Raw genomic sequence first — 61,871 nt, forward strand, 5'->3', positions numbered from 1 at the left:
CGTCAATTACTATTAAACACTTGCTATTTAGCATCTATTCAATAGTGTCAACCACCTTGTTTGGAGAACAAAAATGTTGTCTGATGCTTTACTTATTTCCATTGTCCCTCCGCCATTACAATAATGTTCCCCTCGTTGCCAATCAAGGTTTTGGACTGGAACCCTCAGAGAGCTGTGGACAGTGGTCTGGCTCATATGTGAGGGTGACTGATGCAAACCATGTGTCTGTCTGTTCTATCGGCCGTTGAGAGAGTGTGAAGGGATCCTAACATGGGGCTCACCTGCAGGAAAACACATTAGCAGAAACAAAAACAACTCACACGCAGAGAGTGAGAAAGACAGAGAGAGTGAAGGGATAGAAAGCGAGTGAAGGGATATAGAGAGAGAAAGAGAGAAGGGATATAGAGAGAGAAAGAGAGAGAAGGGATAGAGAGAGAAAGAGAGAGAAGGGATATAGAGAGAAAGAAAGAAGGGATAGAGTGTGAGAGAAAGAAGAGAGAGAGAAGAGAGCTGGCTTCACTGTATTATTGTGTCAGATTAAAAAGCATTACTTGGCTGAAGTGGAACCATTGCGCTCCAAACCTACTGTTGCGAGTGATATAGATAGAAACTGGAGTCAGCGATCACTTTTCTCTAACATTTTACTCTAAGCATCGTTGTTTCTTTGTTTGGGGGTAATACTCACATGTGAGTGATGCCCAATCCTAAATGCAGCCCTATACCACCGATGCACCCTATGTTGTTGTGATTGTTGGTTGCATCTCATGTTGTTTGAAGTGCTTCCTACTCCTCTCCTCTATAGTTAGTTTGTTGTCCCATGCTAGAATCAATCTCACATACCCCCCCGATTAGGTCATGAAGGAGAATAGAGAGAGATTAATAAAGCTACTCCCCGTCCTTCTCATCCCTCATCTCTCCATCCTTCCAGTTCTCCATCCCGTGAGTCTAGTATTGATCAGGCTTGTGGGGCATTAGAGGCAGGGGGAAGATGCTTTTATGATAATCTCTGTCAGGCGCAGCGAGCACCGGACAGTAATGGCTGCATTAGACCCCCATCCCCTTTCCACCCGACACCTGGCCTGTTCTCCTAGGACCGGCTGTTTGCATTACAACACTGTGTTAATGGGCTCTTTAGTGGCCGGGGGGTGGGGGGTGGTTGGGCTTGTTGAGAGACATAGGAAACTTTACAGGAGTTTCCAGTACAGGAGAAGAGCAGAGAGCAAGGAGCCATTGGGAGTGTCCAGAGAGAAAATGAGTGAAGTGCATTATGGGAGGGACTGTTTTGCCTGCGAAGCCATTGGTTGATGGGGAAACTAGGAAGTGGATGAGTGGAGAGGGGAGGATATGTCTGGATCAGTGCAGACCCAGACAAACAGCTGATCAATATTTCCCTCCCTCCCTCCATTCATTGCTTTCTCACTCTGCCCCATCTCTTTCTCTCTGTCTCTCTTGTTCTCTCCCCCCCTCTCAATGCTGTCCACTCAAGATCATTCCTGACTCTTTGCAATGGGGCTTTGTTTGAAGCGATTAGAATCTGAAGGTAAAGCTATATGGTGTCTGTGGTGGACTGTTAATAGATGAAGAATAATCATTCTTGCTTGCTTGTTTAGTGGATTAACTTAAGATCAATAGGAGTATGAAACTTGGATGTTTGCATAAACCAATCAGAGAATTTTGGAGAAGAAAAAGGAAGTTACCCAAAAAATACAAGTTAGGAACTGTCCCTAAAAGATCTGGGCCCGATTTCATAAAGCATCTCAGAGTAGGAGAGCTGATCTAGGATCAGGTCCCCCCTGCCCATATAATCTTATTCATGATGGCCTAAAAGGGGAAACCGATGCTACATCAGCATTCCTACTCTGCAAGTTTTTTTTTTTTTACCTTTATTTAACCAGGCAAGTTAAGAAGAAGTTAAGAACATATTCTTATTTTCAATGACGGCCTGGGAACAGTGGGTTAACTGCCTGTTCAGGGGCAGAACGACAGATTTGTACCTTGTCAGCTCGGGGGTTTGAACTCGCAACCTTCTGGTTACTAGTCCAACACTCTAACCACTAGGCTACGGGCCCTGGGGATTTTTCTCCCTTTCACCCTCACATATTTCACCAGGCAGGTCTTAGGGGGTGAAGCCTGGGGAAGCCTTCCCTGCCCTACCTTGCCTGACTGGAGGGAAAACAGACTACTGGGGGAAAAGAACGAGAGAAAAAAGACAGAAGAGAGACACCTGGACACCATCAGTCTCAGCCAAGGTAAACATCTCCGACATTCCTTCTGGCACACTGGCCTGCCGGGGTTAAAGGTCATGATGACAAACGAGTGACCCAGGTGCCCTGAGAGGCCGACAGAGGGGAGAGGCAGGAGAGGGGAGCCTCTGGAATCTCTCAGTAGGGGGACGGCCAGGGAGGGGACGGGGGACAACAAGTAGCATTCATTGGGCCAGGGATTTAGGGGTTAGGAGCCAGGGTTAAGAACCAGGGTTAAGAACCAGGACAGGGCGACATAGTCTATAGGGGCCTAGCCTGTGACCTTCACACCTCAGACTGCCTTAGCCACCTTTATATATATAGCTCTCTTCCTTACACTCTCTTCTGTAGGGGCCTGTGGCCCACAGAAAGTCTTTCTCTCTACCTCTGTAATTTTTTTCCTTATGTCCCAACCTTCCTCCCTCCTCTCTCTCTACATCCCACACAGTGATGTAGACCTCCAGGCAGGGATGGCTCTCCCCTTGTGACATCACATACATGGGGACTGCAATGGCAAGTAGTTTAACTATGCTGGTCTCCTGCAACTTCACGTTAGGGCTCCCTTTGTTAACTCTGTAAGTATGTATGTAAGTTACCGCTACACACAAGCTATACTATTAATCAGGGGTTGTACTTATGAGTTTAATGGAGACTCTTTAAAACTGTCAAGGTTGTCAAGGGAAGAAAGTGTTGTGAGAGTACATCACAGAGATGTGGAGGAAAGAGAGGAAGAGGGTGTCAATTTGAACCAACGAGACATACTGTATTTCAGCCCGCGTGCTGATCTAATATGAAGTCAGCTGCAGCTTGGCAGCGTGTAATGACAATATTTAATGAGAAAGGAATGGTGAATATGTGCAGGAAGCCCGGTGTTGATAAGAACCAACTGGAAACAGACAGGCTTTCCTCCACACAGGTGCCAACCATCCACATGCTAGCTAGCTAATCACATCTGTTAGCGTAAAGCTAAGATACCGTACTGGAATGGCTAATGGTATGAGGCTCGCATAAAGCACATGATACTGTAATAATAACTAATAGCATATGGCTAAGGTACTGACACTTCGCATAAAACTAAGATACTGCAATTACTTTTAGCCTTAAGCTAAAAATTACTGTAGCCTAATTACTGTTAGCATAAAGTGTAGCTACTATAATAACTGTTAACTTAAACCTAAGATACTGTCAAGACTATTAGCATAAAGCTAAGATTCTGTAATGGCCATTAGCATAAAGCTAAGGTCAGTGGTGTAAAGAAACTTAAGTCGTTTTTTTGTGGTATCTGTACTTGGGTTGTTACAACATCAGTATCGTGTAAAGGAAACAAAACAAGAAGCAGACTGAATTTCCTGAGGAAAACAATCATAATGTTGGAAACAAGCTGCCTTATGTTGTCACCCAGAATCACATTTATTTTCCAAGATGTAGCACACAATATTGTAGGAAAATCAGGCATCGTAGTATTGTGATACTGGTATCATGACAACCCTAATCTGTACTTTACTATTTATATATTTTTTTACTTTTACTCGACTACATTCCTAAAGAAATGTTTTATTTTTACTCAGATACATTTTCCATGACACCCAAAAGTACTTGTTGCATTTCAAATGCTTAGCAGGACAGGAAAATGGTACGCACTTATCAAGAGAACGCGTGGTCATCCCTATTGCCTCTGATCTGACAGACTCACTAAACACCAATACTCTGTTTGTAAATTATGTCTGAATGTTGGAGTGTGTCCCTGGCTATCCGTATAAAATAAGAAAAATATACAATTGTGCCATCTGGTTTACTTAATATAAGGACTATTCAGTTATTTATACCATTTACTTTGACTTTTGATACTTAAATATATTTTTGAATTCACTATTACCTTTGACACTTAAGTATATTTAATACCAGATACAACTTTCTTGGAGTTAAATTGCTGTGACAGGAACATGCCCGGGACTAGCAGTAGTATTATCTGAATAATTTAGCCCAGATGTTCTGTAGACAGTAAAGATAAGGTAGTATCAGTGAAGATGAGGTGAACAGTCCAGCTGAGTGATGAATCAGTTGTTTAGAGTGCTCTGTGGTGAGGTATGCCCACTGACTTACAGCAGGAGTAGAGGGTGTACTGTGACCTTTCAACTTTACCCTCACGCTGAACCACACCCTGCCTCACCGCACATACACATAGTTTCCATGTAAACACATTTTCCAACAAACTCTCCCCACTCATTGATATAGTTACTCACAGAGAGGCTTCTGCAGCTTCTCACACACACTCTCTCTTTCTCTCTACCTCCCTTTCCCTCATAAGATCTTTCTCTCTACCTCCCTTTACCTCATAAGATCTTTCTCTCTACCTCCCTTTACCTCCCTTTCCCTGCCTCTGTCCTACCTCTCTCTCTACCTCTCTCTCCCCCTTTCCCTCATAAGATCTCTCTACCTCGCTTTCCCTCATAAGATTTCGCTCTACCTCCCTTTCCCTCATAAGATCTCTCTCTTCATCCATTTATTTCTCTAATCCCTCTCCCCCTTTAAACCATTCTATTACAGTATCTCTCTCTCTCAAATTGCTTTACTGGAATGAGAAACATTGCATAAATACTAAAAACATGATACAAAATAAAACAACAATAGAATGACAACAGTGGATAGTAATAGAAAAATAGAATAGATAATGGGGACAATATTAGACAACCACCACCATCATCATCATGAAGCTACTACCGTTACCACCACCATTAAACTACTACAGCTACCATAACCCCTACTACGAATACCACCACTATTAAACTACTACCACTAGCACCATTAAACTACTATCGTTACCATTACTTCTACCACCCCCACTACCACCATTAAACTACTACCACTACCCCCACTACCATTACCCCCACTACCATCAGGAACAGATATAGTCCTTGGTTCTCTCCAGACCTGACTGCTCTTAACCAACACAAAAACATCCTACGGCGTTCTGCATTAGCATCGAACAGCCCCGTGATATGCAACTTTTCAGGGAAGTTAGAAACCAATATACACAGGCAGTTAGAAAAGCCAAGGCTAGCTTTTTCAAGCAGAAATTTGCTTCCTGCAACACAAACTCAAAAAAGTTCTGGGACACCGTAAAGTCCATGGAGAATAAGAACACCTCCTCCCAGCTGCCCACTGCACTGAGGATAGGAAACTCTGTCACCACTGATAAATCCACTATAATTGAGAATTTCAACAAGCATTTTTCTACGGCTGGCCATGATTCCCACCTGGCTACCCCTACCCTGGTCAACAGCACTGTACCCCCCACAGTAACTCGCCCAAGCCTTCCCCATTTCTCCTTCTCCCAAATCCAGTCAGCTGATGTTCTGAAAGAGCTGCAAAATCTGGACCCCTACAAATCAGCCGGGCTAGACAATCTGGACCCTTTCTTTCTAAAATGATCTGCCAAAATTGTTGCAACCCCTATTACTAGCCTGTTCAACCTCTCTTTCGTGTCATCTGAGATTCCCAAAGATTGGAAAGCAGCTGCGGTCATCCCCCTCTTCAAAGGGGGGGGGACACTCGACACAAACTGCTACAGACCTATATCTATCCTACCCTGCCTTTCTAAGGTCTTCGAAAGCGAAGTCAACAAACAGATTACCGACCATTTCGAATCCCACCGCACCTTCTCCACTATGCAATCTGGTTTCAGAGCTGGTCATGGGAGCACCTCAGCCACGCTCAAGGTCCTAAACTATATCTTTATCTATATTTGGCTCCAGGTCATCTACAAGACTCTGCTAGGTAAAGTCCCCCCTTATCTCAGCTCGCTGGTCACTATAGCAGCACCCACCTGTAGCACACGCTCCAGCAGGTATATCTCTCTGGTCACCCCCAAAACCAATTCTTCCTTTGGCCGCCTCTCCTTCCAGTTCTCTGCTGCCAATGACTGGAACGAACTACAAAAATCTCTGAAACTGGAGACTCATATCTCCCTCACTAGCTTTAACCACTTGAAATTTCATTTTTGGATGAAAAACGTTCCCGTTTTAAACAGGATATTTTGTCACGACAAGATACTCGACTATGCATATAATTGACCGCTTTGGATAGAAAACACTGACGTTTCCAAAACTGCAAAGATATTGTCTGTGAGTGCAACAGAACTGATGTTACAGGCGAAACCCAGATAAAAATCCAATCAGGAAGTGCCCCATTTTTTGAAAGCGCTGCATGCCAATGACTCCTTATATGGCTGTGAATGGGCTACGAATGAGCTTACGCTTTCTACGTATTCCCCAAAGTGTCTACAGCATTGTGACGTCTTTTTACGCATTTATGTTGAAGAATAGCCATAAGGGACCACATTGAGCAAGTGGTCATATGATGGCTCCCGCAGAAAATCTTGCGTAAAGTACAGAAGTAGCCACTTTTCCAATCGCTTCTTATGAGAAAACAATTGTCCCGGTGGATATATTATCGAATAGATATGTAAAAAACACCTTGAGGATTGATTCTAAACAACGTTTGCCATGTTTCTGTCGATATTATGGAGCTAATTTGGAAAAAGGTTTGGCGTTGTAGTGATCGCATTTTCCGTCCGATTTCTCGGCCAAACGTGAAGAACATATGGAGCTATTTCGCCAACAAAAATAATATTTTACCCCCACCATTACCCATACTACCACTACCATTACCCCCACTACCTCTACCATAACCCCCCACTACCCTTACCATTACCCCCACTACCACTACCTTTACCCCCACTACCGCTAAATTATCCCTACATTATCCCTACTATCACAACCACTACCTCATTAAACTACTCCCGTTACCATTATCCCTACTACCACGCTCACTACTATTTTGAATAATAATCAGTAATAATAACAATAAAAACTACAACCATTACCCTCACTATCACTACCTTTACCCCAATACCGCTACCCCTACTACCACTACTACCATTACCCCTACTACCACTTCTACCATTACCCCCACCACCAATACCATTATCCCAACTACCATTACCCCCACTACCCCTACCATTACCCCCACTACCCCTACCATTACCCCTACTACCACCACCATTATCCCTCCTACCACATTAAACTACTACCGTTTCCACTACCTTTACCCCCACTACCACCATTAAACTACCATTATCCCTACTACCACAACCACATTAAACTACACCACTACCATTGTCCCTACTACCACAACCACCACCCCATTAAACTACTACCACTACCATTACCCCTACTACCACGGCCACTACTATTTTGAAAAACAATCACAGTAATAATAACAATAGAAACATTAATCTCTTCCTCTAAATAACAATAAAACAAAAAACAGTACCTCCCTGTCTAGACTCTAACCCCCCATTAACCTGTCTGGCTCTGATGCTTTCATCTACCACAAGTCTCCACCCCCATCTGATGCTGAGTTACATTCATCTACCACCCTGTCTCCACTCCCATCTGATGCTGAGTTACATTCATCTACCATCCTGTCTCCACCCCCATCTGATGCTGAGTTACATTCATCTACCACCCTGTCTCCACCCCCATCTGATGCTGAATTACATTCATCTACCACCCTGTCTCCACCCCCATCTGATGCTGGGTTACATTCATCTACCACCCTGTCTCCACCCCCAGCTGATGGCTTTTTTATCTGATGCTGGGTTACATTCATCTACCACCCTGTCTCCACCCCCATCTGATGCTGAGTTACATTCATCTACCACCCTGTCTCCACCCCCATCTGATGCTGAGTTACATTCATCTACCACCCTGTCTCCACCCCCATCTGATGCTGGGTTACATTCATCTACCACCCTGTCTCCACCCCCATCTGATGCTGAGTTACATTCATCTACCACCCTGTCTCCACCCCCATCTGATGCTGAGTTACATTCATCTACCACCCTGTCTCCACCCCCATCTGATGCTGGGTTACATTCATCTACCACCCTGTCTCCACCCCCATCTGATGCTGGGTTACATTCATCTACCCCCATCTGATGCTGGGTTACATTCATCTACCACCCCCATCTGATGCTGAGTTACATTCATCTACCACCCTGTCTCCACCCCCATCTGATGCTGGGTTACATTCATCTACCACCCTGTCTCCACCCCCCCATCTGATGCTGGAGTTACATTCATCTCACCCTGTCTCCACCCCCATCTGATGCTGAGTTACATTCATCTACCACCCTGTCTCCACCCCCATCTGATGCTGGGTTACATTCATCTACCACCCTGTCTCCACCCCCATCTGATGCTGGTTACATTCATCTACCACCCTGTCTCCACCCCCATCTGATGCTGGGTTACATTCATCTACCACCCTGTCTCCACCCCCATCTGATGCTGGGTTACATTCATCTACCACCCTGTCTCCACCCCCATCTGATGCTGGGTTACATTCATCTACCACCCTGTCTCCACCCCCATCTGATGCTGGTTACATTCATCTACCATTCTGATGCTACCACCCCTGTCTCCACCCCCATCTGATGCTGGGTTACATTCATCTACCACCCTGTCTCCACCCCATCTGATGCTGGGTTACATTCATCTACCACCCTGTCTCCACCCCCATCTGATGCTGGGTTACATTCATCTACCACCCTGTCTCCACCCCCATCTGATGCTGGGTTACATTCATCTACCACCCTGTCTCCACCCCCATCTGATGCTGGGTTACATTCATCTACCACCCTGTCTCCACCCCCATCTGATGCTGGGTTACATTCATCTACCACCCTGTCTCCACCCCCATCTGATGCTGGGTTACATTCATCTACCACCCTGTCTCCACCCCCATCTGATGCTGGGTTACATTCATCTACCACCCTGTCTCCACCCCCATCTGATGCTGGGTTACATTCATCCATCTGATGCTGAGTTACATTCATCTACCACCCTGTCTCCACCCCCATCTGATGCTGGGTTACATTCATCTACCACCCTGTCTCCACCCCCATCTGATGCTGAGTTACATTCATCTACCACCCTGTCTCCACCCCCATCTGATGCTGGGTTACATTCATCTACCACCCTGTCTCCACCCCCATCTGATGCTGAGTTACATTCATCTACCACCCTGTCTCCACCCCCATCTGATGCTGGGTTACATTCATCTACCACCCTGTCTCCACCCCCATCTGATGCTGAGTTACATTAATCTCTGTCCCGCCATCTGACAGCCATGTGATCTGCTCAGTGAAATCTAAAATGTCACTACACCTGCACCTGGCAGCACTGGGCTGAGAGCTGAGGGAAACACACAAAGGGAATAATTCAATCCCTGGAGAGCACCTTCCATATGCTCCCTCCTGTTCCATGTCATCACATCAAACCAACGCAGGGTGTTACTTCATGGGACAGCAGACCGCTGGATTTTCCCCGAGCCTACATGGAGCGGCGAAGTATTATATATATACAGTGGGGCAAAAAAGTATTTAGTCAGCCACCAATTGTGCAAGTTCTCCCACTTAAAAAGATGAGAGAGGCCTGTAATTTTCATCATAGGTACACTTCAACTATGACAGACGAAATGAGAAAAAAAATCCAGAAAATCACATTGTAGGATTTTTAATGAATTTGTGGATGGTGGCTGACTAAATACTTTTTTGCCCCACTGTATATATGTGTATATATATACACACACATATAAATGTATATATTTTTTTTACCTTTATTGAATTTACCGTTACCGGCAAACCAGTAAAGCAACAAACCAGTAAACAATGAACCAATGAAGCAATGAACCAGTGAAGAAACGAAGTAAACATTGGTGAAGGCTAAAAAATTGACACCTTTACTGAATTCTAGTGCTGCACACTGCAACAGCCCGTATCACAGAACCACGGCCTTGAATGAGCACAACACAAATTGTTCATTACATTGTCTAAAAAGCAAATGATTTTGTTCACTTCAAAAGGTAACTGAAAAATAAATAAAGATTTGGGCCAAATAGTCTTATTTTGTTCCAAACCACTGCCAGTTGATTTGAGTTCCAGCTCGTTGTCCTGCGGGGCCGTCTCTCTCTCGCCCCTCAGGTGGTGGCAGCGGTGAGGCACTGAGATTTGAGGGGTTATTTACCCAGAGGGCTTTACTGTGGTGACACAACGTGACCTCCTCTGGGCTGGGTTAGGGGTGGGCTCTAGGCACAGGAGGAAGATAGCAGGAACAGAGGGAATAAGTGAGGGGACAGATTAAAGAGACGAGGGCCTGGAGATTGTTGTGGGTCTGTGCGTGTCTTGGCTGTGTTTGGGTGTCATTAAGACCAACACAAACACTCACTCTGGTGGCTCTTACTCTATAGGACTCTCAGTGGTGGGTTTGTCCTCCTGTGTCCACCCTCTGACCCTGCACTGGAACACACACACACGCACAAGGTAATTTAGTTGATGCTGTTATTCAAAGCGACTTACATTAGTGCAGTCACATAAACACCCTACTTTGAGACACTCTGACACACTCAGAGACACACGTTGAGACACACTGAGACATCCACAGCGTGGCCCAGGGCCGTAGAGCTGTGTTAGGGCTTGTAGGGGCTGAGTGAGGCTTGGCTGTGGCACTACAGTAGTCTGTTTGTGGACAAACATCACTGGGTGAAAGCTCCAGTCATCACATGTTTAAAGGAAGAGAGAGTCAAAGCTGTCTGGGTCAAACACCTGGGTCATGGTTTAACACTCACACACACAATAGCATTTTAAAACAGAGAAGCTATTAACTGAACAAGAAATCTCATTTTTATTTTCAGTTTCAGAAGATTTTGAGCTGCACTTCATGTTTCCTAGTAAACACAGCCTACAACCCAGCCAGGTGAATTGGAAGGAGTTTTTCATAAAATAACATCTAAAGGAAAACCTCTCTGAAAGATGTTATTCAAGTCTGATCAATGCTCACACCGCAGAAAAAGCCTTCTCTGAGGCTATCCTTTTATTAACATGAGAGAAAGATGATTCAGATATGCTTCATCTTAAAACACATTGGCTTACAAAACAAAACTACACCCATCACCCAGTGGCACCTTATTCCATATGTAGTGCACTATGTAGAGAATAGGGTACAATTTGGGACGGACCCACTGATACAAGCCCATTCCAAGCCAGTCAAATTAGAGACCTAACCCAGCCCAGTTTTCTGCCCAGTCAGCCACAGCCCAGAAACAGCAGCCAGAAACAGTCCCTGTAATGTAATGAGTGTTTTCTCTCTTAAAATGGTGTTCTGTAGACAGGCCCTATCAGAGACAGTAATAATCACCACAGTGGTGTGTGTTGTATGTGTGTGTGTGAGACACTCACAGCTAATAAAATACGTAATTTATTAGGCTTCCAGATGATCCACTAAACTCTTGCAGGTCGTCACACACACACACACACACACACAAAAGCTGTTCAATATTTAAACAAAACAAGCGTGACACGGTGTCTCACACGATCACAGACAACATGGGCCTCAACCACTGGGGTGACTTGTTTTTCCCCTCTCTCTCCCACTCTCTCTTTCGCACTCTTTCTCTCCATTTCTGCCTCTTTAGTGAAATGTGAGACCCCAGCAGCGACATTCCTTTGTGAAGAGCAGGGGAGAGAAATGCTCCCCGTCTCTGTCGACTCCAACCACACAAATAAAGTATGTTTCCAAACTGGTGAGAGAGAAAAAACTATTCTACTCTTCATTCATGATCTCCATTTAGATATTATTCTAGAACACCAGAACAAAGAGTGACATGGCTGTGTGTTGTAGTACTGGGCTAAATTACAATGTACCATCATCCACCGGCACAATGTAATGACAGGGACACAGGATTATGTCAAACAGAGTCACAAAGACAGTATTAGGCTAGCTGACAATGTACTGTCAATGACAACTATTTAAACACAGGGACACAGATTTATGTCAAACGAAGATACACGTGTACAGGATCGGTGCTGTCTGAGCTACTTGACATCTCCTTGGGGACTTAGTAGTTAATCAGAGCAAGATGTTGATTTTCAGTTTTAATGATCAGAATGGGCCGATTCCACACAGACACAGACATGTTTCCTCCCCACGTACATCTGTTTGTGTCACAATCAATCAGCGCTGACACATACACACACACACACACACACCACTCCCACCGGTCGGCCCAGACACACACACCGGGCCTTCCCATAAGGCATGGGGACATAATTACCCAGCCTGCCCATGACATTCCTGTTTAAGGGTCACAGAGAATACCCCCCACCTCCCACGCACACACACTTCATCCATGGCTGGATTAACCACGTCACCAGGAGTGAGTAGTGAGTAGAGAGGGGTAACAGGGTTGGGTAGAGAGGGGCAAGGGGGCATGGTGGGGGAGTGAGAGCGGATGAAATTGGAAAAGCATGTGGGAGATGGAGCTTTGTGTGTGAGACGGATCCAGACACTTCCAGATGCCCGGGCTGGGAGGCAGGCTGAAGCCAGGGTTGAAGGGGGGTTGAGGGGGGCTGACTGAGAGCCACCTTCCCCAGGGTCGTGATTCACCTGGAAGGAGGGCCAAGCACTGCCAGATGTGGAGGAAGCTGCCTGGGACCCACACGCTAACACTGGCCCGATTGTGCGGCAGCATATGCTTCCAGTCAAGGGTGAAAAATGCAGGCACCAGCACATGCCAGAAGTCTTTCAAGCATGGCCCAGCAGTCAGCCCCGAGCTCTAGCACACTGATCCATACACACACATACACAGAGATCCTCCCAGTCATCCAGTCAGTGCAGGCATGTCACCACACAGCAAGTCAAGGCTGGTTAAACTATAAAATAGCTAAGGGACCTGGTCCAGACACCCAACCCTGGCTATAACACACACACACACACACACACACACACACACACACACACACACACACACACACACACACACACACACACACACACACACACACACACACACACACACACACACACACACACACACACACACACACACACACACACACACACACACACACACACACACACACACACACGTTGAGGGAGAGTGAAAAGTAGAAAGACAAAGACAGATAAAGAAATAAAAGAGAGCGAGAGAAAGCGACAGAGCGAGAGAAAGAGTGATAGATCCACAGCTCAGAGGAGTGCAGTTTGAGGCAAAACAAGTCAAGGTGCTGATCCAAACAAACCCAGATGCCCACAGTTCAGATGCTGACTCAGAGATGACTTCATATGAGAAAAACACACATAGTCCCTTCTAACACTACATGTTCTCCCAGGAGACTGGCCCCATTCACATTACCCCGGAGACAGGCTCCATTTACATTACCCAGGAGACTGGCCCCATTTACATTACCCAGGAGACTGGCCCCATTCACATTACCCAGGAGACTGGCCCCATTCACATTACCCAGGAGACTGGCCCCATTCACATTACCCCGGAGACTGGCCCCATTTACATTACCCCGGAGACTGGCCCCATTTACATTACCCCGGAGACAGGCTCCATTCACATTACCCAGGTGACTGGCCCCATTCACATTACCCAGGAGACTGGCCCCATTCACATTACCCCGGAGACAGGCTCCATTCACATTACCCAGGAGACTGGCCCCATTCACATTACCCAGGAGACTGGCCCCATTCACATTACCCAGGAGACTGGCCCCATTCACATTACCCAGGAGACTGGCCCCATTCACATTACAAGAGGTCTCTTCACAGTCCCCAAGTCAAGAACAGACTATGGGAGGTGCACAGTACTACATAGAGCCATGACTTCATGGAACTCTATTCCACATCAAGTAACTGATGCAAGCAGTAAAATTTGATTTAAAAAACATTTATAAAACACCTTATGGAACAGCGGGGACTGTGAAGCAACACAAACATAGACACAGACACATGCATACACACACGATAACATTTGCACTATACACACATAGATTTAGTACTGTAGATATGTGGTAGTGGTGGAGTTGGGGCCTGAGGGCACACAGTGTTGTGAAATCTGTGAGTGTATTGTCATGTTTTAAAAATGGTATAAACTGCCTTAATTCTGCCTTGGCAGCAGCTAAATGGGGATCCATAATAAATACAAATACAAAACATGACCCAGGAGACTGACCCCATTCACATTACCCAGGAGACTGACCCCATTCACATTACCCAGGAGACTAGGCCCATTCACATTACCCAGGAGACTTGTTCCATTAACATTACCCAGGAGACTAGGCCCATTCACATTACCCAGGAGACTAGGCCCCATTCACATTACCCAGGAGACTTGCTCCATTCACATTACCCAGGAGACTTGCTCCATTCACATTACCCAGGAGACTTGCTCCATTCACATTACCCAGGAGACTAGGCCCCATTCACATTACCCAGGAGACTGACCCCATTCACATTACCCAGGAGACTTGCTCCATTCACATTACCCAGGAGACTTGCTCCATTCCCACTTGGAAAAGGAATAACGTTGTAGACAAGGCCATGACATGTTTCAAAATCATACTGAGCACTCCCACTAGCTGAGCACCCATTCACCATTCACTTAAATCAGAAGATGAAGATTATAAGTTTACTTTGTCTACATACTCATCTCATATGTATATACTGTACTCGATACCATCTACTGTATGCTGCTCTGTACCATCACTCATTCATATATCCTTATGTACATATTCTTTATCCCCTTACACTGTGTATAAGACAGTAGTTTTGGAATTGTTAGTTAGATTACTTGTTGGTTATCACTGCATTGTCGGAACTAGAAGCACAAGCATTTCGCTACACTCGCATTAACATCTGCTAACCATGTGTATGTGACAAATACAATTTGATTTGATATGTGTGTGTGTGTGTGTGTGTGTGTGTGTGTGTGTGTGTGTGTGTGTGTGTGTGTGTGTGTGTGTGTGTGTGTGTGTGTGTGAGAGAGAGAGAGAGAGAGAGTGTACAGGGACACACAACTGGCGAGCACACATTGCCTGTCATACTGTAAATCTCATCCAAATCCTCCTAACCTGGACACACACACACAACACACATGGACACACACATGCAGATGGCCACCTCCAGCCCTGTAACAGTCTGAGGCCCTTGCTGAGTGAGGAATGTGTGTGTTCCACAATGACCTCATTGTACCGTGATATGGCTTGTCTGAGCCGAGCTCTCTGTGGCAGAGTCACACCTGTTCCACCTATGCCAAAGAGCTGACAAAGCCAGAGCTACATCAATCAGCATTTAAACACAGGAACACACATACAGACACACACACATACAGAGGCACAAAACCACATGCACACACACGCATAGACACAGAGACAGACAGAGACACACAGACACGCAGGACGGACACATAGGCACGGACAAGCACTCACACACTGCTGGTGTGGCTGTCTGTCTGTAGCCCCAGCCCTCCTGACAGGGTGGCTCCATGACTGCAGGCAGGTACGTTGTTAACCCTTTGTGAGCACAGAGATGAAGACCGTCATTCCACTGCTCCTTTCTTCAGAGTTGTGTCCTCTCTCAGTGTTTCAATCTACCCCAATGTTTCTCGACATCACTCCTAGGGACCTAGGCATCATTAATGACAGATTTTTACTGATAACTGATAAGGCATGTAATATGTACAGTTGAAGTCGGAAGTGTACATAAACCAGTTTAAATGACTCCAACCTAAGTGTTTCAACCACTCATCAAATCTCTTGTTAACAAACTATCGTTTTGGAAAGTCGGTTAGGACATCTACTTTGTGCATGACACAAGACATTTTTCCAACAAATGTTTACAGACAAGTTTATTTCACTGTATCTCAATTCCAGTGGGTCAGAAGTTTACATACACTAAGTTGACTGTACATTTAAACAGCTTGGAAAATTCCAGAAAATTATGTCATGGCTTTAGAAGCTTCTGATAGGCTAATTGACATAATTTCAGTCAATTGGATATGGACCTGTGGATGTATTTCAAGGCCTACCTTCAAACTCCGTGCGTCTTTGCTTGACATCATGGGAAAATCAAAAGAAATCAGCCAAGACCTCACAAGTCTGGTTTTCATCCTTGGGAGCAATTTCAAAACACCTGAAGGTATCACGTTCATCTGTACAAACAATAGTACGCAAGTATAAACACCATGGGACCACGCAGCTGTCATACCGCTCAGGAATGAAACGCGTTCTGTCTCCTAGAGATGAACGTACTTTGATGCGATCAATCCCAGAACAGATGCCAATCAATCCCAGAACAGCAGCAAAGGACCTTGTGAAGATGCTGGAGGAATCAGGTACAAAAGTATCTATATCCACAGTTAAACGAGTCCTATATCACCAAAACCCGAAAGGCCGCTCAGCAAGAAAGATACCTCTCCTCCAAAACCGCCATAAAAAAGCCAGACTATGGCTTGCACCTGCACATGGGGACAAAGATTGTACTTTTTGGAGAAATGAAACAATGAAACACAATGAAACAAAAATAGAACTGTTTGGCCATAATGACCATCGTTATGTCTGGAGGATAGAGGGGAGGCTTGCAAGCCGAAGAACACCATCCCAACCGTGAAGCACAGGGGTGGCAGCATCATGTTGTGGGGGTGCTTTGCTGCAGGGGGGACTGGTCCACTTCACAAAATAGATGGCTTCACGAGGATGGAAAATTACGTGGATATATTGAAGCAACATCTCAAGACATCAGTCAGGAAGTTAAAGCTTGGTCGCAAATGGGTCTTCTAAATGGACAATGACCCCAAGCATACTTCCAAAGTTGTGGCAAAATGGCTTAAGGACAACAAAGTCAAGGTATTGGCGTGGCCATCACAAAGCCCTGACCTCAATCCTATAGAATATTTGTGGGCAGAACTGAAAAAGTGTGTGCGAGCAAGGAGGCCTACAAACTGGACTCAAACCTGACCCAAAATTCACCCAACTTATTGTGGAAAGCTTGTGGTAGGCTACCTGAAACGTTTGACTCAAGTTTAAATAGTTTAAGTCAATGCTACCAAATACTAATCGAGTTTATGTAATCTTCTGACCCACTGGGAATGCGATAAAAGAAACAAAAGCTGAAATAAATCATTCTCTACTATTATTCTGACATTTCACATTCTTAAAAAAGTTGTGATCCTAACTGACATAAGACAGGGAATTTTACTCTTGATTAAATGTCAGGAATTGTGAAAAACTGAGTTTAAATGTATTTGGCTAAGGTGTATGTAAACTTTAGACTTCAACTGTAAATATGCATGAAGTAGTAAATAAGCCATATTGGGTGAACAAATCAAAGTGTCACGTGCGCCGAATACAACAGTGAAATGCTTACTTACAGGCTCTAACCAATAGTGCAAAAAAGGTACTAGGTGAAAAATAGGTAAATAAAGAAATATAACAGGAAAAAGACACACAGTAACGAGGCTATAAAAGTAGCGAGGCTACATACAGGCACCGGTTAGTCAGGCTGATTGAGGTAGAATGTACATGTAGATATGGTTAAAGTGACTATGAACTTATGATGAACAGAGAGTAGCAGTACCGTAAAAGAGGGGTTGAGGGGGGCACACAATGCAAATAGTCCAGGTAGCCATTTGATCACCTGTTCAGGAATCTTATGGCTTGGAGGTAAATACTGTTGAGAAGCCTTTTTGTCCAAGACTTGGCACTCCAGTACCGCTTGCCATGCGGTAGTAGAAAGAACAGTCCATGACTGGTGTGGCTGGGGTCTTTGACCATTTTTAGGGCCTTCCTCTGACACCGCCTGGTGTAGAGGTCCCGGATGACAGGCAGCTTAGCCCCAGTGATGTACTGGGCTGTACGCACTACCCTCTGTAGTGCCTTGCAGTCAGAGGCCGAGCAATTGCCGTACCAGGCAGTGATGCTCTCGATGTTGCAGCTGTAGAAGCTTTTGAGGATCTCAGGACTCATGCCAAATATTTTTTGTTTCCTGCGGGGAAATAGGTTTTGTCGTGCCCTCTTCATGCCTGTCTTGGTGTGTTTGGACCATTCTAGTTTGTTGTTGATGTGGACACCAAGAAACTTGGAGCTCTCAACCTGCTCCACTGCAGCCCCGACGATGAGAATGGGGGCGTGCTCGGTCCTCCTTTTCCTGTAGTCTACAATCATCTCCTTAGTCTGGTTACGTTGAGGGATAGTTTGTTATTCTGGCACCACCCGGCCAGGTCTCTGACATCCTCCCTTTGGCTGTCTCGTTGTTGTCGGTGATCAGGCCTACCAGGGTTGTGTCGTCTGCAAACTTAATGGTGTTGGAGTTGTGTCTGGCCATGCAGTCGTGGGTGAACAGGGAGTACAGGAGGGGATTAATGGTGTTGATGTGAGCCATTACCAGCCTTTCAAAGCACTTCATGGCTACGGATGAGAGTGCTACAGGTCTGTAGTCATTTAGGCAGGTTGCCTACACGTTCTTGGGCACAGGGACTATGGTGGTCTGCTTGAAACATGTTGATATAACAGACTCAAATCAGGGACATGTTGAAAATGTCAGTGAAGACACATGGTTAGCACATGCCCGGAGCACACGTCCTGGTAATCTGTCTGGCCCCGCAGCCTTGTGAATGATTCTCGTTGTCCAAGATGGCGTAGCAGTCGAACGTCTTGTCGTGTCCCTTGTATATATCGTTTTTTATATTTTTTAAACATATTTTTCTTTGCATATCTTTTAAAACATTTTGTTAAACCTCAACTTCTAAATACTCTCCTGCAACCCGCCTCACCCAATGTAACTATTTTCTTCTAAAGTACTTATATCTACTTTGGATCCGAAACCCCCTCAACTGAAGCTAGCCAGCTAACTACCAGCGAGCTACCAGCTATCAGTCAGCAGACCATTGCTAGCGGTCTTCAGCTAACCGGTCATCAGCTAACCTTTAGCTCGGAAAGCTCTCGCCAGTTCGAACAACGCGACTCTAACCAGAGCATAACGGACCTATTATTTTTTATCCCCGGATTCCCACCGGATTCCCACCGCAAACCGAACATTTTCAGCTGGATTCTTCACAACTAGCTATCTAGCTAACCGCAACCCCGGATGATTACTCCTGGCTAGCGTTAGCTACTTAGCTTGAAGCTAGCCCGGCCAGAGCTCCTGTGCTACAACCTAAGCATACTCCTGGGCTACAATATCCGGACCCTCGACCGGTCTATCGATGTCACCGCATGAAGAGGAATAAACAGACTCACCCCATCGCTAGCTAGTTTAGCCCCGGTCCGCTAACTTCTAACTTGTTTAGCCCTGGCCTACTAACTGTTAGCTTGTTAGCACAGGCCTGCTAACCGTCTGAATCGCCACGTCCCAAACACTCACTGGACCCATATTTACTTTCCCTTTTCGATTTTTAATTTGTTTATATCTTCCGGTAACCTGCCTCACCCAATGTGATACGGAATCGCCATTATTTTTAAAACACACTCAAGAACCTCCAGAAGCTAACCAGCTAACTAGCTACAAGCTATTTAGTCATTGTTAGCCACTGCTAACTGTTTTTTTAACCTGGATAACACTCGCCAGTCCAGCTTCCCTGCCCCATCCACTGCTGCCCCCCTGGACACTGATCACTTGGCTACATAGCTGATGCGTGCTAGACTGTCCATTAATCACGGTACTCCATTCTGTTTGTTTATGTTTTATCTGTCGACCCCAGCCGCACTCAGGCTCTGTGTATAGTTAATCCGACCCCCCCCCCTGCCTTGCCTACGCCATTTTACCTGCTGTTGTTGTGCTAGCTGATTAGCTGTTGTTGTCTCACCTACTGTTTTAGCTACTGTTTTAGCTAGCTCTCCTCCCAATTCAACACCTTTGATAACTGTATGTCTCTCTCCAATGTCAATATACCTTGTATACTGTTGTTCAGGTTAGTTATCATTGTTTTAGTTTACAATGGAGCCCCTAGATCCACTCTTCATACCCCTGATACCTCCTTTGTCCCACCTCCCACACATGCGTTGACCTCACCCATTACAACCAGCATGTCCAGAGATACCTCTCTCATCATCACCCAGTGCCTGGGCTTACCTCTGCTGTACCCGCACCCCACCATATCCCTGTCTGCGCATTATGGCCTGAATATATTCTACCATGCCCAGAAATCTGCTCCTTTCATTCTCTGTCCCCAACGCTCTAGGCGACCAGTTTTGATAGCCTTTAGCCGCACCCTCATACTACTCCTCCTCTGTTCCGCGGGTCATGTGGAGGTAAACCCAGGCCCTGCATGTCCTCAGGCACCCTCATTTGTTGACTTCTGTGATCGAAAAAGCCTTGGTTTCATGCATGTCAACATCAGAAGCCTCCTCCCTAAGTTTGTTTTACTCACTGCTTTAGCACACTCTGCTAACCCTGATGTCCTTGCCGTGTCTGAATCCTGGCTCAGGAAGGCCACCAAAAATTCAGAGATTTCCATACCCAACTATAACATCTTCCGTCAAGATAGAACTGCCAAAGGGGGAGGAGTTGCAGTCTACTGCAGAGATAGCCTGCAAAGTAATGTCATACTTTCCAGGTCCATACCCAAACAGTTCGAACTACTAATCTTGAAAATTACTCTCTCCAGAAATACTGTTGCCGCCTGCTACCGACCCCCCTTCAGCACCCAGCTGGGCCCTGGACACCATTTTTGAATTGATTTCCCCCCATCTAGCTTCAGAGTTTGTTCTGTTAGGTGACCTAAACTGGGATATGCTTAACACCCCGGCAGTCCTACAATCTAAGCTAGATGCCCTCAGTCTCACACAAATCATCAAGGAACCCAACAGGTACAACGTACAAATCAGCTGGGCTTGACAATCTGGACCCTCTCTATTTCTGAAACTATCCGCCGCCATTGTCGCAACCCCTATTACCAGCCTGTTCAACCTCTCTTTCATATCGTCTGAGATCCCCAAGGACTGGAAAGCTGCCGCAGTCATCCCCCTCTTCAAAGGGGGAGACACCCTGGACCCAAACTGTTACAGACCTATATCCATCCTGCCCTGTCTATCTAAGGTCTTCGAAAGCCAAGTCAACAAACAGGTCACTGACCATCTCGAATCCCACCGTACCTTCTCCGCTGTGCAATCTGGTTTCCGAGCCGGTCACGGGTGCACCTCAGCCACGCTCAAGGTACTAAACGATATCATAACCGCCATCGATAAAAGACAGTACTGTGCAGCCGTCTTCATCGACCTTGCCAAGGCTTTCGACTCGGTCAATCACCATATTCTTATCGGCAGACTCAGTAGCCTCGGTTTTTCAGATGACTGCCTTGCCTGGTTCACCAACTACTTTGCAGACAGAGTTCAGTGTGTCAAAATCGGAGGGCATGCTGTCCGGTCCTCTGGAAGTCTCTATGGGGGTGCCACAGGGTTCAATCCTCGGGCCGACTCTTTTTTCTGTATATATCAATGATGTTGCTCTTGCTGCGGGCGATTCCCTGATCCACCTCTACGCAGACGACACCATTCTATATACTTCCGGCCCGTCCTTGGACACTGTGCTATCTAACCTCCAAACAAGCTTCAATGCCATACAACACTCCCTCCGTGGCCTCCAACTGCTCTTAAACGCTAGTAAAACCAAATGCATGCTTTTCAACCGTTCGCTGCCTGCACCCGCACGCCTGACCAGCATCACCACCCTGGATGGTTCCAACCTTGAATATGTGGACATCTATAAGTACCTAGGTGTCTGGCTAGACTGTAAACTCTCCTTCCAGACTCATATCAAACATCTCAAATCGAAAATCAAATCAAGAGTCGGCTTTCTATTCCGCAACAAAGCCTCCTTCACTCACGCCGCCAAAGTTACCCTAGTAAAACTGACTATCCTACCGATCCTCAACTTCGGCGATGTCATCTACAAAATTGCTTCCAACACTCTACTCAGCAAACTGGATGCAGTTTATCACTGTGCCATCCGTTTTGTCACTAAAGCACCTTATACCACCCACCACTGCGACTTGTATGCTCTAGTCGGCTGGCCCTCGCTAGATATTCGTCGCCAGACCCACTGGCTCCAGGTCATCTACAAGTCCATGCTAGGTAAAGCTCCGCCTTATCTCAGTTCACTGGTCACGATGGCAACACCCATCCGTAGCACGCGCTCCAGCAGGTGTATCTCACTGATCATCCCTAAAGCCAACGCCTCATTTGTCCGCCTTTCGTTCCAGTACTCTGCTGCCTGTGACTGGAACGAATTGCAAAAATCGCTGAAGTTGGAGACTTTTATCTCCCTCACCAACTTCAAACATCTGCTATCTGAGCAGCTAACCGATCGCTGCAGCTGTACATAGTCTATCGGCAAATAGCCCACCCATTTTGACCTACCTCATCCCCATACTGTTTTTATTTATTTACTTTTCTGCTCTTTTGCACACCAATATCTACCTGTACATGACCATCTGATCATTTATCACTCCAGTGTTAATCTGCAAAATTGTAATTATTCGCCAACCTCATGCCTTTTGCACACAATGTATATAGACTCCACTTTTTTTTCTTCTTATTGTGTTATTGACTTGTTAATTTGTCTGCTCACACTGCTATGCAATCTTGGCCAGGTCGCAGTTGCAAATTAGAACTTGTTCTCAACTAGCCTACCTGGTTAAATAAAAGTGATTTTTTTTTTTTTAAATGTTGACCTATTTAAAGGTCTTACTCACGTCGGCTACGGAAAGCGTGATCACACAGTCGTCTGGAACAGCTGATGCTCTCATGCATGCCTCAGTGTTGCTTGCCTCGAAGCGAGCATAGAAGTGATTTAGCTCATCTGGTAGGCTCATGTCACTGGGCAGCTCGCGGCTGTGCTTCCCTTTGTAGTCTGTTACAGTGAAAAATCTAAATCTTTCTCCATTTGTGTACGCCCCTATAGATTCAATACATGATGTATTCAGGTATGTTGTGGAAGGTACATGTAAATGCTGTTTCCACACCTTTTTACTCTGCATATAGCTTTTTTTGCCATATTAGCATAGTTAGAATTAGAAAGCCTTCTTGACCACGTAACTACATTCCTGGATGTATCATACTGGACCTAGTACATCCTTTCTAGTGCTCTGTTTAAGTCATGCGGAATCGGTCCATTCTAGAACAGGGTAAAAAAAAAACATGCATAGCATTGTATGTCTATAAGTACAAGTAGCTGTTCAGTTCTGGGACAGGGAAGGGCAACTCCAGTCCTCAGGGTCCTGATTGGTGATACACTTTTGTCCCAGGCCTAGCTAACACACACCTGACACCACTTATCAAAGTTTCCAGTTTAGAATAAAATAAGTTTAATCAAGCGTATTAGTTAGGGCTGGGGGAAATGTATGACACCAATCAGGCCCCCTAGGAAGCAGAATCACGTTATTGGAAACAAAGGCTGTTCTGATGGCAGGCCTGGTTGTGGCTAGATATGTTTGAGTTGTGTCAGAGACAATTGTAGCATTGAGTTTAACCCTAACCCTTTTCCTAACCTTAACCTAATTTTCCCAACCTGCTACGCTAATTCTCCTAACCTGCTACGCTAATTCTCCTAACCTGCTACGCTAATTCTCCTAACCTGCCACATTAATTCTCCTAACCTGCTACGCTAATTCTCCTAACCTGCGACACTAATTCTCCTAACCTACGCTAATTCTTTATGCCTATTCAGGAGCAGAACGACAGATTTGTACCTTGTGAGCTCGGGGATTTGAACTTGCAACCTTCCGGTTACTAGTCCAACGCTCTAACCACTAGGCTACCCTGCCGCCCCATTCTCCTAATCTGTTACAAAAAGTCCCTTCAGCTGTACATCTAGTCAGGACTGGCAGGTCTGCCCGCAGAACAGCGTGTGTTTCCAATAAAGCGATTCACCCCCAAGGACTCGAGTTGCCAATCCTGTTCTAGGATGTTTTGCTGAAGTCCATTTCAGTGGGCGTGTCCTAAAGTCATTAGGTGGCACCCTATTCCCTATATAGTGCACTACTTTTGACCAGAGCCCTATGGGGAATAGTGTGCCACTTGGGATGCAAACATTGTCATACGATCCATTATCCATCAGTCCAGTCCCTAGGCCGGAAGAGTGAAGAGTGCACTGATGAAGGCGCCGATGGTTGTGTGTGATTGTGGCTAAAGTGATGTTTGGGAGTGCAGTGAGGAAATGGCCGTCTGTTTGTCACATTAACAGGGTCATCCCACTGAGACTTAATCAATAACTCCATACACTGTCTGGGGCCCTATAAAATCTGTGATGCGGAGAACGCGGAACGAATCATGGAATCCAGACATTAAGACATAATTTCAACAATATTCAAAAATGTATTGAACTTAGTAGGAAATCGACTAAATGTATTGAACTTATAAGAACATGTATTAATATGCCCAAGATGATCATAAAACATGAACAAAATTCAATGATTCGTATTTTCCTTTAACTTTCTGACGAGGCAATGCAGGAATGTCCGTCTGTGTGTGTGTTTGTCTACCACTTGTAGCCGTTAGTGATGACGCTAACAATGATAACCTTCTTCTGGTAGATGGAAAGGCTTTGCCAAAAACCTTCTCAATTAAATGTTAACTACAGTATGTCAACCTGGTATCATAATATCATGATTATTTACATCAATCCAGTGGCGATTTGTTTAGCCAACTCTGCAATGACATGTGTGCTACAAAAATAACCAAATTAGTCTATTGTCGGTGCACAGCTGAATTAAAGGGCATCTTCTATTTTTCCCAGACCTCAAAAGTGGTCTCCTGATGCGGTTTAAGCATTGTTGTGGACTTAAAACATCCAATATTGTTGTTATTCAATTAAAAACGTGCAATTTTGAGAGCAAAAATCTTATTTTCTTTTAAACTGAAACTTTGAAAAACTAAAACTGAGAAAATTGAATTTTGAAAAAAAAACAGAATTAGGCAAAAAATAAAATGTCAATGGGCTCTACTAATAGCTACAGGTAAAGGCCAAAATAATGGAAAGTATAATGAAAGGAGGTGCTTCCACACAGGTGTGTTTTCAGCGTTAATTAGGAAATTAACATCCCATCATGCTCAGGTTAATGAATAAAAATGCTGAGCAGGCCATTATTTTGGCTACCAGGGCTATGCCCCCATAGGATGACAATGCCTCCATCCACAGAGCACAAGTGGTCACTGAATGGTTTGGTGAGCATGAAAACGATGTAAACCATATTGCATGGCCGTCTCAGTCACCAGATCTCAACCCAATTGAACACTTATAGGAGAATCTGGAGCGGCGCCTGAGAGTGTGTTTTCCACCACCATCAACAAAACATCAAGTGATGGAATATCTCGTGGAAGAATGGTGTCACATACCTCCAACAGAGTTCCAGACACTTGTAGAATCTATGACTAGGTGCACTGAAACTGCCTCTGCATCTCATCTCTGGGGTTTTAGGCTGGGTTTCTGTATAAGCACTTTGTGACAACTGCTGTTCTAAAAAGGGCTCTATAAATAAATGTGATTGACCGTTCTGGATCATGGTGGCACAACACCCCATTAAGACACTTTATGTTGATGTTTCTTTTATTTTGGCAGTTACCTGTATTAGGCTATTATCTGGAGGCCAGTAGTGTACTGTTTTCATCCGTGTTTCAAATCACTGTGGAAAGAGACACCAAAGCAACAATGAAGAAACATTTAAATCTGCGAAAGCAATTCGAAAATGTGCCATGTCATAGGACACATTTAAGCAGTCGGATATTTCAGGCTTTTATTCTCTGACAAATATACACTACCATCACTAAACACTGACAAATGAGAAGTGTTTAAACAGTAAAGAATTGGTTTGATACAGACACATTGACACAAGTGTGTGTATGGTACCACAGCATCTTGGCTATGAGGCACAGAGCCAGGGGCTGGATGGAGGATTGTGTCTGGGCTGAAAGGGATCCAGAGAAAGGGGTAGATAGGCTCACACCGACCCCCTCACTACTGGAACACACCACTAACACACTGCCAAGTTCTCAGGATCCCACACACGCTCAAGCACGCATGCACAAACACGCACACACACAAACACATGGATGCACACACAAGGCTCTGCTGACTCAGAGAGCACACCAGATACCATTCCATTTTCTTCCGTGATATTCCTTTTTTTCCAGAGGGAACGAGAAAGAGAGAGAGAAACTAAAACAGACAGAGAACACACTACTAACTGCCAAGTGAAGAGTATTTTTTTGTGTCAGATCTGTCTTGTCCTTCTGCCTATGGTTCAAGGAACATAGGTCTCTCTGTTGCTCCACTATGAAGAAGAATACTGAATTAATCCATACGAGACTGCTGTATCCAACTCCTCCGATACACACACGCGCACAAAGTTGGAGAGGCTGGAGCAGAGGGCAGCCACCCTGCAGCGCCCAACTATGTACAGCTAGCAGATTTTACTTTTAGATTTTGCCTAATATAATGCAGGTTCTGATTCCGGGCTCCTGGTGTCCAGCTTCAGAGCATATCTAGCTATGGGAAACACTGGTTTGAGAATGACTGGAGAGTGGTTAAAAGGAATCCATCAAGCATGCCATCACCCCCACCCAACTGTCCTAGTGATGGGATCCAGACTGGTTCCAGACCCCCTATCCCAGGTCCACCACCCCTTCTCCCCACCAGTCCATCCCCACACATCATCAATACCCCTCAAACCCTCTGTCACCCCACGCACACACACGGGCCCCCCCCCCCTCACACACACACACACACACACACACACACACACACACACACACACACACACACACACACACACACCCCCCAACCCCCTCTAGAAGTGCTCACATGAAAGGGGACCAGCTTAACGTGTCATTGATCAGGCCAGCCAGGGGTCTGCAGCGCAGCACAGGGGGCTTTCTAGAGCTATCGGTCACTCTAGGGGAATCCCATCCCAGAGAATGCACATCACACACACACATGCAAAGGCATACATCACAGCCTTATTTTTACTGTACTACATGTGCAGTTATCCGTCTCTAATAAAAGTATATGGATTACATTTATATAGTATTTTTCTTCTGGTTGGATCTATATAGTTGTTTTATAGAGCTTTGGTCAGACACACACACACAGACACACACAGGCACAAGCGCTCACACAATCACACACACACGTCCAAGTGTAGTAGGTACAGCGATATAGGCCAGTGGTTCCCAAACTGAGGGGTGAATTCGACAAGCCCCTGCCCCCAACTCCGTCCGGCTTTCAACTTGCTCTTGAAAGTTGTAATAGTAGAATGCACAAGGTGCAGATTCAAAATTGGGTTGTGCATCATCAGTTTTCCTCTTGTCATGTCAGTCATTATATACCTTAGAGAGATATGTATAACTTGTCAGAAATGCTCAGATCAACTAGCATAGCTTTTTTCTAGGTTTTTTAGATTTTGTAGTAATATTAGAGTCACTCAAATATCATATAAATACACATTAGACGTGGAAAAATGTATAGAATTGCAAGAAAATATGCTTTAAAAACAGCAAAACGTCCTTTGCATCCTTTGGCAAAATGTGTAGAATTGCAGCAAATAAGCTTTAAACCTGCAAAATGTTGTCTCTGTCAACAAGAGGGGGGGGTGAAAACTTTTGGGTATATAGGCCCCCAAACTACATACACCCTGATATATAGGCCCTACATACACGCTCTACTTCTATTGCAACACATCTGGTAGTTAATTTACCTAAACAGTGTATAGCAGGGTAAAACACCCTCCAACGCAGACAATACGCTTACCTACACCTCAATGTCTAGACTTTGTCACAGTGGCGATGAAGATAATTGGCGTAATTAGATGCTTGCATCACAGACAATGATGTATGTAAACAAGCTATTAAGAGGTGATTATGCCTTGAGCAATGCCTTTTAGCACATGGTTTAAGCACTGTGTCCACGAGTGCACATGGACACACACGATCACACTCACAATCACATGCACACACACATGTAAACAATTGTAAATAGACACACACGGACACACACAGGCACACACACACATAGTGGGTTAGGACTGGGCGATATGGCCTAAAGATCATATCATAATTTTTTTCAAACTTATTAACGATATATTGTATATAAAAAATGATATGTTCTCTAAATAAGCTTGTTTTTTTGTTGCAATAATCACTGATCTGGCTTCCAAGTCTGTCTATGGAAATTATTGTTTGTTAAACATTTAACCAGAACCATGCATAATGCACATCCACTAATCCAATCAAATGTATGTCACATACACATATTTAGCAGATGTTATTGCGGGTGTAGCAAAATGCTTGTAATAATGACTTCCGGAAGCAGGCATTATAGCAAATTAACACACATAAACAATCTCTCAGGTACAAGCCTACGTGCTAGTGAGTAACCAGCTGATCTTTATATTTGAAGTTCAGCCAACTTGGATCTACAGTATTTGGTAGCTAACAAGGTAGAACAGTTGAATTGTTATGAACACACCCTTCTGTCCTCTCCAACTGTTTGAACAGCCTGTCAACGTTTCAGGTGTTGAAATCAAGTGGCCTACCTTACAGTGTTGTGTTCAACACCACCTAAAGCAAGACCGATTCAAGACCAAGACTGGAGGAGGGAGACCGAGTCAAGACTAAGACAGGGAGGGGGGCGAGGGTTCTGAGACAGAGTCAAGAACGAAACCAGAAAAATGTCAGATTCAAGAACATGATTGAAATTGTGTCCATGGCTTAAAACTATATATTTTTGTATACCAGCCACTGTGGCATGTAGACTTAAAAAAAAAAATCAAACAGCCACAGTCAGTTTTAACCAGCCAAAATATTTTTGTTGCCATAATTACACTAAAAATCCCCCAAAAAGGATGAACATGCTTAGTAATGTTTCTAAAACAAGAAATGTATTACCAGTAAGAAGTAGCGTGGTACATTTATGCAAAAAAAAGACATACGTTTTGTCATACCCGTTGTATACGGTCTGATATTACACGGCTGTCAGCCAATCAGCATTCAGGACTCGAACAACCCAGTTCATAATGCGCAATTTAATCTAATATTCTGTGAGTGTTTTAACCAAAATATCTGACAAAAATGTTCAGCTGCCTCTTTAAGGTTACCTTGGGGCCATTCGAGTCAATGTGAGCCTGTGAGAATCTCACTAGTAAAGGCCAACGATGTCTCTTTGCTAGAAATGGATGCAAACTCAAATATTGAAAAGCAACCTAGCTTGTGAACAAACCAATGTAAATAGCCAAGAAACACGAGGACAAAGTCTCACTAGACTTTAGAGTGAAATCATCTCCCACCTGTAGCACACGCTCCAGCAGGTATATCTCTCTAGTCACCCCCAAAACCAATTCTTTCTTTGGCCGTCTCTTCTTCCAGTTCTCTGCTGCCAATGACTGGAACGAACTACAAAAATCTCTGAAACTGGAAACACTTATCTCCCTCACTAGCTTTAAGCACCAACTGTCAGAGCAGCTCACAGATTACTGCACCTGTACATAGCCCACCTATAATTTAGCCCAAACAACTACCTCTTTCCCTACTGTATTTAATTTATTTATTTATTTTGCTCCTTTGCACCCCATTATTTTTATTTCTACTTTGCACATTCTTCCATTGCAAAACTACCATTCCAGTGTTTTACTTGCTATATTGTATTTACTTTGCCACCATGGCCTTTTTTGCCTTTACCTCCCTTCTCACCTCATTTGCTCACATTGTATATAGACTTGTTTACACTGTATTATTGACTGTATGTTTGTTTTACTCCATGTGTAACTCTGTGTCGTTGTATCTGTCGAACTGCTTTGCTTTATGTTGGCCAGGTCGCAATTGTAAATGACAACTTGTTCTCAACTTGTCTACCTGGTTAAATAAAGGTGAAATAAAAAATAAATAAAATTTAAAAAAATAGTCCAACTTTTATGCCTGCTTCTAAAAATAGATCTTTCAGGATTTCACCCAGTGCGCACAGGCCCCAGACAGGCAGTGTGCTAGGCAAGGTGGGATAGCTATAACGTCAGGATTCGTATTTCTTTGTGTATTACCAGATATGAAACAAAAATGCTGAAATACTTTGAAAACAGCTACTGCAGCATTTATTTAGCTATAAATCACAACTTGCACATAAAAAAGTAATGTACCCACACTTGACTTTTTACTATTTCTATTAAATGCTCACACTGCCTACAAGTGTGACCAACCGCCAACGTTTCTGGTGAATTAGACAGTCTTACCAGTCAAAACCAAAATCCATCCGAATTTGCCGGTGGTGGTGTTCATTTTAGGCCCTGATTGTGTCAAATTACCACCATGATAAGAGTTCAAAATGTCCAATATGTCGGTGTTCATACAGTATTTCAGAAGAACATATGGATTCTTTGGACCAGAGGTTCATAAACATTTTCAGTCTGGGACCCAAATTAGAAATTCAGTGTTTTCCTGGGACCCAAGCTCATGAAAACATGCCACCTCTTGGGGGTCGTAAGCTAGTTTGGTTGGGGGGCTCCCCCACTTCATGGGCAAAACTATTTAGTGGCCTCAGTCTTCACAGCGGAGAGAACAATGTACATTTTAAAGTTCATTTCCTGCAATTCTACACATTTTACCATGACAATATGATATCGGAGTGAGAGTGACTAACAAAATCAATGTGGGGACCCTGCAGGTCAGGGCCCCTGGGCACGAACTCTGCTTGCATGGTCGGTATTTGTGATGATTACTACAAGTTTAGATAGCTGGCTGGACTAACTTACCAATCTAAAAATGTTTAGCTGGCATAGCTAATTGAGTGACTGTCAGTGATGGACAGAACAAAACCAAAACTGCTGATGGACAACCAAATTTCCAAATTGTACGTATTTTTTAATTCTTCATGAAATTTGTGGTCCTTTGTAGCTCAGTTGGTAGAGCATGGCGTAATACCAGGGTAGTGGGTTTGATTCCTGGGACCACCCATACGTAAAATGTATACTTGCATAACTGTAAGTCGCTTTCGATAAAAGCATCTGCTAAATGGTATATATTATATATTCTAACTCTCAACAGTAAGTTGAGACCCAACTGAGTACCCCCCCAAAAAAATGTTTACTTGTCCACAAACCACTTTGGGTTTTATGTTCACATTTTTAAATGTTTTACATTTAGCCAAAGCTCTTTTTCAGAGCAGCTTACAGGAGCAATTAGGGTTAGGTGCCTTGGTCAAGGGAATATCGACAGATTTTTCATAGAGGGGATTCAAACCAGCTTTCGGTTACTGGCCCAATGCTCTTAACCGCTAGGCTACCTGCGACCCATACTTTAATAAAAGCTGCTTTAGACATTCTGAATGGTGAAAGAATGCCTGCTGAGGGCTATTTAGAGAGCCACTGTACAAATGATCACTAACCCAAATCGCTCTATAATAGTTTAAAAGACTGAATATGTTAGAACTTCTTGCGCTCTCCCCTTACTAACAGTGAGTGTGCAACTTCAAATAATTTCCCCCCACTCTTCCCTACCAGCCAATTAAGTAAGTTCTGACAAGTGTAACAGAGTTTGAGGATATTTTTCAGCAAAAGTAAAGGACAGTAATGCTACGAGTAAAGTAGGAACCCTAGGATTTGATAGGCCATAAGATATTGTGTCATAAAAGTAGTGTGGATATTTGGTCTGGCAAAACTCTGACTGAATGGGAGCTGATAATCACAGGTGGTCTCAGGAAGAAATGATGATTTTTGTTATTATCTAAGACCAAGTAAAAATGTATCAGACACCGAGATAAGACCGACACACTCAATGTGGTCTACAACACTGCTACCTTATTTCTCAGAATGAGAACGAGTTCGTAATTCCTAATATAATTGTGTTTTATGCTCATTGCACATTTATAAAACACAAACTAGACAGCTAGTATGCTGTTAGCGGTACGTAGTACCACAATGCTACGCGCAACAAACTGAGCATTACATTTCCAGAATCAATGTTTATCGATACTCTCGTTATAGTAGTGTTTGTTCCGCTCTCAATCTGAGTAGTTGAGACATAAACAGGGTATGGTTAGAAAAGTTAACATCTCCTCAATTACAGTAAAATAATATAAATGTGTGTTTCAGTCTCCAGGTTAACTTCTCCTCCATTACAGTAAAATAATGTCTCAATGTGTTTCAGTCTCCAGGTTAACGTCTCCATTACAGTAAAATAATGTCTCAATGTGTTTCAGTGTCCATACGACCCATTCTGTTGGACCAAACCTCAAAACACAAATAGCGAGTTGAAACCGCTTGTCAGAGAAGAAGTGATCTCTCATCTTTGTTGTTGTGAGTGGCAGGAGGAGGGGCTTGGTGTCTGTAAATGGGAAGGTGCACAGAGAACAAAAGGAGCAAAGGAGACGAGAAAAAAAAGACAACGTGACAACAATTCTGTACACGCTAAAACGTACATTCAAATGAATCAAATGAATTGGATATATCGCCCAGCCCTAAAGTACATCCACTTAGACTACCCCTGTCTGTCACAACGTGCTCTCTTCATGAATTCTGCTGTGACAATATGGAAAACAGTCATTGCTGCTGCACTGCTGGGTACTTGGACCATCCATGTAGAGGCTCTCTATATCTGTATCATGTTCCAATAGCATAATATCCACTTACACACGCCCACGCCAACAAGCTGTATATTCATGAGAGACAATGACACCAGGGAGTTTCACATTCGAGTCCCAAACGATGAGCTCTTCACACTGTAGCCATTATCTAACTCTGGCTGCGAACATGTACTCTTAGTTGACACAGAACTGCCACTGTGTAGAAGTGCTGCCATAGAATGTGCCTACAAAATCATCAGTGCCAGAGTCATCGATATTCAGTGTGGCCAACTATCCTCCATGTTGTTTCCAAGTGTTCAATAACAATAATATACTAATTGGAAATCTCAATGGAATGTCTGGTATGTGTGTCCCCCCTAGAGAGGGGAGCAGTGGAGTGCTGTCTGACCAAACCCCCAAATGTCTTTCATCTTTGATTAGCGAGGCCTCTCTGGGGTGCTACACCCCCCCCTTACCTCCACACACCCCTCATCCCCCCCAACTCCTTCAACCCTGAATACTGATCAGCCGGATCCAGCTCTTTCTCCTTTTCTCTGTCTCACTCTAACTCTCTCCATCCCTCTCTCCCTCTCCACCCCCAATACCACCTCCTCTCTTTCTGCAGCCCTTGGGTTATAGTCAGTGTAGGTTCTCTAAAGTCTCAGTAGAAATCAGTGGTGCTGTATGGGTAGGTAGGTAGTGAGGTAAAGAGCAGATAGGCTAGGAGAGAGACCTAGGAGGCCTGGGAGCTCTGGCCCTGAGGAGAGGGTTGAGGGTTCTGCTCTCCTTCTGGCTGTTTGAAGGGGGGTAGAGTCGAAGGAAAATCAATAGGCATGGAGCGCCAGGCTCTGTGATGGCATTGGTAATCGGCTTTCTGCATTAATGTTTCAGAGGCTGGGAGAGAAGCCTAGCTGGCAAGGGGCGTGCGGCGAGCACAGAGGGCCCCAAACACACACACACACACAAAAGCAAAAGTAAAAACTGTTACACATACATTCACCACCACTATCCCTCCTTTAGTTTCCTTCAAAACAGAATACTCAAGTATCCAGACATTTGAAGCCGGACGGGAGGTTCCGATGTGAACCACACTTTCATGATAAGTAACTTAGACCGAGACCTGAAGACCTTTAGCTCCCCGGGCTAATGCTTAGTTCAGTGGGCTAATGTAGTCGTGTTACCAAGGTTCAAACCCAGTCGGTCACACTTGCTTACAGCAAAATAAATAAAGTTGTGGTAGAGTTTTTGTGAACCGGATGCTTACACATGCTCACTACCATAAGACAGGAGGGCAAGGCTATTCACCAAACAACTGGAGAAAAATACTAATACACTGTAAAAAAATATTTGTTGTTTCAACTTATTATTTCCAGTCATGTAGTTGCATGGTCTTTTTCAAGCTCTATCAACGTTAAATTTCAAGCTATCCTAACTTACACCAAATTTGCTTTGACTGACAAAAGATAGTTAAGTCAACTTCACCATTTGTCAGAATAACGTATTATTCCAGGTTGAATCAATGTCAAATTTAAAATGTAGAGTTATCCTAACTAACACCAAACGTACTTTGACTAATATAAGAAAGTCAAGTCAACGTTAGTTTGTAAGTATAACCTAATTATAATTGAATCAATTGACATTTTGGCGGAGATAACAAGTCTACATTTTTAAATGACTTCATATTTTCAATTAATTTAACCTACTATGAAGTTCACAATATTCACATTGACTAAATAACCCTAACAATGACATAATAGAGATTACAGTAAGGAACATTATGCTCCCATCTGTCTCTTGCTCATGTGTGGACGTTGTTACCAGTTTCAAAACTGGCAGTCCACTCAGTACTGTTAACCAACCAACAAACCACTTTAACTACAACATTCTCAGTAGCGGTTACAGAAACATTTTACATGTGGTTGTTTATCTACCTTTGTTGAATACACTAACTGAAGTCGCTCTGGATAAAAGCGTCTGCTAAATGACCAAAATGTCAATGTAAAAATGAACAGTTGCAAAGCATGCTGGGTATTATTATAATGAGCCCCCAAAAAAATGGTCATCTGACATCTGTCATATATTGTCAATACAGCAGATACAGTTTAGTTTCAGTTTATTTGACTTTTTGGTTGTGAACTTCTAACGTTGATCTTTGGTGATTCAACTTAGTCACGGAGGTGTCAGTCCATGACAACGTATTTCTGACTTTACATATTAAACAACCAGACATGGAAATGGTATACGGGTTTATGAAATGCACATTCCTTTATTGCATATAATATGTGTATGATGCCTCATCCTTCGGTGCTTCCAATGTAGCCTGTCAAGAGAGAATGGTTGAGATGGTTGAGAGTTCGCTGGCAATTCATTCGTTTGTGGTGCTGCATTTACTGTTTCTTATCATGCGTTTTCTGATCATTGTTGCCATTCAAGTGCACAGGTTTCGGTAATGAAATTTCTAGAAGTTAAAAGAATTGTTTGCAAACATAGCCTAACTGTACTTCTCATAGGTTTAACCCGCACACTAGTAGAAAGCCACTTTTTAGAGCTGAAAGATGATTTCCAGAGCTTATCCATGATGTTGCACAACCATGTAAGTCAAAGTGATCTTTTTCGTCAAAGTATGATATACTTGGGCTTGAAGTGCCAAGTCCGAATGTTTGACTTCTGATGTTTCCGTGAGTCTTATGTTTCTTATCCTATGAGATGGCGTGCAAATTACTTTCATCCCTTGTTTTGTCTCAGGGCTGGGTTTTATTTTTATGATACCAACCACCAGCACGGCAATGTTTTTTAATCAGAAACACCTGCTGCAAAGTTCTTCCTATTCGCAAGTTGTCTGAGAGTCAAACAACTTTTTTCTGTAGCCTACACTCGGGTCTCCACAAGATAAAATGTCTCAGCCTCCAGTATTTATGCTGCAGTAGTTTATGTGTCAGGGGGCTAGGGTCAGTTTGTTATATCTGGAGTACTACTCCTGTCCTATGTGAATTTAAGTGTGCTCTCTCTAATTCTCTCTTTCTTTCTCTCTCTCGGAGGACCTGAACCCTAGGACCATGCCTCAGGACTACCTGACATGATGACTCCTTGCTGTCCCCAGTCCACCTGGCTGTGCTGCTGCTCCAGTTTCAACTGTTCTGCCTTATTATTATTGGACCATGCTGGTCATTTATGAACATTTGAACATCTTGGCCATGTTCTGTTATAATCTCCACCCGGCACAGCCAGAAGAGGACTGGCCACCCCACATAGCCTGGTTCCTCTCTAGGTTTCTTCCTAGGTTTTGGCCTTTCTAGGGAGTTTTTCCTAGCCACCGTGCTTCTACACCTGCATTGCTTGCTGTTTGGGATTTTAGGCTGGGTTTCTGCACAGCACTTTGAGATATCAGCTGATGTACGAAGGGCTATATAAATACATTTGATTTGATTTGATAAAACAGCCACAGTCAAAATGGGCTATATCGTAAAAATGAAAACCAAAATTAACAGTGTGGTTAAGGTGAGAGTTAGGTTTAAAATCCTATTTTAAGAAGAGAAAATGTAGACAGGGTCTATGATTTTGTGGCCATGTTAAATAGTGATGACACTATACTTGGCCACCTTTCCATGGAGCAAATTAAAATAGAGGGGTGAAAACTCATTTTTTGGAACCTCCCCTTTTTTTCTTATTTTTTACCCCTTTTTCTCCCCAATTTTGTGGTATCCAATTGTTTAGTAGCTACTATCTTGTCTCATCGCTACAACTCCCGTACGGGCTCCGGAGAAACGAAGGTAAAAAGTAATGCGTCCTCCGATACACAACCCAACCAAGCCGCACTGCTTCTTAACACAGCGCGCATCCAACCCGGAAGCCGCACCAATGTGTCGGAGGAAACACCGTGCACCTGGCAACCTTGGTTAGTGTGATGAGACAAGGATATCCCTACAGTCCAAACCCTCCTTCACCCGGACGACGCTAGGCCAATTGTGCGTCGCCCCACGGACCTCCCGGTCGTGGCCGGTTACGACAGAGCCTGGGCGCGAACCCAGAGTCTCTTAATCACTGCGCCACCCGGGAGGCCCCCGGAACGTCCCCTTTTTTACCAGCAAATTATCATAATCCATTGGATAATTTGTCAAGTTTCACTTATTATTGAGCTAGTCTGCATAAAAAAATATATGACAATATTATAAACGCTAAAATTGCGTGATATTATTGCATTTCAGAACCCCGCTCCCCCAGTCTCCCCAAGATTAATAGTTTTGTCACGACTTCTACCGAAGTCGGTGCCTCTCCTTGTTCGGGCGATGTTCGGCGGTCGACATCGCCAGTCTTCTAGCCATCGCCGATCCATTTTTTATTTTCCATTTGTTTTGTCTTGTTTTCCCACACACCTGGTTTCCATTCCCTCATTAAGTGTTGTGTATTTAACCCTCTGTTACCCCCATGTCTTTGTGCGGTATTGTTTGTTGTAAGTGCTTGTGCACATTTGTTTGACTGATGCGCATCGGATTATTGTGCCCATAGGATTATTGTGCCCATATTTTGTTTTTCTTATGCCGTTGGTTTTACTATTAAACTGCTCCGGCAATTACCTAGTTCTGCTCTCCTGCGTCTGATTTCCCTGCCACCAGTTACGCACCCCTTGACAGGTTGACCACTAACATTTCAGGCAAATTTGTTTGTATGGCCCGGTGCCCCAGCGTGCAGGGTTTGCTCATTTTCAACCATTCCATTGATCCTAAAGAGAAATATCCACCCACCCAGGGCACCTGGCCATGCGAAATGAGCTCGGCCATTGCTTCATCAATACACAACTGTTATTCCTCTCTTCAGAGTTAACAATCACAGTGTGGCTTCAGTTGTAGAAATGTTGCTATTGCACGGCAACAATATATCAACAGAACACCGTTTCTGAAGCACCTGACATACCATCAGCATCCAGTGGCCCCGTAAGAGCACCCAGAGGTCCTTAAACAGCAGCCAGTGGACCCTCAAGATAATAATTCCATCCTCCTGATTCTTGCTTACAAGCAAAAATTAAAGCAGGAAGCACCAGTGGCTAGATCAATAAAAAAGTGGTCAGATGAAGCAGATGCTGAGCTACAGGACTGTTTTGCTGGCACAGACTGGAATATGTTACGGGAATCCTCCAATGGCATTGAGGAGTTCACCACGTCTGTCATTGGCTTCAACAATAAGTGCATCGATGACGTCGACCCCACAGTAACCGTACGTACAAACCCCAACCAGAAGCCATGGATTACAGGCAGCATCCTCACTGAGCTAAAGGCTAGAGCTGCCACTTTCAAGGAGCGGGCCTCTAACCTGGAAGTTTATAAGAAATCCTGCCATGCCCACCGACAAACCATCAAACAGGCAAATCGTCAATACAGGACTAAGATCGAGTCATACTACACCGGCTCTGACGCTCGTCGAATGTGGCAGGGCGTACAAACCATTACAGACTACAAAGGGAAGCACCGCCGAGAGCTGCCCAGTTACACGAGCCTACCAGACGAGCTAAACTACTTCTATGCTTGCTTCGAAGCAAATAACACTGAAACATGCATGAGAGTACCAGCTGTACCGGAAGACTGTGTGATCACGCTCTCTGCAGCCGATGTGAGTAAGACCTTTAGACAGGTCAACATTCACAATCCCGCGGGGCCAGACGGATTACCAGGACGTATACTGAGAGCATGTGCTGAGCAACTAGCAAGTGTCTTCACTGACATATTCAACCTCTCCCTGTCCGAGTCTGTAATTCCAACATGTTTTAATCAGACCCGAATGTGCCTGTGCCCAAGAACAGTAAAGTAACCTGTCTAAAAGACTACCGACACGTAGCACTCATGTCTGTAGCCATGAAGTGCTATGAAAGGTTGGTCATGGCGCACATCAACACCATTATCCCAGAAACCCTAGATCCACTCCAATTTGCATACCGCCCAAACAGATCCACAGATTATGCAATCTCTATTGCATTCCACACTGCCCTTTCCCACCTGGACAAAAGGAACACCTATGTGAGAATGCTATTCATTGACTACAGTTCAACACCATAGTGCCCTCAAAGCTCATCAATAAGCTAAGGACCCTGGGACTAAACAACACCCACTGCAACTGGATCCTGGACTTCCTGACGGGCCACCCCCAGGTGGTAAGGGTAGGTAACAACACATCCTCCACGCTGATCCTCAACACAGGGGCCCCTCACAGGTGCGTGCTCAACCCCCTCCTGTACTCCCTGTTCACTCATGACTGCACGGCCAGGCACGACTCCAACACCATCATTACATTTGTAGATGACACAATAGTGGTAGGCCTGATCACCGACAACAACGAGACAGCCTAAAGGGAGCTCAGAAACCTGGCCGTGTGGTGCCAGGACATTTGAAGAGCACCCAGAGGCCCTTAAACAGTCCCCAGAGGGACTGTGTGATGTGTTATGTTGTTTAGTAAAGATGATGTAGAAGTCAGAAGTCTCTGATCTCTTTACTGGATCTGGTATAACTTAATGTACAAAGCACATTCAGCTTGTCAGTATGTCTATATGGTATAGTCTGTCTCCATTCTCATGAGGAAAGTAAATAGCATTATAAATCAGGATAGGTAGTAACTGTATATATTATATATATGCTCAATGAAAAATGTAATTACGAAGTTAACTTTTATCAACACAATATTAACAGTACATGACATACATAACAAGTCTGTTGTTCACTGCAACAATATCAGTAGCTTGTCTCAAATATAGCAGGAAGCAAACAGTGTTACAACACATGTGCTGGTAGCACTTTATACAATATTACTTAAGATCTTCAAAAATTAAACGCATTTGTATTCAACGTGTGCCTTGCACAAATGTGTGTGTTTGTATTCAGTGTGTAACTGTCAAACCTCAGATGCCCCCCCCAAAATGTGGGCAGGTTAAATGTAGGCGGGGTCAAACGGTTGACCCCACCCACATTGAGCCCCACCCCTGAATTGCACACTGCAGTGAGGGGTACTTGGTTTGCTCCGTATTGAAGTGTCTGTCACCTCACTGAAACCTCCACCGCTAGGGTGGCCTCCGTTACAGTTACATAAGTGTAGACAACAAGACATGTCATTTTAACTTGACATTTTTTGTCAACACAACTTATGTTGCTTCAGTAGGTTTGACTTTATGGTTATGAATTTCTAAGTTGAGGCAACACATAGTTAGTTCTAAGCTGATTCAACTTGACTTCATAAGTTAAGACGATTTGATAAGTTGTAGTTATCTAAACTTGACAAGTTTTGTCAGCACAACTATTATGTTGCTTTAGTTGTTTTGACTTCATGGGTGTGAATTTCTAAGTTGAGTAAAGTAAGTTTTAAAAAAATGTATAACTCAACTTAAAATGAATGTGTTTATACATTTTGAGTGAGTTTTTTGGCAACACAACAAATTTAGCAAATTTAGTGGACTTGGCTAGATCAAATGAGTCATTTTGACTGAATCTCAATATATATCTTTATTTGTTTTTACAGTGTACAGTAATTCTAAAGATCGGTACTCCCCTGTCACCCAAGCCACAGAAATCAGGTTTTCAACTCCAGAGCAGAACAAGAAGTGATAAGAGAGAGTTCTGGACCCAGGGACAATTACCTAAAGCCAACACAGAGAGCAGGGAGGGAAGAAAAAAAAAGAGAATTTGGCCTAAAAAATGCAAGCTGCAGGTCACTGGCGAGATAACAGAAGCCCTCTCAGTGGTCGAGATTGCTCCTTTGTGTGCACGTGTGAGTGTATGTGTGTGTGTGTAGGCTCTGTACAGCAGAGTGCGATCCTTTCCAGACGCCGAATCATAATCTCTGAGCTCTTAAGGTATTTGGTGTTTATGCCACAGTTTCCACATTGCTTCCCCCTGACGTTAGTGTGTGTGTGTGTGTGTGTTTCCCTTGACATTAGAGTGGTATAAATCAGTAGGGGAACAGACAGCCCCCTTGTAGAGACTGGTACGGAAAGGGGAGCTGCCATAGGCAACACTCACGGCCCGCACCCTCCCACCCACTCAACTCTCCCTCGCCTCTTTCTCAGCCAGATGTGCTCTCCTCTCTACAACACCTCCACCTACACACTGATACCAGTAGTGCTGAAACATTCACTTTCTGTCCCCTGTTCTACTTAGTTTAAATACTATTGGCTACTTTTGTTCTACAAGAAAGCGCTTTATTAAGAAGGTTACGTAGGCGTATTATACAATGTTAAAAGGTGAAATTAAAAGGTAGACATTCATTTGATTTGAAAATATAACTTATTTTCTCATTTTGATAATTGTGGCATTGATGGATAAATTATATTAGCCAAACACTGAAGCCAGCTCATTCTACCATAAACACAATGGTCACTCGCAAAGGCTCTGTTCTGTTTACTGCTGGAATTAGATCTGATGGGACTATTCTAAAATTCAACCATTATTAATACACACATTATGAATTTTCCCTCATTTAGTGATCTTCTACTGCTTGTGCAGTTCAGTTTCATTATATCGTTCGTCCTAAAGACAATGAAGATTGCCATTTGTCAAATAAGCGCATTTAGATAATTTATGACAAACCTGCGAATCTTTTCAATATAATGCACTTCAATAATGACTACAGCGTTTGATGACAACAAATAGGCCTATCAATAGCTCTTCAGTAGTTTTTGGGCAACGAAAGTCCATTTGTTTTTCATTGTGCTAACCTGGTTACTCACCGAAGCCATCTTCCATATCTAACTTTAGGGACAGGACACGTCTACTCTTTTCCGTCGCAGTTGAGATGACTTTCTAGGTTTCTGGAATGACACATTGATAGAAAAACGTATCCTACAAAACCAGACTCTTGAATAATAAACAGTGTATTTTAGTTACACTCTACAAGCAAATTTTGGAGTTTCGAAAACTCCTGAAATGCGACAGAAAACGTGTCATCTGTTGGATGTAACTGCGCGCCACTCATTCGGTTGTCACGAGATGCTTGACCACCTGGGGCTCATCAATATCGACAGGGAATTGGCGGTGGCGCGCGTGACAGCTACATTCCCGCCTTTATTGATGAAGTGACAAACTTGAATGATGGTTTTCACCTTGTCACCTCCTAATCTTCTAATTATACATTTATATATATATGTGTATATCAGGCTATCGTAAAAACAGAATAGTCATTGACATTGAAGATTGTATTCTTACTTCTGTTGACATCGAAATATTTATTGATTTGCAGTAGGCCTATTAGGGGCGTTGGTGACGTTTGTTTTTCAGTCTTTTTATACTTTAATAATAATATAAATACTACTGTCGATGTAGGCCTCGCTTATAACTGCAGATTTTACCCAGGTGAAGTCACCTTTTTTGTTCCTCTCCCTTTGTAAGCATTCTCAGACCCCCAGGGACATATTTCTATCTCAGTGTGTAATCAAAACACTTTGTTGTGGCTGAAGACAGTTTGCAGACTCTTTGACACACACTTTCTATCTCCTGCAGCACTCTCTCTATGTTTACACACACACACTTTCTATCTCCTGCAGCACTCTCTCTATGTTTACACACACACACTTGCCCACGCAAGCACATACACACACACACCTATTTTCTGAGTTGCTGTTGGGTCTTGTAGCAGTGCCATTCCTCAGTGACAGTATTGATTGTAGGGCCACTAGACAGACGGTGTTATTTCTCTCAGTAGTTATCTATTGGACTCCCTGTGTTGGGATTTCTGCTCCTCAGGCTCCCTGCTATTTCCTGTCGGTCGCTGGTCAGTGTCTTAGGCTGAAGTTATGCTTTGGTCATGTACAATGGTGTACTGTAATTAGGACTTTTCTCCATGAATAGGTATGTAGTATGTAGCTCTTGTAAAGGACTGTGGACTACGCACAATGTAAGAGTTTGAGTATTATGTAATAACAGTGGCCTAGTGTGTGTGTATATGCGTGCATACCTGCATGTGTGTGTTTGTGAGTGTGTGTGTTTGCGTGCGTACGTACGTATGTGTGTGTGTGTGTGTGTGCGTGCGTGCGTGCGTATGTGTCTGTGTGTATATGTGTGTGTCTGTGTATGGGTGCATGCATGTGTGTGTGCATGTGTGTGTCTATGTGTGTGTATCTGACCTCTTGGCTGCAGGGTAAAGGGTCATCAGCAGTGCACAGTGCTGGCAGTCCCACCAGAGGAGGGCTGCACTAATCCTCTCCTAGCCTAGGAATGCCACCTCCAGCTCAGCCTGCCCAGCCACCAAACAGACACACACACACACACACACACACACACACACACACACACACACACACACACACACACACACACACACACACACACACACACACACACACACACACACACACACACACACACACACACACACACACACACACACACTTACACAGCTACCACGTATGTAGGCTTGCAGCCGGCTGGCCCCAGATGAGCCCTGGACACTAATTGGAGTCTTTGGAGCGTTTGGAGTCATGCAAATATCTCCGGCTTTACTCAGATACCCTTCTGTTCCACTTCCACTCCTCTACAATCACTTCATTCCACCTGACTGGAGGATAGAAGAAGAGAGAGAGAAGGATTGGAGGAGGGGGGAGGGTGGGGGACACAGCTGCCTGTTGTTACCTTCCCTTGGGCTCTGTGGCTGGGGTAGCGGAGGCCACACTGCGGCCTGGCTGGATGATTAGGGGCTGGTTGTGGAGGTGTGTGTGCATGTGTGTGAGTGCTTGCATGTGTGTCTGTGTGCGTGTGTGTGTGTGTGTGTGTGTGTGTGTGTGTGTGTGTGTGTGTGTGTGTGTGTGTGTGTGTGTAGGGGCTTGTCATGTACAGTACATCACAGGAGATCAGCAAACCAGCCTGAAAGTCAGATGACACGAGCACATGCACAATAACCCCTCACCCCCTACCACACACTCTCATCCACTAACCCCCCTACTGTCCTTACACCCAGACAGAGGAAGGGAAGAAGTGAGAATGAGGGGAGAGGGAGATATATATAGAGTGAGAAGTTGGGTTAGCTACATAAAGAGAGAAAATTAAAAGACACAAGTACGTTGTTTACACTGGTGGAAAAGCTGTTCAGACCATCAGGCTGTTTAGACTGGTGGAGAAGCTGTTCAGAACATCAGGCTGTTTAGACTGGTGGAGAAGCTGTTCAGAACATCAGGCTGTTTAGACTGGTGGAGAAGCTGTTCAGAACATCAGGCTGTTTAGACTGGTGGAGAAGCTGTTCAGAACATCAGGCTGTTTAGACTGGTGGAGAAGCTGTTCAGAACATCAGGCTGTTTAGACTGGTGGAGAAGCTGTTCAGAACATCAGGCTGTTTACACTGGTGGAGAAGCTGTTCAGAACATCAGGCTGTTTAGACTGGTGGAGAAGCTGTTCAGAACATCAGGCTGTTTACACTGGTGGAGAAGCTGTTCAGAACATCAGGCTGTTTACACTGGTGGAGAAGCTGTTCAGAACATCAGGCTGTTTACACTGGTGGAGAAGCTGTTCAGACCATCAGGCTGTTTAGACTGGTGGAGAAGCTGTTCAGAACATCAGAAAGTTTAGACTGGTGGCTGTTCAGAACATCAGGCTGTTTACACTGGTGGAGAAGCTGTTCAGACCATCAGGCTGTTTAGACTGGTGGAGAAGCTGTTCAGAACATCAGGCTGTTTACACTGGTGGAGAAGCTGTTCAGAACATCAGGCTGTTTACACTGGTGGAGAAGCTGTTCAGACCATCAGGCTGTTTAGACTGGTGGAGAAGCTGTTCAGACCATCAGGCTGTTTAGACTGGTGGAGAAGCTGTTCAGAACATCAGGCTGTTTAGACTGGTGGAGAAGCTGTTCAGAACATCAGGCTGTTTAGACTGGTCAGGCTGTTCAGTTTCAGACTGTTTGACTGGTGGAGATCAGCTGTTCAGAAATCAGGCTGTTTAGACTGGTGGAGAAGCTGTTCAGAACATCAGGCTGTTTACACTGGTGGAGAAGCTGTTCAGACCATCAGGCTGTTTAGACTGGTGGAGAAGCTGTTCAGACCATCAGGCTGTTTAGACTGGTGGAGAAGCTGTTCAGAACATCAGGCTTTTATCAGGCTGTTTACTGGTATTATTAACATCAGGCTGTTTAGCTGGTGGAGAAGCTGTTCAGAACATCAGGCTGTTTAGACTGGTGGAGGCTGTTCAGAACATCAGGCTGTTTACACTGGTGGAGAAGCTGTTCAGAACATCAGGCTGTTTAGACTGGTGGAGAAGCTGTTCAGACCATCAGGCTGTTTAGACTGGTGGAGAAGCTGTTCAGAACATCAGGCTGTTTAGACTGGTGGAGAAGCTGTTCAGAACATCAGGCTGTTTAGACTGGTGGAGAAGCTGTTCAGAACATCAGGCTGTTTAGACTGGTGGAGAAGCTGTTCAGACCATCAGGCTGTTTAGACTGGTGGAGAAGCTGTTCAGACCATCAGGCTTCATTCTTTTGACTTGGACCTCTGGCTCTGAGACTGGGCTGAGGGGGTCAATTGACATTTAGAAACAGTTTGTGCTTGTTATTAAGCACCATACCTCTCTCTTCCCTATGAGGTCTCCTGATCTCAGATGTTTTATATTGGAGATGTATGGCGTTGAGACTTTGATAGGTTATAGCATGCTATTTGCTGAATACCAAGTTAGCTGTTCAGTTCATTGTTTGACCAGTGTACAAGCTGCACTGCTCATTAACACCCCTCCATCCATCCCTCCCTCTCTTTCTCTCTCTCTCTCTCTCTCTCTCAGTTCTCCAGCCAACATGTACCAACCATAAGGGGAGTATGATGACTCCTCAGAGACCACGGTAACTCTTTGGGCATACCAACTTGTAAATTAGTCCCCTTTATCTCCTGCGTCTCTACCACAGGCGGCTGGTGTCACCTTAATTGGGGAGGAAGGACTCATAGTAATGGCTGGTTTCCATGTTGTTCATACAATTACATTTACTCCATTCCAGACATTATTGTGAGCTGTCCTCCCCTAAGCAGCCTCCTGTGGTCTCTACCTACCACTGGTCCTTCCCCTGTACTCCCCAGAGGACGGGGACTCCGGTGCAACAAGTCAACGACCACATGTCACACAGAGAGAGCTAGTGTTGAGTGGCTCCTCTTCACAACACCGCCACACACCATGCTTCCTGCCTCACCGTCCCCCCTTTCCCCCAAAGATCCTTTAGTCCCCCCTTTGGTCCCCCCTCATTTCTCAGAGGAAGTCCACCCTTCCTGAAGCCATCAGTCCTGCCTCCCATAGGCCAGGCATAAATGTTACCTTTCGTGTCGGGTTGGGGGTGGGCGCAGCGGTAGCGCTGTGAGGTCGACACTGGGCTGTGTTGTTTTAGCAGCTCAAAGAAACACAGGTCTGAGGGGTTCAGTGTGAGGGGGCCAACGGGTTTTCTATATTGGGTTGTTCTCTCTGACTGGAAGGACGTGTTTGTTTTGTGTTCTCTTCCATGAGAGGTCCTTTAAGATTCGGCTGCATGCGCAAGTGCCCTGAATGAATTTGAAGCGAGCTCCCAAAAAAGAACATTGCACATGCTTTTAACGAGGACTCAAATTATAGTTGATAATGGCAGATGATATTGTGTGATAGTTGATTTGATAGTTGATATTGTGCGATAGTTGATTTGATAATTGATATTGTGCGATAGTTGAAATTGTGCGATAGTTGATATTGTGAGATAGTTGACTTGATAGTTGATATTGTGCGATAGTTGATATTGTGAGATAGTTGACTTGATAGTTGATATTGTGCGATAGTTGATATTGTGTAACAGTTGACATTGTGCGATAGTTGACATTGTGCAATAGTTGATTTGATAATTGATATTGTGCGATAGTTGAAATTGTGCGATAGTTGATATTGTGCAATAGTTGATTTGATATTTGATATTGTGTAATAGTTGATTTGATAGTTGATATTGTGCAATAGTTGATTTGATAGTTGAAATTGTGCAATAGTTGATATTGTGCGATAGTTGATTTGATAGTTGATATTGTGCGATAGTTGATTTTATAGTTGATATTGTGCGATAGTTGATTTGATAGTTGACATTGTGCAATAGTTGATTTGATAGTTGATATTGTGCGATAGTTGATATTGTGCGATAGTTGATTTGATACTTGACATTGTGCGATAGTTGATTTGATAGTTGATATTGTGCGATAGTTGATATTGTGCGATAATTGACATTGTGCGATAGTTGATATTGTGTAATAGTTGACATTGTGCAATAGTTGATTTGATAATTGATATTGTGCGATAGTTGAAATTGTGCGATAGTTGATATTGTGAGATAGTTGACTAGATAGTTGATATTGTGCGATAGTTGACATTGTGCAATAGTTGATTTGATAGTTGATATTGTGTAATAGTTGATTTGATAGTTGATATTGTGCGATAGTTGATTTGATAGTTGATATTGTGCGATAGTTGATTTGATAGTTGATATTGTGCGATAGTTGATATTGTGCGATAGTTGATTGGATAGTTGACATTGTGCGATAGTTGATATTGTGCGTTACTTGACATTGTGCGATAGTTGATTTGATAGTTGACATTGTGCGATAGTTGATATTGTGCGATACTTGACATTGTGCGATAGTTGATTTGATAATTGATATTGTGCGATAGTTGATATTGTGCGATAATTGACATTGTGCGATAGTTGATATTGTGTAATAGTTGACATTGTGCGATAGTTGATTTGATAGTTGATATTGTGCGATAGTTGATTTGATAGTTGATATAGTGATAGTTGATATTGTGCGATAGTTGATTTGATAGTTGATATTGTGTGATAGTTGATTTGATAGTTGATATTGTGTGTTAGTTGATAGTTGATGTTGTGCAATAATGTCAAATTCTTTGTGACATGATGCAGTTTAAGATGATATGAATTGGCTCTCACTGACTATAAAGATACTTTGGGAGTCCTATACCCATCCAATCAATGACCTTGTCCCATCCATGCTCCTCCATCTGTGAACATGTCAGTATTCCAAGTTGGCACTATCATGCACAAAACATCTTAATGACTTTAGACAGAGAGTCAAGCTGTGTTTCTCCTTATGTAAAGCCAGTCAGATATATCAATCTACCACCTGTAGGTAGCCCATTCAATACAGCTCCAACACCACCGCCCGTCTCTGGGAACTTGAGCTAGAAACTTCAGTGTCGCTCTAATTGACACTGGTTGGTCTTGAAAAGGTTGTTTTTGATGGATTTGACCAAATCCCTAGCCTGGCTGTTTTGTCAATTGAGGAACAAATAACATATTGTGCAGCAAGAACAAATTGTTGATGTTGCTAGAATCTATAGTAATTCATGACCAACCCTGAGTTGGGATAAGCAACGTGATAAGACCTTAGGACTAGCGACTAAGAATGCACCTTATTGTTTTCTTAGAACTCCGTTAGACCCTCCTAGTTCAAGGCCAGTGGTTATAGGCTCAGGAAGAAGAGATAGCATGGCGTAGAGGAGGAGGGGGATGGAGTGATAACACTGAGTGTTAGAGGAAGGGAGGAGAAATGGAGGAGTAGACTAGAGTGAATTCTAAGCAGCATTGTTGGAACCCAGTCGACATCGTCCGACCCCGCTTGTAACCGGCGGTAACGGCTGTGCCCCCTTTCATGTTGAGATTTACACGGGTGGAGGGGAGGGTAGGGAGGGGCAGACCTGCAGGACATCGCCTGTGAGAATGACCCTTGACCTCCCTCTCTTTCCAGAGCCGCGCTGGGTCCCCGTTGGAATACCCAGAGGTCTTTGCAGCGCCCACCTGTGTCTGTGGTGCCAGCGGTGTCAGATAGCTTAAAGCTTTTCTCAAATGTATTTTTCAAAAGGGGGGAAATCAATAGCAAGGGCCGGAGAACACTAGCAGGAGCAACACAAGCTCCTGATGTTAACGCACAGCTTTAATATTTGAGAGACACAATGTGTTAGGGGGTGCTGGTACAAGACACGGCTGTGAGGCCATCATAGTTTTATATGTGAGAGAAAAATAAGTAGATAAATGGATAACGAGTCTGTTTTCCAACCCAACCCCTAACCCTCAATTCTGTATTATCTATAATATTACTTTTATCACTGTACTGTTGGGAAAGAGCTCACAAGACTGTCACTGTACTGTTGGGTTGGAAAAGAGCTCACAAGACTGTTACTGTACTGTTGGGAAAGAGCTCACAAGAATGTCACTGTGCTGTTGGGAAAGAGCTCACAAGGCTGTTACTGTACTGTTGGGAAAGAGCTCACAAGAATGTCACTGTACTGTTGGGAAAGAGCTCACAAGACTGTCACTGTACTGTTGGAAAAGAGCTCACAAGACTGTCACTGTACTGTTGGGAAAGAGCTCACAAGAATGTCACTGTACTGTTGGGAAAGAGCTCACAAGAATGTCACTGTACTGTTGGGAAAGAGCTCACAAGAATGTCACTGTACTGCTGGGAAAAATCTCACAAGACTGTCACTGTACTGTTGGGAAAGAGCTCACAAGACTGTCACTGTACTGTTGGGTTAGAAAAGAGCTCACAAGACTGTTACTGTACTGTTGGGAAAGAGCTCACAAGAATGTCACTGTACTGCTGGGAAAAATCTCACAAGACTGTCACTGTACTGTTGGAAAAAAGGTCACAAGAATGTTACTGTACTGCTGGGAAAAATCTCACAAGAATGTCACTGTACTGCTGGGAAAAAAATCTCACAAGACTGTCACTGTACTGCTGGGAAAAATCTCACAAGACTGTCACTGTACTGTTGGAAAAGAGCTCACAAGAATGTTACTGTACTGTTGGGAAAAATCTCACAAGAATGTCACTGTACTGTTGGGAAAGAGCTCACAAGAATGTAACTGTACTGTTGGGAAAGAGCTCACAAGAATGTCACTGTACTGTTGGGAAAAATCTCACAAGAATGTCACTGTACTGTTGGGAAAGAGCTCACAAGAATGTTACTGTACTGTTGGGAAAGAGCTCACAAGAATGTAACTGTACTGTTGGGAAAAATCTCACAAGAATGTCACTGTACTGCTGGGAAAGAGCTCACAAGAATGTTACTGTACTGTTGGGAAAGAGCTCACAAGAATGTTACTGTACTGTTGGGAAAGAGCTCACAAGAATGTCACTGTACTGTTGGAAAAGAGCTCACAAGACTGTCACTGTACTGTTGGGAAAGAGCTCACAAGACTGTCACTGTACTGCTGGGAAAAATCTCACAAGACTGTCACTGTACTGTTGGGAAAGAGCTCACAAGACTGTCACTGTACTGTTGGGTTAGAAAAGAGCTCACAAGACTGTTACTGTACTGTTGGGAAAGAGCTCACAAGAATGTCACTGTACTGCTGGGAAAAATCTCACAAGACTGTCACTGTACTGCTGGGGAAAAAAATCTCACAAGACTGTCACCGTACTGCTGGGAAAAATCTCACAAGACTGTCACTGTACTGTTGGAAAAGAGCTCACAAGAATGTTACTGTACTGTTGGGAAAGAGCTCACAAGAATGTAACTGTACTGTTGGGAAAGAGCTCACAAGAATGTCACTGTACTGTTGGGAAAAATCTCACAAGACTGTCACTGTACTGTTGGAAAAGAGCTCACAAGAATGTTACTGTACTGTTGGGAAAGAGCTCACAAGAATTTAACTGTACTGTTGGGAAAGAGCTCACAAGAATGTCACTGTACTGCTGAGAAAAAATCTCACAAGACTGTCACCGTACTGTTGGGAAAAATCTCACAAGACTGTCACTGTACTGTTGGGAAAGAGCTCACAAGAATGTAACTGTACTGTTGGGAAAGAGCTCACAAGAATGTCACTGTACTGTTGGGAAAAATCTCACAAGACTGTCACTGTACTGTTGGAAAAGAGCTCACAAGAATGTTACTGTACTGTTGGGAAAGATCTCACAAGAATGTAACTGTACTGTTGGGAAAGAGCTCACATGAATGTCACTGTACTGTTGGGAAAGAGCTCACAATAATGTTACTGTACTGTTGGGAAAAATATCACAAGAATGTTACTTTACTGTTGGGAAAGAGCTCACAAGAATGTCACTGTACTGTTGGGAAAGAGCTCACAAGAATGTTACTGTACTGTTGGGAAAGAGCTCACATGAATTTCACTGTATTGTTGGGAAAGAGCTCACAAGAATGTTACTGTACTGTTGGGAAAGAGCTCACATGAATTTCACTGTATTGTTGGGAAAGAGCTCACAAGAATGTTACTGTACTGTTGGGAAAAATCTCACAAGAATGTAACTACACTGTTTTACACCTGTTACACAAATAAACGTAGAATCTTGACACTTCTTTTATCATTTGCAATGACCTTTTGTGGCTAACGGTTACTTTGCACAATGTGATTTCTGATTTGCTGATTTCAGTCAGTTTCATAACACATACTGTATTTGTTTTTGATAAACCATTGCATTGGTACAATTGTTTAAAGGAGCAGCATGTAACATTTATCCATACATTAGGTTTCTTAGTACTGCTCTTTACCTTATCATAATAATAAAAAACATGGACATGAAGTAGTTTTGTATTGCTGATGATTTTGTTATTGTAGTCAACCTTGCGAACGACAATCATCTTAATTGAGGAAGTTGTACACACACACAGCAACAGCTGGACCGGCTAGTCGCTGTAAAATTATAATTTGCCGTAAAATGGGGTGCATTCAATCACACTGCAGAAAAAAACTCATTATCCCTCCATTGCAAAAAATGTCAAAGACTCCAGCCACCCTAGTCATAGACTGTTCTCTCTGCTACCGTACGGTCTCTCTGCTACCGCAACGCCAAGTCTTGGTCCAAGAGGCTTCTAAACAGCTTCTACCCCCAAGCCATAAGACTCCTGAACATCTAATCAAATGGCTAAACAGACTATTGCATTGCCCCCCTTTTACACTGCTGCAACTCTGTTGTTATCATCTATGCATAGTAACTTTAATAACTCTACCTACATCTACATGTACATATTACCTCAACTAACCGGTTTCCCCGCACATTGACTCTGTACCGGTACCCCCCTGTGTATAGTCTCGCTATTGTTATTTTACTGCTGCTCTTTAATTACATGTTACTTTTATTTCTTATTTCTTATATTTCTATATTTCTTATATTTCTTATATTTCTATATTTTCTTAAACTGCATTGTTGGTTAGGGGCTCGTAAGTAAGCATTTCACTGTAAGGTCTACCTACCTGTTGTATTCTGCGCAGTTTCTCCACTCTGAGGGTTTCTGCAGGGTGTCCTGTATTGAACAACAGCCTGGGACAGTTCCTCCACTGAGGGTTTCTGCAGGGTGTCCTGTATTAAACAACAGCCTGGGACAGTTTCTCCACTCAGAGGGTTTCTGCAGGGTGTCCTGTATTGAACAACAGCCTGGGACAGTTTCTCCACTCAGAGGGTTTCTGCAGGGTGTCCTGTATTGAACAACAGCCTGGGACAGTTTCTCCACTCAGAGGGTTTCTGCAGGGTGTCCTGTATTGAACAACAGCCTGGGACAGTTTCTCCACTCAGAGGGTTTCTGCAGGGTGTCCTGTATTGAACAACAGCCTGGGACAGTTTCTCCACTCTGAGGGTTTCTGCAGGGTGTCCTGTATTGAACAACAGCCTGGGACAGTTTCTCCACTCAGAGGGTTTCTGCAGGGTGTCCTGTATTGAACAACAGCCTGGGACAGTTCCTCCACTGAGGGTTTCTGCAGGGTGTCCTGTATTGAACAACAGCCTGGGACAGTTTCTCCACTCAGAGGGTTTCTGCAGGGTGTCCTGTATTGAACAACAGCCTGGGACAGTTTCTCCACTCTGAGGGTTTCTGCAGGGTGTCCTGTATTGAACAACAGCCTGGGACAGTTCCTCCACTGAGGGTTTCTGCAGGGTGTCCTGTATTGAACAACAGCCTGGGACAGTTTCTCCACTCAGAGGGTTTCTGCAGGGTGTCCTGTATTGAACAACAGCCTGGGACAGTTTCTCCACTCTGAGGGTTTCTGCAGGGTGTCCTGTATTAAACAACAGCCTGGGACAGTTTCTCCACTCTGAGGGTTTCTGCAGGGTGTCCTGTATTGAACAACAGCCTGGGACAGTTTCTCCACTCTGAGGGTTTCTGCAGGGTGTCCTGTATTGAACAACAGCCTGGGACAGTTTCTCCACTCTGAGGGTTTCTGCAGGGTGTCCTGTATTGAACAACAGCCTGGGACAGTTTCTCCACTCTGAGGGTTTCTGCAGGGTGTCCTGTATTGAACAACAGCCTGGGACAGTTTCTCCACTCTGAGGGTTTCTGCAGGGTGTCCTGTATTGAACAACAGCCTGGGACAGTTTCTCCACTCTGAGGGTTTCTGCAGGGTGTCCTGTATTGAACAACAGCCTGGGACAGTTTCTCCACTCTGAGGGTTTCTGCAGGGTGTCCTGTATTGAACAACAGCCTGGGACAGTTTCTCCACTCAGAGGGTTTCTGCAGGGTGTCCTGTATTGAACAACAGCCTGGGACAGTTTCTCCACTCTGAGGGTTTCTGCAGGGTGTCCTGTATTGAACAACAGCCTGGGACAGTTTCTCCACTCTGAGGGTTTCTGCAGGGTGTCCTGTATTGAACAACAGCCTGACAGGACTCTGAGGGTTTTCTCCACTCTGCCTGGGTTTCTGCAGGGTGTCCTGTATTGAACAACAGCCTGGGACAGTTTCTCCACTCTGAGGGTTTCTGCAGGGTGTCCTGTATTGAACAACAGCCTGGGACAGTTTCTCCACTCTGAGGGTTTCTGCAGGGTGTCCTGTATTGAACAACAGCCTGGGACAGTTTCTCCACTCTGAGGGTTTCTGCAGGGTGTCCTGTATTGAACAACAGCCTGGGACAGTTTCTCCACTCTGAGGGTTTCTGCAGGGTGTCCTGTATTGAACAACAGCCTGGGACAGTTTCTCCACTCTGAGGGTTTCTGCAGGGTGTCCTGTATTGAACAACAGCCTGGGACAGTTTCTCCACTCTGAGGGTTTCTGCAGGGTGTCCTGTATTAAACAACAGCCTGGGACAGTTTCTCCACTCTGAGGGTTTCTGCAGGGTGTCCTGTATTGAACAACAGCCTGGGACAGTTTCTCCACTCTGAGGGTTTCTGCAGGGTGTCCTGTATTGAACAACAGCCTGGGACAGTTTCTCCACTCTGAGGGTTTCTGCAGGGTGTCCTGTATTGAACAACAGCCTGGGACAGTTTCTCCACTCTGAGGGTTTCTGCAGGGTGTCCTGTATTAAACAACAGCCTGGGACAGTTTCTCCACTCTGAGGGTTTCTGCAGGGTGTCCTGTATTAAACAACAGCCTGGGACAGTTTCTCCACTCTGAGGGTTTCTGCAGGGCGTCCTGTATTGAACAACAGCCTGGGACAGTTTCTCCACTCTGAGGGTTTCTGCAGGGTGTCCTGTATTGAACAACAGCCTGGGACAGTTTCTCCACTCTGAGGGTTTCTGCAGGGTGTCCTGTATTAAACAACAGCCTGGGACAGTTTCTCCACTCTGAGGGTTTCTGCAGGGTGTCCTGTATTGAACAACAGCCTGGGACAGTTTCTCCACTCTGAGGGTTTCTGTCCTGTATTGAACAACAGCCTGGGACAGTTTCTCTGGTTGGTCACTCAGAGGGTTTCTGCAGGGTCCTGTGAACAACAGCCTGTATTGAACAACAGCCTGGGACAGTTTCTCCACTCTGAGGGTTTCTGCAGGGTGTCCTGTATTGAACAACAGCCTGGGACAGTTTCTCCACTCTGAGGGTTTCTGCAGGGTGTCCTGTATTGAACAACAGCCTGGGACAGTTTCTCCACTCTGAGGGTTTCTGCAGGGTGTCCTGTATTGAACAACAGCCTGGGACAGTTTCTCCACTCTGAGGGTTTCTGCAGGGTGTCCTGTATTGAACAACAGCCTGGGACAGTTTCTCCACTCTGAGGGTTTCTGCAGGGTGTCCTGTATTGAACAACAGCCTGGGACAGTTTCTCCACTCTGAGGGTTTCTGCAGGGTGTCCTGTATTGAACAACAGCCTGGGACAGTTTCTCCACTCTGAGGGTTTATGCAGGGTGTCCTGGAACAACAGCCTGGGACAGTTTCTCCACTCTGAGGGTTTCTGCAGGGTGTCCTGTATTGAACAACAGCCTGGGACAGTTTCTCCACTCTGAGGGTTTCTGCAGGGTGTCCTGTATTGAACAACAGCCTGGGACAGTTTCTCCACTCTGAGGGTTTCTGCAGGGTGTCCTGTATTGAACAACAGCCTGGGACAGTTTCTCCACTCTGAGGGTTTCTGCAGGGTGTCCTGTATTGAACAACAGCCTGGGACAGTTTCTCCACTCTGAGGGTTTCTGCAGGGTGTCCTGTATTGAACAACAGCCTGGGACAGTTTCTCCACTCTGAGGGTTTCTGCAGGGTGTCCTGTATTGAACAACAGCCTGGGACAGTTTCTCCACTCTGAGGGTTTCTGCAGGGTGTCCTGTATTGAACAACAGCCTGGGACAGTTTCTCCACTCTGAGGGTTTCTGCAGGGTGTCCTGTATTGAACAACAGCCTGGGACAGTTTCTCCACTCTGAGGGTTTCTGCAGGGTGTCCTGTATTGAACAACAGCCTGGGACAGTTTCTCCACTCTGAGGGTTTCTGCAGGGTGTCCTGTATTGAACAACAGCCTGGGACAGTTTCTCCACTCTGAGGGTTTCTGCAGGGTGTCCTGTATTGAACAACAGCCTGGGACAGTTTCTCCACTCTGAGGGTTTCTGCAGGGTGTGAACAACAGCCTGGGACAGTTTCTCCACTCTGAGGGTTTCTGCAGGGTGTCCTGTATTGAACAACAGCCTGGGACAGTTTCTCCACTCTGAGGGTTTCTGCAGGGTGTCCTGTATTGAACAACAGCCTGGGACAGTTTCTCCACTCTGAGGGTTTCTGCAGGGTGTCCTGTATTAAACAACAGCCTGGGACAGTTTCTCCACTCTGAGGGTTTCTGCAGGGTGTCCTGTATTGAACAACAGCCTGGGACAGTTTCTCCACTCTGAGGGTTTCTGCAGGGTGTCCTGTATTGAACAACAGCCTGGGACAGTTTCTCCACTCTGAGGGTTTATGCAGGGTGTCCTGTATTGAACAACAGCCTGGGACAGTTTCTCCACTCTGAGGGTTTCTGCAGGGTGTGCTGTATTAAACAACAGCCTGGGAAAGTTTCTCCACTCTGAGGGTTTCTGCAGGGTGTCCTGTATTGAACAACAGCCTGGGACAGTTTCTCCACTCTGAGGGTTTCTGCAGGGTGTCCTGTATTGAACAACAGCCTGGGACAGTTTCTCCACTCTGAGGGTTTCTGCAGGGTGTCCTGTATTGAACAACAGCCTGGGACAGTTTCTCCACTCTGAGGGTTTCTGCAGGGTGTCCTGTATTGAACAACAGCCTGGGACAGTTTCTCCACTCTGAGGGTTTCTGCAGGGTGTCCTGTATTGAACAACAGCCTGGGACAGTTTCTCCACTGAGGGTTTCTGCAGGGTGTCCTGTATTGAACAACAGCCTGGGACAGTTTCTCCACTCTGAGGGTTTATGCAGGGTGTCCTGTATTAAACAACAGCCTGGGACAGTTTCTCCACTCTGAGGGTTTATGCAGGGTGTCCTGTATTAAACAACATCCTGGGACAGTTTCTCCACTCTGAGGGTTTCTGCAGGGCGTCCTGTATTGAACAACAGCCTGGGACAGTTTCTCCACTCTGAGGGTTTCTGCAGGGTGTCCTGTATTAAACAACAGCCTGGGACAGTTTCTCCACTCTGAGGGTTTCTGCAGGGTGTCCTGTATTAAACAACAGCCTGGGACAGTTTCTCCACTCTGAGGGTTTCTGCAGGGTGTCCTGTATTAAACAACAGCCTGGGACAGTTTCTCCACTCTGAGGGTTTCTGCAGGGTGTCCTGTATTGAACAACAGCCTGGGACAGTTTCTCCACTCTGAGGGTTTCTGCAGGGTGTGCTGTATTAAACAACAGCCTGGGACAGTTTCTCCACTCTGAGGGTTTCTGCAGGGTGTCCTGTATTGAACAACAGCCTGTGACAGTTTCTCCACTGAGGGTTTCTGCAGGGTGTCCTGTATTAAACAACAGCCTGGGACAGTTTCTCCACTCAGAGGGTTTCTGCAGGGCGTCCTGTATTGAACAACAGCCTGGGACAGTTTCTCCACTCTGAGGGTTTCTGCAGGGTGTCCTGTATTGAACAACAGCCTGGGACAGTTTCTCCACTCTGAGGGTTTCTGCAGGGTGTCCTGTATTGAACAACAGCCTGGGACAGTTTTTCCACTGAGGGTTTCTGCAGGGTGTCCTGTATTGAACAACAGCCTGGGACAGTTTCTCCACTCTGAGGGTTTCTGCAGGGTGTCCTGTATTGAACAACAGCCTGGGACAGTTTCTCCACTCTGAGGGTTTCTGCAGGGTGTCCTGTATTGAACAACAGCCTGGGATAGTTTCTCCACTCTGAGGGTTTCTGCAGGGTGTCCTGTATTGAACGACAGCCTGGGACAGTTTCTCCACTCTGAGGGTTTCTGCAGGGTGTCCTGTATTGAACAACAGCCTGGGACAGTTTCTCCACTCTGAGGGTTTCTGCAGGGTGTCCTGTATTAAACAACAGCTGGGACAGTTCTGGGACAGTTTCTCCACTCTGAGGGTTTCTGTATTGAACAACAGCCTGGGATCGTTTCTCCACTCAGAGGGTTTCTGCAGGGTGTCCTGTATTAAACAACAGCCTGGGACAGTTTCTCCACTCTGAGGGTTTCTGCAGGGTGTCCTGTATTAAACAACAGCCTGGGACAGTTTCTCCACTCTGAGGGTTTCTGCAGGGTGTCCTGTATTAAACAACAGCCTGGGACAGTTTCTCCACTCTGAGGGTTTCTGCAGGGTGTCCTGTATTAAACAACAGCCTGGGATAGTTTCTCCACTCTGAGGGTTTCTGCAGGGTGTCCTGTATTAAACAACAGCCTGGGACAGTTTCTCCACTCTGAGGGTTTCTGCAGGGTGTCCTGTATTGAACAACAGCCTGGGACAGTTTCTCCACTCTGAGGGTTTCTGCAGGGTGTCCTGTATTAAACAACAGCCTGGGACAGTTTCTCCACTCTGAGGGTTTCTGCAGGGTGTCCTGTATTGAACAACAGCCTGGGACAGTTTCTCCACTCTGAGGGTTTCTGCAGGGTGTCCTGTATTAAACAACAGCCTGGGACAGTTTCTCCACTCTGAGGGTTTCTGCAGGGTGTCCTGTATTAAACAACAGCCTGGGACAGTTTCTCCACTCTGAGGGTTTCTGCAGGGTGTCCTGTATTGAACAACAGCCTGGGACAGTTTCTCCACTGAGGGTTTCTGCAGGGTGTCCTGTATTAAACAACAGCCTGGGACAGTTTCTCCACTCTGAGGGTTTCTGCAGGGTGTCCTGTATTAAACAACAGCCTGGGACAGTTTCTCCATCTGAGGGTTTCTGCAGGGTGTCCTGTATTGAACAACAGCCTGGGACAGTTTCTCCATTTCTGAGGGTTTCTGCAGGGTGTCCTGTATTAAACAACAGCCTGGGACAGTTTCTCCACTCTGAGGGTTTCTGCAGGGTGTCCTGTATTAAACAACAGCCTGGGACAGTTTCTCCACTCTGAGGGTTTCTGCAGGGTGTCCTGTATTGAACAACAGCCTGGGACAGTTTCTCCACTCTGAGGGTTTCTGCAGGGTGTCCTGTATTAAACAACAGCCTGGGACAGTTTCTCCACTGAGGGTTTCGTCCTGTATTGAACAACAGCCTGGGGTTTCTCCACTCAGAGGGTTTCTGCAGGGTGTGCTGTATTAAACAACAGCCTGGGACAGTTTCTCCACTCTGAGGGTTTCTGCAGGGTGTCCTGTATTGAACAACAGCCTGGGACAGTTTCTCCACTGAGGGTTTCTGCAGGGTGTCCTGTATTGAACAACAGCCTGGGACAGTTTCTCCACTCTGAGGGTTTCTGCAGGGTGTCCTGTATTAAACAACAGCCTGGGACAGTTTCTCCACTCTGAGGGTTTCTGCAGGGTGTCCTGTATTGAACAACAGCCTGGGACAGTTTCTCCACTGAGGGTTTCTGCAGGGTGTCCTGGATTGAACAACAGCCTGGGACAGTTTCTCCACTCTGAGGGTTTCTGCAGGGTGTCCTGTATTAAACAACAGCCTGGGACAGTTTCTCCACTCTGAGGGTTTCTGCAGGGTGTCCTGTATTAAACAACAGCCTGGGACAGTTTCTCCACTCTGAGGGTTTCTGCAGGGTGTCCTGTATTAAACAACAGCCTGGGACAGTTTCTCCACTCTGAGGGTTTATGCAGGGTGTCCTGTATTAAACAACAGCCTGGGACAGTTTCTCCACTCTGAGGGTTTATGCAGGGTGTCCTGGATTGAACAACAGCCTGGGACAGTTTCTCCACTCTGAGGGTTTCTGCAGGGTGTCCTGGATTAAACAACAGCCTGGGACAGTTTCTCCACTGAGGGTTTATGCAGGGTGTCCTGGATTGAACAACAGCCTGGGACAGTTTCTCCACTCTGAGGGTTTATGCAGGGTGTCCTGGATTGAACAACAGCCTGGAACAGTTTCTCCACTGAGGGTTTATGCAGGGTGTCCTGGATTGAACAACAGCCTGGGACAGTCAGAAGATTCACATTGGATTCACACTGTGACTGTGAGAAGGAGAAGCAGGGGAACATGTGCACTCGCGCGCACACAACCCCCAGACCTGGTAAGATCTCCCTGGGCATGCTCTCTGGTGGGCTGTGTGATGGTGATATTGTACTGACCTGCCCTATCAGAGGTCATGGTGGGGAATTATGGTGTCGGCTGTCAAGCTGTGGCCCAACATTCTGCCCACAGGAACAATGGCTATGACACACTGCTCACAGCAGAGGCCTGAGCCAGGGAACTCTCCCTTTCTTTCTTTCTCTCTCTTTCTCTTATACTATTTCTCTCTCTCTCTTTCTCTCTCACTTCTTCTTATACTCTCTCGGAGGGAGGGAGGGAGGGAGGGAGGGAGGGAGGGAGGGAGAGGGAGAGGGAGAGAGAGAGAGAGAAAGAGAAAGAGAGAGAGAGAGAGGAATTTTCCGGCTGCAGCAGTATTGAGCCACTAAGTTGGGGTGGCAGACATTGATGGCATTTGGGGAAGCCCTCGGCAACTGTTACTATGGTTGTGTCCACTACCCAGTGGCCATTGCTGCCAAGTTGACTCAAGATATCCCACAGGGAGGGGAATAACTGTTTAGAGAGAACTATTTGTTAGCTAGACAAATGTACAGTGCACGCATCCAAAAAATACAGGAGCTGGAAAAAAACAAAAAAAAGCTGTCCAGTCACTGATTTTCATGAGCAGCAAAAGGTAAGCAAACTGAGTAAGAATTTACCTCAGAGCAGTTATATACTGCAACCCAACATGTTGGAACATCTGAACAGTTACATTCTACAACCCAACATGTTGGAACATCTGAACAGTTTTATTCTGCAACCCAACATGTTGGAACATCTGAACAGTTATATTCTGCAACCCAACATGTTGGAACATCTGAACAGTTTTATTCTGCAACCCAACATGTTGGAACATCTGAACAGTTTTATTCTGCAACCCAACATGTTGGAACATCTGAACAGTTATATACTGCAACCCAACATGTTGGAACATCTGAACAGTTTTATTCTGCAACCCAACATGTTGGAACATCTGAACAGTTACATTCTGCAACCCAACATGTTGGAACATCTGAACAGTTTTATTCTGCAACCCAACATGTTGGAACATCTGAACAGTTACATTCTGCAACCCAACATGTTGGAACATCTGAACAGTTACATTCTGCAACCCAACATGTTGGAACATCTGAACAGTTTTATTCTACAACCCAATATGTTGAAACATCTGAACAGTTACATTCTGCAACCCAACATGTTGGAACATCTGAACAGTTTTATTCTACAACCCAACATGTTGGAACATCTGAACAGTTTTATTCTACAACCCAATATGTTGAAACATCTGAACAGTTACATTCTACAACCCAACATGTTGGAACATCTGAACAGTTACATTCTGCAACCCAACATGTTGGAACATCTGAACAGTTTTATTCTACAACCCAATATGTTGAAACATCTGAACAGTTACATTCTGCAACCCAACATGTTGGAACATCTGAACAGTTTTATTCTACAACCCAACATGTTGGAACATCTGAACAGTTTTATTCTGCAACCCAATATGTTGAAACATCTGAACAGTTACATTCTACAACCCAACATGTTGGAACATCTGAACAGTTTTATTCTGCAACCCAACATGTTGGAACAACTGAACAGTTTTATTCTGCAACCCAACATGTTGGAACATCTGAACAGTTTTATTCTGCAACCCAATATGTTGGAACATCTGAACAGTTACATTCTACAACCCAACATGTTGGAACATCTGAACAGTTATATTCTCCATCCCAACATGTTGGAACATCTGAACAGTTATATTCTGCAACCCAACATGTTGGAACATCTGAACAGTTTTATTCTGCAACCCAATATGTTGGAACATCTGAACAGTTTTATTCTGCAACCCAACATGTTGGAACATCTGAACAGTTTTATTCTGCAACCCAATATGTTGGAACATCTGAACAGTTTTATTCTGCAACCCAACATGTTGGAACATCTGAACAGTTTTAATCTGCAACCCAACATGTTGGAACATCTGAACAGTTTTATTCTGCATCCAACATGTTGGAACATCTGAACAGTTACATTCTGCAACCCAACATGTTGGAACATCTGAACAGTTTTATTCTGCAACCCAACATGTTGGAACATCTGAACAGTTACATTCTACAACCCAACATGTTGGAACATCTGAACAGTTTTAATCTGCAACCCAACATGTTGGAACATCTGAACAGTTTTATTCTGCAACCCAATATGTTGGAACATCTGAACAGTTACATTCTACAACCCAATATGTTGGAACATCTGAACAGTTTTATTCTGCAACCCAATATGTTGGAACATCTGAACAGTTTTATTCAGCAACCCAACATGTTGGAACATCTGAACAGTTACATTCTGCATCCCAACATGTTGCGTATAGCAATTTGTCTTAAAAACGCTATATGATTGAAATGGTTGCTTTACCATGTAGCACACGCTCATACACACACGCATTATACTTCCTTGTGTGTCATTGAGACAACTTAAGTTATTTCACACACACATACAGGC

General features: G+C 44.6%; 1 long non-coding RNA gene across 1 annotated transcript; it reads right to left on the reverse strand.

Annotated features, from left to right (window-relative positions):
• Positions 1-10,026: 10,026 nt before the first annotated feature.
• LOC118378908 (uncharacterized) lies at positions 10,027-41,679 on the reverse strand. The gene is made up of 3 exons (XR_008131949.1): positions 41,391-41,679; positions 10,535-10,605; positions 10,027-10,394 (listed from the first exon to the last, which is right to left on the reverse strand). It is a non-coding gene; the product is annotated as an uncharacterized LOC118378908 (long non-coding RNA).
• Positions 41,680-61,871: the final 20,192 nt, after the last annotated feature.

The sequence above is a fragment of the Oncorhynchus keta genome, unplaced genomic scaffold, assembly GCF_023373465.1.
Source record: "Oncorhynchus keta strain PuntledgeMale-10-30-2019 unplaced genomic scaffold, Oket_V2 Un_scaffold_3531_pilon_pilon, whole genome shotgun sequence".
NCBI lineage: Eukaryota > Metazoa > Chordata > Actinopteri > Salmoniformes > Salmonidae > Oncorhynchus > Oncorhynchus keta.